This window comes from Silurus aristotelis, assembly GCF_946808225.1.
Source record: "Silurus aristotelis genome assembly, chromosome: 19".
Classification (NCBI taxonomy): Eukaryota; Metazoa; Chordata; class Actinopteri; order Siluriformes; family Siluridae; genus Silurus; species Silurus aristotelis.
In genome coordinates, this window is record NC_139592.1 from 17,108,977 (window position 1) to 17,181,065 (window position 72,089).

The window sequence follows — 72,089 nt, forward strand, 5'->3', positions numbered from 1 at the left end:
TTCTGTTGTGTCTGGCCCGCCATGGTCAATAGTTCCTTGATTAGTTTGTTCTCAAAACTAGCCCATTGGTCAGAATAAAATGGTCAGTCACAATCAGCACATCCACAGACCAAAAGTCAATGCAGACCATTTCCAGAGGTTCTGATGTTCGGATACTTTTTGAAGAAGAACAAGCATTGGGTTCTGAGGTTTTACCAACCACACATCAATGACAATTCTTCACATAATCATCAATATAAAAACATGGAGCACTCATCACTCTTATTTTTACTTGACTTAGACATGAGACCCCAGTACCTATTAGTTTCTCTCAATAACATCAGAAATCTCTTTATGATGTTTGTGTACAAAATTATCTCTTCGATCTGTCCAGGCACAACAAAAGCAAGAATTATTATGGAGCAGCTGTACACTGTAGCTTTAAGATCATACATAAAAAAAAAAACCTCTTGATATTTACTTGATAAAATCCTCATAACATATTTGCATCAATAGATATTAATTAAATTTTATTGCTTTAATATTAGTACTATTAGAACTCACCTGTCATTATCAGGTAAATCTACTTAATATTTAATGCTCATACAGAAATTAAGTAAAAGCTACCTACATATATTTAATTTCTAAGTCAGATTTATTGAAAGTAATCTAAAGTATTTGAAGTACATTTTATCAAATAATTTTCACTTATTTGTTTTTTCAATGTATATTACTCCCTATAATTATATAAGCATTGCTAATTTGTTTTATAAATAGACTTTAATCACTTAGTCTATATCTTTCACAATTCACACAACTAAAATACGTTTAAACAGTTTATTTATCCCACATTAACAAAAGATACTTACTAACATTTACAGTACAATCTTAACACATTTCTTTTTTTTTCATGTGCATTCAGTGAAATTTCACTGGAACTAGAACCTGCTTGTTACTGGGACTGGAATCCTTGTCCCAAGAAAAGGTTATTAAAACAAAAACAACAAAAAAATACATTCTAAAAATTAATTTTCAATAAAAGCAAGACATCTGAGAGAAGAGGTCGGCCAACCCCGAAACTAGCTATCTTGTCTCAGCCCAGGAAAGGGTTTGTTCGCCACTTCTAGACCAGTGAATACGAGCAGTACCACTGGCCTACAGACTCTGAGGAGCAGTGCAAATTTTGAGTCTGCATCTCTGGTAAATAGGTTGTATTGTATTTACATATGTTTTAGTCATGTTATTAGACAAATATTGATTCTGATCTGCTCCAGATGATGTGGGTGGCGCAGTTAAGGTTGTAGTGTAAAGGTTTGGAGTTGTCTTAACTGGGTTTTTTGCTTTAATAAAATGGTATTCACCCTCCATATGTGAAATGCCTCTCATTCTATAATGCCATCTACATCGCAATTATAGAAACCATCAATACTATACAAAAACGCAATATAACAATGCGTTGTTATAGTGCATTTTTTGTATAGTATTGATGGTTTCTATAATTGCGACATGATGGTGGTATTAAGAGGTGGATTAAATCCAGTAAGTCCCCACTGAAGGCCCACTCACTCCAGCAATGCATATCAACTTATGTTATTTAAAGTTAAAATAATTTTAAATAAACAAACACTCAAGTGTCCTCATAAAGGGAAATACTTAAAAACATACTTAATAAATGATTTTTGAATATAAAAGTGCAGAACATTTTAAGTAAAGTTAGCAATATGGGATTGAATGGTCTTTAAAATGGAAAGAGAAATAAAATTAGTTGGTTTTCTGCATTTTGGGGCATTGTGGCACAGTGGTTAAGGTGCTGGGTTACTGGTCAGGGGTTCAAGCCCTGGTATGGCCAAGCTGCCACTATTGGGCCCTTAAGAAAAGCCTTTCACCCTCTGTGCTCCACAGGGCTGTATCATGACAACCCTGTGCTCTAACCCCAGCTTTCAAAGCAAGCTGGAATATGCAAGGAACAAATTTCACTGTGCTGTAATGTACACTTGCAATCAGAAATATTCAACCCCTTAAGAGTTTTAAGGATTTATAAATAAAAATCTTTTTAAAGTGCAGGATTCTGCTTTGGATGGCTTCTTAATGAGTTTAGTGATACATAAAATCAACACAGAAAATGTATAATGTAGTATTTGTGTGTAACAGTATATTTTGTTAAGATCGCCAGGTCACAATTATTCAACCCCTATATAATATTGTTGTTTTTAAAGCTTTCTGACAGTTTTTATGGCCTGAAGTGGAGCTGAAACATCATTAAGCCTTTGGGAACTTTATAACGATCCTTCATGTGCTTCAACTGTGATGCATATATAAACCCCCGACCATGAAGGTGTTCAAGGTGAGTTGCAATCATGGGAAAGACAAAGGAGCTTCCACAAAAGCTGAGAGAGGAGATTATTTCATCACATCTGAAGGGCCTTGGGTATAAGAAGATTTCCAAAAGAGTTAACATTCCAAGAGACACCATTGGGAGCATTATAAGGAAGTTTAAACTTATGGAACAGCTGCAAACCTGCCTCGCCATGGAAGAAAGCTCACAATTTCAAGGGCCCTTAGCAACTTAGTCAGGACAGCTAAGAAAAACCCCCGTGTGACTGCAAGACAGCTACAGGATGACATGATGAAGGCTGGTACAAGTGCTTCAGCGGGACTTATAAGACATGCACTGAATAATCAAGGACTTTATGGCCGGACCCCAAGACGCACTCCACTCTTGACCTCAAGGAACATCAGGAGTCGACTAGAATATGCCAGGAGGAATTTGGATAAAACTACAGAGTTCTGGGAGACAGTTCTATGGACTGATGAAACCAAACTGGAACTTTTTGTACAGCAGTGTGTCTGGAGTGCAAAAGGTCAGGCTTATGACCAGAAGAATACCATCCCCACGGTCAAGCATGGAGGTGGGTCAATAATGATGTGGGGCTGTTTTTCTGTGGCAGGAACTGGCAAAAAAGATTGTGTACCTGGCATCATGGATTCCCAGGAATACCCGGTCATTTTGAAGAAGAACGTGATGCCTTCTGTTGACAAATTAAACCTTGGTGATCATTGGATCTTCCAGCAAGACAATGATCCCAAGCACACCTCCAAATCAACCAAAGCTTGGTTGGGGAAAAGATTCTGGAGTGTCCTGGAGTGGCCTTCAGTCACCAGATTTAAATCCAATTGAAAATCTTTGGTGGGATTTGAAGAAGGCAGTTGCAGCACGGAAACCATCAAACATCACTGAGTTAGAGGCTTTTGCACGTGAAGAATGGGCAAAGATTCCAATCGAGAGGTGTAAGAAGCTTGTCAGCACTTATCGAAAACGCTGATTAGAAGTTATAAAAACTAAAGGGCGCTCCACAAGGTACTGAAGCTGGGGGTTGAATAATACTGCACATGCTCATGTGTTACAAGACTTACAATTTTCATTTGAACTTCAAAGTTAGGTCAACATCTGTTGTCAAAATAACTCAAATATGTATCAATAAATATTGTTTGTTATTTCACGAGTTTTTTTTTTTTACCATTTATTTTCATTACAGTGATGTTGATGAAAGATATTGTCTATTGAGGTGAGGGGGTTGAATATTTCTGATCGCGAGTGTGTGTGACAAATAAAGGCTACTCTATACTGATTGGCCATAAAATATCATTTAATCATCAGTCACGAGTAGACAAAGTGTATAACACAAATAATTACACTCTTTAATATCTTTATTGAACACCTCCTATTAAACATTAACAGAGTTATGGAGTTGAAGCAGAAAGGGTGAAAAGTGTTTTGTTGCCTTTGAGCAGCATCAGCATTGATTATTTTGTTTATAGCATTTGTTCGCAGAGCAAAAATATAGATCTCAAAATCAAACTGCCCACTGCTGGAAAGGGGTCAAATTTGCAGTTGACCGATGTAGAATATTCAGAATATTTCTTAAAAACTTGTCAGTTTACTTTCAGGGACAGACAAGGACTTAAAATTGTGCTTAAATATATAATAGTGGTTAAAGAGAGCTTTAATTTAAATTAGGGCTGTGCAATTAATCGCAATCGCAAAAAAATCGCGATTTAAGCACATGCGATTTATAATCCGCATAAGGCTGCGATTTTATCTATTAATTTATTTATATTTTTATTCAGAATACGTTCTTGTGCGCATGTTTTAAAGATGTTAACCAATCAGAGCTCACGCAGCGCACCACGCAAATTACAGCTAAACTGAGCGGGAGAAAGATGTTAACCAATCAGAACTCACTCCGCGCACGACGAAGCTGAGCGGAAGACCCGAATCGGCGAGCGGGAGGAAAGAACATAAAATATGGATGCAGGTCAAAATAAAAATGATTTGGTGCCAAAGAGAAATTCAACGTCAGTCGTTTCGGAGTATTTTGGAATCAGGAGAGAGGATGTGTCACAGAGCAAGGTAATTTGGAAGACTTGTGAAATGATTATTCCAACAAAACGGAGCAATTCTACAAATCTGTTCCAACACTTAAAACAGCGCCATAAAAACTGCAATATCAATGCATGTCGACAAAGTCCATCGAAACAAACAAAAGCACACATCAAAGCCAGCCCGAACAGATTGAACAAGTATCCATTGTTCAAGCATTTGCAAGCGCCATGCCTGATGAGAAAGGATCAAAACGGCACAAAGAAATGACCGATGCAGTCACCTATCATATATGCAAAGATATGATGCCTGCGCACGTCCTCAGTAAAGACGGCTTCCAAAGACTAATACAAACACTTGACAAAAGATACCAGCTGCCATCTCGCACTCATTTCACACGATTTGCCATTCCCGAAATGTATGAGAAATGTAAGGCGGGCGTTGAATACGAGCTCAAGCAGGTGAAATACTACGCCACGACCACAGATATGGTGGACATGCTGGTTTTTCTTGCAAAAAACCTTTAAGAGAGCAATCTGTTTTTTGGTTTTGATTTATTGTTATGACTGAAGTTGAGGTTAGTTAATCTTAATTTATTTCATGTTGTCTGTTTTTAAGACAATTTATTACAGTTTTGTTTATCAAGCAGTTAGTACTACTGTACAGTATGTTATTTCATTGTGAAATGTGTGCACTGAAAAAAACAGTTTTGAAGTTCATTTATTATGACTGATTTAGTTTAGTTAATCTTAATTTATTTTATGTTGTCTGTTTTAAAGACAATTTTACTACAGTTTTGTTTATTAAACTATTAATACTATGTTATTTCATTGTGAAATGTTTTGTTATGCACTTCTTGTGCACTGAATACATTTAGAAAAAGCATGTTTGAAAAAGTTTGAAAATGCAAAAACAATTGCCAATATCGCAATCGCAATACTTATTCAGAAAATCGCAATATGATTATTTTGTCCATATTGCAGAGACCTAATTTAAATGTAAATTAATATAAAGGAACATTCATATTTAAACACCATTTTTGAGTCTCAATAAGTCTATAAAACAATACAAACCGGTAAATGGTGCTCATAAACAAAATGGATGAACTAGGTTTTTTTTTAGTTAGCCAAACTTTCAACAAGAGAATTCATGGGAATGTTTGAATCAAATGCTTAAATTAGAGTGAATAACTTTGCAACAAACATTTTAATCATTCAGTGGAATTTGGTCCTACAATACACAGACATTTTATTAGAGACCATCTTAAATCACAGTATTTGATAAAAGACTACCTGAATATAAAAAAATAAGGACCCCTGGTGGTCTAGTGGTTAAGATGCAGCGCTCTCACCGCTGCAACCCGGGTTCGATCCCCGGTCAGGGAACCATCCCCAGCCACTCTCAGTGCCGGATAAATTGGGGAGGGTTGCGTTAGGAAGGGCATCCAGCGTAAAAACATGTGCCAAATCAAACGTACGGAGGATCCGCTGTGGCGACCCCTAACGGGAGAAGCCGAAAGAAAGTTTTTAGTCTACAAGGGCATCTCATTGCCCGTGTCCTCAACAAATTATCTAGGCAAAAATTCACAAAAATAACCATGTTGCAGATGTACAATTGAGATGTAGCAACAGCAATGGTGCAGCACTTCCTAGATTGTAATAAGACAATCAGTGTTACTTTGATACAATGAGAGAAGCAGGTAAATCATATGACCCTTTCTCAAGTTATATTATTATGCCAGAGAGTTTACAAACCAGTGATTAGTATCTGTGCGTCTTGAATAGCTAGTAGTAATGCTGCACTAGCTGGGAGCTTAGAGTAACCATTTTCTGAGATGTTTTTAAAGTAGGTAAGCTCCAGGCTTCTGCAAAGCCACTCCATGTAGATGGGAGAAAAGCTGAGGTAAATCCCTTGGAGTATAATGAGAGGCCATATTTAACATTGTAGGGATGTCTGACCTCTTTGAATACTCAAAAATGGCAGTCATGTATTTGGAAAAGTCTTGGCTTAGAGATTTGGCATGGAATATCTCTTCTCCAAACATGGCAATAATGGCTAAAGAAGAATTTTTCCTTTGGTCCAGTTCTTCTTCTCCTCTCTGGTTATAGAGTCTCTGGTTGAGACCTTTGGAGCAGATTACGAGCACAAAGTCGCTCTCCTTTATCTTCCTGCAGTACCACCCCAAATCTCCTTCCTCAGTCACACTTAAGGCATCCCACAGATCCAAATATACCTGATGGATAATTTACCACAATTATATCATGAAAATACATATATATACATAAACACATCACATATAAAACTACTTTTTAATGTTTCAAATGTAGAACAAGATATTTTAACTGTTAACACTGATTTTACCTCAGTTGCCATATGCTTTTGCACAAATGTTGCCAATTGTAAGACAACATTTACATGGGCAAAACAGTCACTGCTTGAATAGCAAATCAGGAGTCGAGGGCGATTAGTCCTGTTGGATACTGGTATAAAATGATGCTCTGTATATTCATCATAATTCTCATCATTTATGTCTAAGAAACAAAATGCATAGGTTAGAGGAAAACTCCAGTCATTTTGCATATTAATTTTATTTAAAGTATAAAGTACTTCAAAATGTTGATATTTGGTCACCTGATGGTATATGACACTTTGCTGCCTTTTTTTTTTCATTTTGTTTTGCAAGTGAATAGCACCGATGATTGCTAAGAATGCTGCTTGTAGAACACCAACAGAGAACAGTACTGCTAAAGAAATACCCTCCTTGTCTAAGGAAAAAGGCTCTGAGGAGTAAAAGTCAGATGTTTTCAAATGTTTTTTCAGTATCTTTCTCCAGTACAGTCTTTATTTTCACTTACAGAGTACAGGAAAAGGACAAATGGCAATTATACAACAAAGGTTTAACCTGTATAAAAAAGTGTAGCAACAACATACTTATTAGCCACTTTATTAGGAACACTGTTACATCTATTTATTTGTGCATTCATCCAGTCAGTGATATGGCAGTGTAATAGGACATTAGGGAATTGTGGCAATAGGGAATTGTGATCTCAGTGACTTTGCAGGTTGGTTGCTGATCTCATTTTTCTGAAACATGGTAAAAACATTGCAAAAAATGCTTTAAAAAAAAAACATCCAGTGTTCCACACTCTGCAGGTGGACAAACCTTATTATGGATTATGGCGATCAGAGAAGAGATTAGTTTTGAGCTTTTGAAAAAGCATCTCAGGGACTAGACACACCAAATGACCCGTAATGTTTTTTCCAACCGTCACCTGTTCAGTTTTGCTACAAGTGTTCCGAATAAGTGCTCAGTATTGTTATTTACACAGAAAATATTTACCTTTTACACTGTTCTGTACTTGAACAAAGAAAGTTTTCCTAACAGCATCCACAATATCTGCTGCAATCTAAGTAAAATTTAAAATTGAATGTCAACACAGACTACCACATCAGAATTGTTGTAAAGAAGAGGGAAAAAAAATTCTAATTTAGGCATTATATCTTATATTCTTATCTCATCTTATCCTATCTTATAATATTACTCTAGTAAATCATTCCAATAAATCTTTAACAGCCAGGGTGACAAAGGACAGTGCATTCAAAAAAAAGTATTCAGACCACCTTCACTATTTTTAATTTTGCTATGTTGCAGGTTAATATTACACTCGTTCAAGGTAATTTTTTTCCCATTAATCTACATTGAGCCCCCACAATGACAAAGTTAAAACAGAATTCTAGAAATGTATGCAAATTTAGGAGAAAGAAACGCGTTCTCTACATGTGATGTGAGATATATATATATATATATATATATGTGTGTGTGTGTGTATGTGTGTGTGTGTGTATGTACAGTATGTATGTATGTGTACAAAAGTTTTCAGCCCCTTTGCTAAAACACTTAGGTTAGGTGCCTCTTATTCTCTTGATCATTGCTGAAATGCGCTACACCTTAAATGGAGTCCTCCAGCAAAAAACAAGCACAAGCCATGAGGTCAAACGGAGTGCCTGCAGAGCTCAGTGACAGGATTGTTGCACAGATCTGGGGAATTCCCATGAGTACAGTGGCCTCCAAATTCTCAAATGGGATAAGTTTGGCACAACCAAGACTCTTCTAAGAGAATGACTGAGCAAATTGGGTAGAAGATCCTTAGTAAAGAAGGTGACCAAGAACCCGATGGTCACTCTAATTGAGCTCTGGAGATCTTGTGTAGAGATGGGACAATGTTCGAGAAGGACAACCATCACAGCAAACCTCCACCTATCTGGGCTTCATGGCAGAGTGGCAAGATGGAAGACCATCTGTAGTAGACCACTGTAGAATCAGTGTAAAGAACATAAGGCTTGCTTGGAGTTTGCAACAGGAACTGGGAGACTGGTCAGGGTGAAGGGAAAACTGAATAGAGCAAAGTACAAAGATATCCTCAATAAAAACCTTTTCCTTTGCACTCAGGACCTCAGATTGGGCTGGTAGTTCACATTCCCAAATAAGAACAACCAAGCACACAGCCAAAACAACACAGGTTTGGCCAGGCCAGACCCCTGACTTAAACCCTATTGAACATCTTTGAAGAGAACTGGAAGTGGCTGTCCACCAATGTTCCCCATCCAACCTGACCCATCTTAAGAGTATGTGCACTGAAAAATGGCAGAAAATTCCCAAATCCAGGTGTGCAAAGCTTGTTGCATCATTTCCAAAAATCCTTGAGGCTGTAATTACTGCCAAATTAAGTACTGAGTAACGGGTCTGAGTAGTTAGGTACGTGATATTTCAGTTTTTTCTTTTTAATAAATGTACAGACATTTTAAGAATTTTGCTTTCACTTTGTCTTTATGGAGTACTGCATGTAGATTAATGATAAATAATAATAATAATTAATGTAGATTAATGGAAAAGAAAATTAGAACAATTGTAGTATCAGGGTGCAACATAATATTGAAAAATATTGAAAAAAGTAAAAAAAGATATATCAGATGTGTACATTTACATTTGGCAGAAGCCCTATCCACAACGACTAACATTGATCTCATTCACACAACTGAGCAGATATGGGGTTGAAAGCCTTGCTCAGGTGCCCAGGAGAGGCAGCTTGATGTGGCAGGGATTTTACCTCATGACCTTCAGAACCAAATCCAAAGCTTTAACCACTAAGCTACCACCTCCCACCTGACTCATATTGATTTCACTCAAGACTCACCTCACAGGTGTAGTTGATCTCCATGTGGAGATTGAGCAAATTATACTTATGATGAGTGCTGTTAACAGTGCGGTCCTAAAAGGTGAACCAAAAATTCTCCATAAATTCAAAAAAATTATATACAGAAATGCAAGAATTTACTGTTAGAAAAGTAAAAGACATAATTTGATAATATTTGCAGACATTTAAAACTAAATCCTACTGAGAGTAGCTTAATTTGAATAAGGTAAAACTACTTTGTATATACTGTATATATACAGTGAGGAAAATAAGTATTTAAACACCCTGCTATTTTGCAAGTTCTCCCACTTAGAAATCATGGAGGGGTCTGAAATTGTCATCGTAGGTGCATGTCCACTGTGAGAGACATAATCTAAATTAAAAAAAATCCAGAAATCACAATATATGATTTTTAAACTATTTATTTGTATGATACAGCTGCAAATAAGTATTTGAACACCTGTCTATCAGCTAGAATTCTGAGCCTCAAAGACCTGTTAGTCTCCCTTTAAAATGTCCACCTCCACTACATTTATTATCCTAAATTAGATGCACCTGTTTGAGGTCGTTAGCTGCATAAAGTCACCTGTCCACCCCATACAATCAGTAAGAATCCAACTACTAACATGGCCAAGACCAAAGAGCTGTCCAAAGACACTAGAGACAAAATTGTACAGCTCCACAAGGCTGGAAAGGGCTATGGGGAAATTGCAAAGCAGCTTGGTGAAAAAAGGTCCACTGTTGGAGCAATCATTAGAAAATGGAAGAAGCTAAACATGACTGTCAATCTCCCTCGGACTGGGGCTCCATGCAAGATCTCACCTCGTGGGGTCTGTAAGAATTACAGAATGCCTCAACCCAGATTCCACCCCACGCTATATCAAATTAAGCTCATCCGCAAAACGGTTTAAATTTCACAAAAGTATTTATGTAGTTTGACATAGAATTTCAGTTGTATCAATCCTAATTATAGTCTTGATTGAATCTGTCTGGAAGAGACAGCAAGCCTTCAAGGACCATTTCTAACCAAAAGGTGTCTGAGACCATGATTATCATTTAAACAATACCCTATCCTGTCCTGCTGGGGGGCAGGCACCAGCAAAGGTGTCAACAACAGAGACCTCCGCCTCGATCACCCAGCCAGTTGTTTCCTCATGCATGTCCTATGTCTAATTTACATTTAAAGGATACTCTGGTCTATACTTTAAAGGGGAAGAACAATATAAAATATCTGGGCAGAGTTTGCTCTGGGTTCTTTCTGACTCCGTTGAACCCAAGTGCTTCATGTATTTTGTCACTGCTACGCTGTTATAAACTTCTTCATTACGATCTTCGTTGTCCTCATAATTTTTTCTTACAGGTCTCAATGATCCTAAGGAAGGTGAGAAATCAGCCCAGAACTACACGGGAGGAGCTGGTCAATGACCTGAAAAGAGCTGGGACCACCGTTTCCAAGGTTACTGTTGGTAATACACTAAGACGTCATGGTTTGAAATCATGCATGGCACGGAAGGTTCCCCTGCTTAAACCAGCACATGTCCAGGCACGTCTTAAGTTTGCCAATGACCATTTGGATGATCCAGAGGAGTCATGGGAGAAAGTCATGTGGTCAGATGAGACCAAAATAGAACTTTTGGGTCATAATTCCACTAAACGTGTTTGGAGGAAGAAGAATGATGAGTACCATCCCAAGAACACCATCCCTACTGTGAAGCATGGGGGTGGTAGAATCATGCTTTGGGGGTGTTTTTCTGCACATGGGACAGGGCGACTGCACTGTATTAAGGAGAGGATGAACGGGGCCATGTATTGCGAGATTTTTGGGAACAACCTCTTACCCTCAGTTAGAGCATTGAAGATGGGTCAAGGCTGGGTCTTCCAACATGACAATGAACCGAAGCACACAGCCAGGATAACCAAGGAGTGGCTCTGTAAGAAGCATATCAAGGTTCTGGTGTGGCCTAGCCAGTCTCCAGACCTAAACCCAATAGAGAATCTTTGGAGGGAGCTCAAACTCCGTGTTTTTCAGCGACAGGCCAAAAACCTGACTGATCTAGAGAAGATCTGTGTGGAGGAGTGGGCCAAAATCCCTCCTGCAGTGTGTGCAAACCTGGTGAAAAACTACAGGAAACGTTTGACCTCTGTAATTGCAAACAAAGGCTACTGTACCAAATATTAACATTGACTTTCTTAGGTGTTCAAATACTTATTTGCAGCTGTATCATACAAATAAATAGTTAAAAAATCATATATTGTGATTTCTGGATTTTTTTTTTGGATTATGTCTCTCACAGTGGACATGCACCTAAGATGACAATTTCAGACCCCTCAATGATTTCTAAGTGGGAGAACTTGCAAAATAGCAGGGTGTTCAAATACTTATTTTCCTCACTGTATGTATATATATATAATTATTTGTTTACATTTTTGCAGTGTGTTAATCAGAAATGAATGACAAGTTATGATATTAATAATTAAAAATAATAATTACTGGTTGAATGATATCAGAGCTGCGTGAGCCCCCTCCATAGCATGATGAAAAATAGTGATTGATCCCCAAAATCTCAGGTGCCAAATTAAAAGTCACAATAATATCCCTGTTTTCCTGGTGGACTTCAACATATGTGGGATACCAGTCTTTAAATACAGGGAAAAAAATACAATAAACTCTACAATAGTATGCATTACACTTTGATTAAACTTGAAAAATGAATGTTCAACAAAGAGTAAAATACATATATTTCTATACATATTTTTATCCAAAATGTAAAATATTTTCAGGTGGTAAGAAATGTACACAAATACCTGTTTTGCAGTTCTCCAAGCCATTTTTCTCAGGACATGCTGTAGAGAGGTGGACCCAAGTTGAAATTGATTCCAGTTAGTATTAGATTTATTTTTTTACATGTCAAGAAAAGTGAGTAAAGCATTATAGTTTTTGTAAAATGTGATAGAGTTGAAAGCTGAAGATATGTTTACACAGACAGTTAATGACAAGGTGTAGGAACTCATACATCGTGTGAAGAACAATTTGCTATGATAAAATCTTTCCCAGATCTCAGGAACAGGAAGAGCCATCACAGTCACAGCATACTGGGTACCCAGAGAGAGATCTCTAAAAGGATCTGAGTAATATACCTTCACAAAAGAGAAGGGCAGAAAGTCAAAAAAACATATATAAAAAAGTTCAGAAAGCAAAGCATAGATTTGAAAGTTTTTTGCTATACACATTTAATGGACAAATCTAGTGTTTTATCTGCTTATTTGGTTCATGATTTGCTGTACCCTTTAAGCATGAACAGCAGAGTGTGACATATTGTTCTGAATGAGGAAGAGCTGACATGCGATCTGAGTGCCACCTAAAGTCTGGAGTGAAACTTGGAAACCACGCAAAAAAGCAATACCTGCAGCACATTGACAGAAAAAGCTCTCTGAGAAACAAATCATTATTATAGAATATGTGTTATAGTATTTATATTTATTATTAATAGCTTGAACAGAAACATTTTGTAAAAGCAAACAGAATATGTAAGCATTTATAAATATTTAAGGATTGGCTGCCATTCACTTATTACCATATTGACTAGGTCTCCATGACTAAGAAATGTCCAACATATGATGAACCATTATGTTAATCAAGGAAGAAATGCTATTACAAAAAAAAAACCCAGTAGAACTCACTGATATGTTTAATAGTAAGTAAGAGAATTTCAACATGCGCAGTGCAAAAGTGAGGCTCATTGGGGCAATGGACAAAGGTCATGTGGTCTGATAAAACGAGATTTACCCTATTTCAGAGTGATGGGTGCATAAGAATAAGTAGAAAGGTGGATGAAGTGCCTAACATACAATCTTGTGGGGGAAGAGTTATGATCTGGATTTGCTTAATTGGCCAGGTCTACGTTCAGCAATTGTAATGTGCCCAAAGATTTTGGTCAGCTGACCACCTAAATATACTGAATGAACAGGTTTTTTTCATAAATAGATTTCTTCTTCCCTGATGGCAATATTCCAAGATGACAATGGTAGGATGCATTGTTTTTCCACACATGGATTGGCCACTATCCAAAGTCCAGATCTTAACTCTAATGACAATGTTTGGGATGTGCTGGTCCAACTCTCCCGTAATCAGTACAAGATCTTGGCAAGAAATTAATGCAACTCTGGACAGAAATAAAAGTTGTGATATTGCAGAAGCTAAGAGAAGAATGATGCCATTATGAATGCATTCTGCAATCAAGGCAAAAAGCAGTCCAACAAAAGTATTAGCTGATGAAGCTGATGGGACTTTTTGACGAGGTGAAACAATTAAGAGACTTCATAAAAGAAAAAGACCAAACTATCTATGAGCTTGAAATGAGGATTGATCAGTTTGAACAATACACGCGGATGGAAGACATTATTATCACAGGTTTGAGCGTCAAACCCCTTTCATATGCCAAAGCGGCAGCAGTGGGGATAAATGTAAGTGCGGATGCTGACACAGAGGATGTGCAATCATTGGAGAGACAAGTTGTAACATTTCTGAGGGGAAAAGATATACAGGGGGTACGGAAAGTATTCAGACCCCCTTAAATTTTTCACTCTTTGTTATATTGCAGCCATTTGCTAAAATCATTTAAGTTCATTCTTCTTCCTCATATATGTACACACAGCTCCCCATATTGACAGAAAAACACAGAATTGTTGACATTGTTGCAGATTTATTAAAAAAAGAAAAACTGAAATATCACATGGTCCTAAGTATTCAGACCCTTTGCTGTGACACTCATATATTTAACTCAGGTGCTTTCCATTTCTTCTGATCATCCTTGAGATGGTTCTACACCTTCATTGAGTCCAGCTGTGTTTGATTAAACTGATTGGACTTGATTAGGAAAGCCACACACCTGTCTATATAAGACCTTCCAGATCACAATGCATGTCAGAGCAAATGAGAATCATGAGGTCAAAGGAACTGCCTGAAGAGCTCAGAGACAGAATTGTGGCAAGGCACAGATCTGGCCAAGGTTACAAAAAGATTTCTGCTGCACTTAAGGTTCCTAAGAGCACAGTGGCCTCCATAATCCTCAAATGGAAGACGTTTGGGACGACCAGAACCCTTCCTAGAGCTGGCCGTCCGGCCAAACTGAGCTATCGGGGGAGAAGAGCCTTGGTGAGAGAGGTAAAGAAGAACCCAAAGATCACTGTGGCTGAGCTCCAGAGATGCAGTCAGGAGATGGGAGAAAGTTGTAGAAAGTCAACCATCACTGCAGCCCTCCACCAGTCGGGGCTTTATGGCAGAGTGGCCCGACGGAAGTCTCTCCTCAGTGCAAGACACATGAAAGCCCTAAAAAACACCTGAAGGACTCCAAGATGGTGAGAAATAAGATTTCGTGGTCTGATGAGACCAAAATAGAACCTTTTGGCCTTAATTCTTAGCAGTATGTGTAGAGAAAACTAGGCACTGCTTATCACCTGTCCAATACAGTTCCAACAGTGAAGCATGGTGGTGGCAGCATCATGCTGTGGGGGTGTTTTTCAGCTGCAGGGACAGGACGACTGGTTGCAATCGAGGGAAAGATGAATGCGGCCAAGTACAGGGATATCCTGGACAAAAACCTTCTCCAGAGTGCTCTGGACCTCAGACTGGGCCGAAGGTTTACCTTCCAACAAGACAATGACACAGCACACAGCTAAAATAACGAAGGAGTGGCTTCACAACAACTCTGTGACTGTTCTTGAATGGCCCAGCCAGAGCCCTGACTTAAACCCAATTGAGCATCTCTGGAGAGACCTAAAAATGGCTGTTCACCAACGTTTACCATCCAACCTGACAGAACTGGAGAGGATCTGCAAGGAGGAATGGCAGAGGATCCCCAAATCCAGGTGTGAAAGACTTGTTGCATCTTTCCCAAAAAGACTCCTGGCTGTATTAGATCAAAAGGGGGCTTCTACTAAATACTGAGCAAAGGGTCTGAATACTTAGGACCATGTGATATTTCAGTTTTTCTTTTTTAATAAATCTGCAACAATGTCAACAATTCTGTGTTTTTCTGTCAGTATGGGGAGCTGTGTGTACATTCATGAGGAAGAAGAATGAACCTAAATGATTATAGCAAATGGCTGCAATATAACAAAGAGTGAAAAATTTAAGGGGGTCTGAATACTTTCCGTACCCACTGTACATCTAGACGCTAATAGATAATAACATCACTGCTTGTCACACTCTGCCAAGAAAAGACACAAAACAGTCAGCAATTATTCTGCGTTTTGCAAATAGGAAATACAAAATTGATTTACTGTGACAAGGAAGGAAGTTGAAAGGAACTAATGTTTATTTAAACGAGCACCTTACAAAAATAAATGCTGAGATCGCCCGAGAAGCCCGTATGCTGAGAAGAAATGATAAGATAAATGCGACATGGACGAGGAACTGTAAGATTTTCATTCAGCTAAAGGGATCTACTCAGGAACAAGCCAGGGTAATACTGGTAAGACAACTTAAAGACCTTGATCAGTTTAGATAATGTTGATTGAACAAAACAAACAAACAATAAATAAAATAAAAAAAAGAGACATTCTTGTCGCATGTTGAGGACTATTACTTTATGCTATGGGTGAGAATAGTACGTTCGTTTCATTTAGACTGGGTTCAAATGGATCTCTATGCATTCTGCTGGAGCTATGCGGACTATGAAAAAGTGCGGACAAATTTTCAGCGAGTTGGAGAATGGATCATTATAGGATTACTTTACGTGGATTACTGTTGGATAAACTTTTCATGTACTGGACTGTGGATAACAGGTACACGTTTACGTGCGGACAAACTGGAAGATGGGACTTTACGTTGGACAGAGGAAAATTGCTTTAAAATTATCGTCACGATGGATGAAAATCCGCCTTATGTTGGACACGGGGATCATTTATAATTTGACAATTGGGAAAAGACTAAATAATAGGCTTAAAAAGTGGTGGATTAGGGACATAGGAGTATTTTGTGATTAACCTTAAAACAATATGACTGAGTGTGATTATGATTTATCAGTAGTCAAAGAGATAAAGATGAAATAAATGAGAAAATATTGGTGGTCCATATAGAAGTGAACTGATTGAACATAGTTTAGAAAATCATGCATCTCTATAAAACAAATGAGTTTGGGAAATATATAAATCCAGATAATCATTTTTATAATAATATAATAAATGAATGTAAATACTATACTGAAAAGCAAAGTAACAGTATTAATATGGAAGGAGCTTTTAGCTTAATTCATTTCATTAGTAGAAGCCTGTATAAAAATTTTGAAGATATTAAAGAATGCCTTGGTAAAATTAACCAATTCAGTGTTATTGCAGTTTCGGAGACTTGGTTGGATGGGGATAAGGCTTGCGAAGTGGAATTGGAGGAATATGAGCTCTTTACTAAGAATAGGATTAATAAAAAAAGGTGGGGGAGTAGCATTATATGTGGAAAATGACCTAAATTGTAAAATTGTCGATAGTCTGACAACCACCATTGAGAATAGTCTGGAGGACAAAATAAAAATCTATATCAATAAAGGTGTTCGAAAAAAATTTCAAATTAAATGTGATTGGTAGTTATATTGCATTAGAATGATATTGTTCAGTTTAGTTTAAAGATCATTAAAACTAGTAGAAGGCCGGTGTATTATGTAATGATGTATGGCAGTATTAGGGTAATGGAATGTTTAGAGGATAATAGACAAGGTGATTTGTGTAATGTTATTAGTAATGGATTATATTTGAAAAATATTTTTATTAATATTTTATCTGTATGAGCTGTTCATATATAGCTGGTAATATTCTTATATCTGTTTTCACTTTACTGCTTTCTGATTACTGTTGCCTCATGTTGGGTATTTAAAATTGGTTGTAAATAGGGTTAGGCATCAATAAGTGTTTCACTTCAGCCTAAACCCCTTCAGTAATTGCTGTACTATAAAAATTCTGTTTGTGTATGTTGTTATGTTTAAATGACTGAAGAAAAAACTAACTAACTAACTAACATAATTATGAGAAACATTATAATAATTATATTCTGCTAACATACGTTATCATATATGTTACGTTAGAAATGTTACACATCTCATTGCATCTCATCTTAATTTTTTCTACAGAATAATACTGGCCTGAAAACTTTCCAAATAAGTGTTTAAGGTGTGTCTGAACTACCTGCAAAGAGACCAGCAGAGGTGAAGCCAAGTGTAGTTTCAACATCACCTTTACTGAGCCTGCAATACTCACATCCTGGGGATCCCTGATAAAAATAATAAAACCAGAACAAACATGAGTCCTTAATATAAAACTGACATCTGTAGGTAAGTTATAGCTGCAAGTGGTCGCAAAAAAAAAAAAAAATTTAAATGTGAAAATTTATTCAAGTAAAATGTTATTTACCTAACCCTAAGAAAACATTAATCACCTATTAAACAAGGCGTGTTCTATAAGGGAACACCAATTCTCATTATATAAAAATTTTTATGCATTGCTGCTTACCAGCTACTACTTGACAGTTCATTGTGAGGATTACAGACACACACAACAGAGAATATCTCAAATTAAATCAGTAACACAGCTGTTGCTACATTTAGTACTGCACAACCTAAAAAAATTATTTTCGACATGTAGCTTACCTGGCAAACACACTGCAGTGTACAGTTCTGAGGTTGGAAATACAGTGAGGAAAATAAGTATTTGAACACCCTGCTATTTTGCAAGTTCTCCCACTTAGAAATCATGGAGGGGTCTGAAATTGTCATCGTAGGTGCATGTCCACTGTGAGAGACATAATCTAAAAATAAAAATCCAGAAATCACAATGTATGATTTTTTAACTATTTATTTGTATGATGCAGCTGCAAATAAGTATTTGAACACCTGAGAAAGTCAATGTTAATATTTGGTACAGGAACCTTTGTTTGCAATTACAGAGGTCAAACGTTTCCTGTAGTTTTTCACCAGGTTTGCACACACTGCAGGAGGAATTTTGGTCCACTCCTCCACACAGATCTTCTCTAGATCAGTCAGGTTTCTGGCCTGTCACTGAGAAACACGGAGTTTGAGCTCCCTCCAAAGATTCTCTATTGGGTTTAGGTCTGGAGACTGGCTAGGCCATGCCAGAACCTTGATATGCTTCTTACAGAGCCACTCCTTGGTTATCCTGGCTGTGTGCTTCGGGTCATTGTCATGTTGGAAGACCCAGCCTCGATCCATCTTCAATGCTCTAACTGAGGGAAGGAGGTTGTTCCCCAAAATCTCGCAATACATGGCCCCGGTCATCCTCTCCTTAATACAGTGCAGTCGCCCTGTCCCTTGTGTAGAAATACACCCCCAAAGCATGATGCTACCACCCCCATGCTTCACAGTAGGGATGGTGTTCTTGGGATGGTACTCATCATTCTTCTTCCTCCAAACACGTTTAGTGGAATTATGACCCAAAAGTTCTATTTTGGTCTCATCTGACCACATGACTTTCTCCCATGACTCCTCTGGATCATCCAAATGGTCATTGGCAAACTTAAGACGTGCCTGGACATGTGCTGGTTTAAGCAGGGGAACCCTCCGTGCCATGCATGATTTCAAACCATGACGTCTTAGTGTATTACCAACAGTAACCTTGGAAATGGTGGTCCCAGCTCTTTTCAGGTCATTGATCAGCTCCTCCCGTGTAGTTCTGGGCTGATTTCTTACCTTCCTTAGGATCATTGAGACCCCACGAGGTGAGATCTTGCATGGAGCCCCAGTCCGAGGGAGATTGACAGTCATGTTTAGCTTCTTCCATTTTCTAATGATTGCTCCAACAGTGGACCTTTTTTCACCAAGCTGCTTGGCAATTTCCCCGTAGCCCTTTCCAGCCTTGTGGAGGTGTACAATTTTGTCTCTAGTGTCTTTGGACAGCTCTTTGGTCTTGGTTATGTTAGTAATTGGAGTCTTACTGATTGTATGGGGTGGACAGGTGTCTTTATGCAGCTAACGACCTCAAACAGGTGCATCTAATTTAGGATAATAAATGTAGTGGCGGTGGACATTTTAAAGGCAGACTAACAGGTCTTTGAGGGTCAGAATTCTAGCTGATAGACAGGTGTTCAAATACTTATTTGCAGCTGTATCATACAAATAAATAGTTTATAACTATTTTAAACTATTAAAATAGGATTTTTTTTTTAGATTATGTCTCTCACAGTGGACATGCACCTACGAAGACAATTTCAGACCCCTTCATGATTTCTAAGTGGGAGAACTTGCAAAATAGCAGGGTGTTCAAATACTTATTTTCCTCACTGTATGTCTGGAACCCTTGGCCTCTTGCAAACAGAATAGTTAACAAGAAAAGAGACAGCCAGTCTCGCCACATTCTATAATGTATTCCCTTCGATTTCTTCTTCTTTTCTGACTTTTTTTTAGAATAAAAAAAAAAGAAATAGACGGTGAGAAAGTATCAAGTGTCGAAAAAGAAAGCATGTCAGTGAGAAAGGTTGGAGGAGTGGTAGCCTTAGGCAAAAGGCGTTTACCAACAAATAGCAGCTCAGGTATTTCTTGTTATACAAGCAGTTCTTGTTGAACGTTTGCTTTGCAGTGTGGCCAAATATACAATTGAACTGAAGTGAAAAACAAATTTACAAACATAGCAAAAAGGTTTTATGAACAATAAGGCAACTTTATTTCCTAATTGATACAGTGATATGTGAAAATACATCATCATTAAGTAACAATATAATAACACAAACTGCTTGAAATAAAGTTATTTATAGGCTCTGTAAAATAAAATACAAGAATATGTATAACTACTAGAAGACCAAGTTAAAAAATAATATTTAAAAAATAATCAAAATACCAACAAAAATTTTAATAACTGATTTATTTGACAGTGCAACTAAAGCAGCTTGAAAAATATTTGTACAGCAACATTTACTTTTCTAAACTTTAATCCCCTAAGAATTTATTTGTAAAAAATGATCCATGGTGTAAAATGTTTAAGGTCATTTAATAAGTATGACATGTTAGAGATACAACGCACACAACAGCTTTAGAATATCTTAATGATGATGATATCTTCAAGAAGAAAAAAATAAACTGCAACATAAGAGATTTTGAAAACCACATGGAAGAACCTCTTCATCTGATCTAAAAAGGAAGAAAAAAATTACAACACATTTAAGGCAGTTTAATAAAACATGCAGTACTATTAATTTATTATGTAAATAACACAGTGAAGGACACAACTAAATGCAATTATACAATAACTACACATTACTGGCTACTTAGAACACAGTGTAAATGGTGTATACTTGTACTGCTATTGATCTCCAACTTGGAAAGGAAAACATCTGCCAATTAATTTTATATCAAAATGTTCTAGAATAAATCCAAGAGGCATAAAAATGACCATTACCCTGTATTTGTCCCATTTTTTTTCTGGATCATAAGGCTCCCAGCGGCTGGCAGGAAATATGTGTTTGTTTTTTTCAAACCAGCTCCTCAGAACCACTTTTCCAGCATGAGACTGTAAATACACATACACAATTACAATCTACGTACACAATTCCATGTGAAACAGATTTATTTTTTACTGTTCCTTTTTAAAAATGAGATTTTTATTTTTTACTTTTAGAACACTTGTCCTTACCTCATCTTTCTCAATTGTAGCATCATTTACCAATCGAATATCATCATGAACATCAAAACTGAAAAGTGGCCCTAGGTAAAACACACAAATTTGTTTTTAGCATTAGATAAAAGTTTGACACATACATGATCTACACTCAAAGCCAGATTTATAAGAAAGACCTGTAAAACTGATCATTCATGCAGTCATCTAATCAGCCAAATCACATTCAGAAAATTATACAGTTACATATCAAGTGCTTTAGTAATGTAAACATAATATAAATCAGAATAAGGAATATATGTAATCTTTTGTTTATGGTTGTTGGCACCATATGGGTTGGTTTGGTTTGTAAGTTGTGAGGTGGGGCCTGCAAGGAATGAACTTGATTCTCTAGCACATCCCTCTGATGCTTGATCAGCTGGAGATATGGAGTATTCAGAAGTCAGGTAAACACCTTGAACTCCTTGTCATGTTTCTGTAATCAATTATGAGCAATTTTTGCAGTAGGGCAACATGCAGTATCCTGCTGAAAGAGGTCACTTCCATTAGGATGTATGTTTCCCAACAATGTTTAGGTAGAATTTACATCATAAACCATCATATATTATATCTCAAATTATATTCATATATTATATCTCATACTGTATCTCGTAATAGTACACACATTTCACGGTTTGTTACGTACCTCGTACCTTTTTTTGTCACGGTCACACCTGCTTGTCATTTTTTTAGTAACAGTTTGTTAACATTTGTGAGCAACAGTTTTACCTGCTTGGTTAAATAATACAGTAAAACCCTGTTGTACGAGCAACCTATAGTACGAGCAAACGAAGATACGAGCAACCTCGCTCACAAAATTGTACCCTGTTTCAGGAGCAAATTTCAAAGGCATGAGCAAACTCACGCTGCCGGTTCCCCGTTTTCGGCGGAGGGTCGCATCAGTCGCTTAGTTGATGACGTATCACTCGGTCGCTCTCGTTGTTCAGTGCAGCAAAAACGTAACTGTGGCAGCGGGGGCGTGGCCGAGCGGCGGTTTGTAGGCCGATAGGCAGGGGATTGCCTCACCTGAAGTTAATGTGACCTAATGATTGTTATCCTATTTTCAGTGATCGGAGGGTGCATTTAAGGAAGAGAGCGTGGAGGTGTGTGTGTGTGTGTGTGTGCGCGCCAGCCAGAGACGTGCGGCGTGGGTCACTAAGCAGCTGTGAAGCCTTTGCACCTGACCTGTTGTGGCGTTCCTTTTTCCCATATTCATACGCTCTCCCACAGTAACTTTTTAGTTTGATATTTTTATTTCACTAGAAATCTTGAAAAATGTCTCCCAAAAAAAAATCAGTGATGGTGCTGTGAAAACAAAAGTAAATAGAATTACCATGGAAACCGAGGAGGTTACGAGCGTGGTGCGCATCTCAAACTCACAATCATCCACTACCACATGAGTAAGTGTTAACTTATGTTTACATTACGGTAATATGCGGTGTATTTGTTTGTTAAAACAGGCTACAAATACTGATAGGATGAGATCTCAGAACGGATTAAATCGCTTTTACATTCATTCCTATGGGGAAAATCAGTTCGAACGTACGAGGAAATGGACCTACAAACAATTTTCAAGAACGAATTATGCTCGTACAACGGGGTTCCACTGTTTCTAAAATTATATTTTATAATATTTTATTTTAATAAAATATGAAAATTTAATTTAATCAATGCAATACACTGTGTAAATATATATATTTTTATAATAAATAAAATTAAATAAATGGAAAATAGAAATGTGTCCGTGTTTTGCATTTAATATAAAATTTTACAAAGATGTTCTACTTAACTGTTCTACTTATTTCAGCATACTGAAGCAAATGTGTTCATTCCTTCCATCCTTCATTCATTTACTTTTTTCAGTACAAATACATATTTACACACACGCGCACACACACGCGCACACACACACACACACACACACATACAGTGCAACCTTGATACTCGCGGGGGTTACAGTACGCTCTATGACCCCTCGTGAGGTTTTGAGTCTCTCCTTATGATGGTTCCTTTTTCAAGGCAAATTTTACATGTACTGTAAACTCAAAAAGGAATTGTAAATTACTTGTCATAAATGTTTTATTTACTACTTTAAATAAATAATACAAAAATAAAAAAAAATTTCAAACATTTTTGTGTAATTTGTTAGTACAAACTCTGTTTTTATGTCTGTTTTCCATATTTATGATGAACTTGCCCGTATCAAGGTTCCATTGTGTGTGTGTGTGTGTGTGTGTGTGTGTGTGTGTGTGTGTGTGTGTATATATATAAATCTCATAAATCATTTGTTTTGATCATTTGTCATACTAGCAATATTGCTGGTATGTGGGATCAGAGTAGATGGGCTAGCCTTCGCTGTTTGACTGTGCTCATGACCCCAATTTACCAGATGTCCTTTCTCGGATCACTTTTAGTAGGCACTAACCACTTAATACCAGGAACACCTTTCCTGGTTTCCCAGTAGAACACTGCCAAGAGCATCACATCTTCTCTACCGTTACACATTTAACACTGTTAATAAACTTTTTTAAATAGTTTGAACAATCAGAAACACTCAAGTGTTAAAATATCAGAAGTGTGCTTACCACTTTTGCCTCTAGCTTTAGTCACAATGAAGTCATAGAAGCTGTGGTGCTAAAAAAATAAAAACAAGCGTTTTATTTCAGAGATAAACTAAAAGGGAATACATAATGTAAGTTGACACCTTATCAGTATGGGATACATTTCTGCAAAGCTGCTTTGTGACCATGTCATTGTTAAAATAGCATTCCAAATAAAATAGCAATGAAATGGACTGGATAACATGCCCAGTCCCAGTTAATTTTCTTGTTTATCTGCAACTCTTATAAACATGCTTGTAGCTGGATTGGCAAAATGAAACTGCCTTTATGTGTTAATGAGTGGGTATGGTGGCCTGCATTCGATAAAAATTCTGGCCTCATGGAAAATATGTCATATACAGGAAAAAAGGCGTGTATATTAAGTAATGTTTAATAATGTGATCTCTCTCTCTCTCTCTCTCTCTCTCTCTCTCTCTCTCTCTCTCTCTCTCTATATATATATATATATATATATATATATATATATATATATATATATATATATATGGGGGCATGCATATATAATTTGCATTTTGATGTAATATGGCAATTAAGTGCACTAAATGGGTTTCATTTTCACAGATGTTCTTGTATGCAATTTCAGCAATAAAAATAAAAAAAATTTCTAAAAATGCAAGCAAGTTACTTTTTCATTTTAAGAGACCCGTCTTATTTACTCTTCGATATTTAGTATTGCCCTTTATTAAAGAAATTTTTTTATCCGATATTTTTGATTAATCGGTGGAATAATCAGTAGAATACTCGATTATTAGCATAATAGATAGCTGCAGCGCTACCTGCATCCATAATGAAGCAATCATGGTGTGATTAAACTATAAAATTCCTGATTATTCAAAGAGTTGATGAAAATACTGCATTTATCATTTAAGAATTACAGCAGAGAATTTTTACATAAAAAAATTATCTGCATTTTTACACACTTAAAAGTAATCAGACACATGATAAAGCAGTTTTATGTCTACTTTCTATTTCATGACATAAAATTAAGTGAAATAAAATTGATAAATTCAATTCAATTCATTAAAATTGATTACCGTAATTTCCGGAATATTAAGCGCACCCAAATATAAGCCGCACCCACTGAATTTTACAAAGATTTTTATTTTGAACATAAACACAACGCACCTGTCTGTAAGCCGCAGGTGTCTACACTAATGAACTTTACACAGGCTTTAACAAAAGAGAGTGTCTGTTACACGGTGTAACGGGTGAAATATGTTGTGGCTCCTTTAAGAGCAGAGCGACAGTGCGAGTGAGCAGCAGGTCAAACATCAGAGGAACATCATCTATATTTATGATGTGCTGCTGGCCGATTCAGTGGGAGCGCACCCGATTTAATATAAAGAGTTTCATTGGTCTAATGTTATGGGGCTCAGTTTTTTGGATTGAAGCTTGTGAAACCGGGAAAAACCCAGGAAAAATCCATAAATTTCCCGCTTCGTTGTTTAAGCCGCGGGGTTCAAAGTCTCGGAAAAAGTAGCGGCTTATAGTCCGGAAAATACGGTAAATGAAAAGGAGAAAATTTATTTGCATTTGGTGCATTTGCATTTCATGAAAAGTTCTTATATTTCAAAGTAAGTCACTCCAACATGGCCAAGCATTAAAAAAAGAGGAAACAATTTATATATACACTTGCACAGCCAATTAAGGATGTTGTTTATTAAACTTCACATATTATTCTATATATACTGTATAATGTGTAAAATGCCTTTAACAAAGAAAATGTTCCCAAAGCAGCTAAAAACAATGTTTAAAAAAAATCAAGTTCTTTAAGAACTCTTCTCAAAGACTACTGAATAATCTTAAAATCATGATTTTTATCTTCACTATGTTATTAGGCTGTTATTTAAAAAATTAAAGCGGTAAGGGTACACTGTGTCTGAATGTGCTTACATGAGGGATGATTAAATCCTCCTTAATATACATAAGCTGCTCCACTCCAGCAGATCTGTTGGGTACAAATACATATCACTTATTACTAGTAATATCAATTAACAGAGGCACAAAATTTAATAATTTTAAACAAAGATGCATGTCTCTTGACTTTGTACATTATGTGTCCATGGTAAGAACCCAGTATTAACATTGTTTATGTTTATGAACACAATTTTCGGATTATATTTATAGATACTTTCAAAAGGGATGCATGTACATTTAAAGTGGATATACGTGCTAAAATGATTATGTATATATTATGTATCCATCCAAATGTCTACCTATCTATACACACACACACAGATGCAAAAATGAATATTCACTCTCTGAATTCTAAAACTTAACGTTATCAGGACGTGATAAAAATCATCTATTCCTTATGAGGTCTTAGATTTAGGTAAATAAAACCACAGATGAAAAACACCATGTCATTATTTATTTTTTACAAAAATAAAGCCAAAATAATTAAACAATGTTTAAAAAAAGTACACCTTTGATTCAATAGTTTGTAGAATCACCATTTGCAGCAATAACCTGAAGTAATCATGCTCTGTATGTTATGACATTATGACATAATATGACATTGTTGAGAAATTTTGGTTTACAATTTTTTTATAAATTATCCAGTTCATTGAGGTTATATATTAGAAGACTTTGCTATCTAAATCTTGTTTGCTGATTGAGAACAAGAGATAATTCTATCATGACTGCATCTATTATAAAATTCTACTACTGACATATAAAGCACTTAATGGTCTCGCACCACCGTATCTGAGTGAACTTCTGTACCAGTATGATCCTCCACGCCTACTTAGATCAAAAGGTGCAGGCTATCTGTTGGTTCCTCCAATAATGAAGATTACAGCAGGGGGCAGATCTCTCTCTTATAAAGCCCCGCAGTTATGGAACAGCCTTCCAACCAGTGTTCGGGACTCAGACACAGTCTCAGTGTTTAAGTCGAGGTTGAAAACATATTTATTCAGTCAAGCCTTTAATCAGTAGATTTTTTCTCAGGTAAAGGCTCAGATCTGGAGGGAACATTGATATAGAGTGTTTGGTGAACTGGGATATTTGTACGCTGTCGTCCCCTCACATTCACGTGTTCACTCGGGTTTGTTGATGGTGGTGTGGTGGGCCGTCTCTTATCCCAGAGATCCCTCATGTCTGTGTTGCCTTCTGGTTCTCCCTTTTAGTTATGCTGCTATAGCGAGTCTTGTCAGAGTCCAAACTGCACAGTGACTTTAACTCTCATGCAACAATAGGTACACTTAATAATTCATATCTCTCTCTCTCTCTCTCTCTCTCTCTCTCTCTCTCTCGAGTTAAACATGCTCCTGAGGCTCCAGTGACCACTGTTCCTGCCCCCCCGTGGATCTTCCCACTTCATCCAGGCCTGCCTGGATTGGACTGTAGTTGATGTCAACAGTCTCCTACACTGACTCAGAAATACACTTCGCTTTTGATCGTCATCACTGTACCCCGCAACATTGTATACCCGCCACAAATGGACATTCGGTGTAACCCAGATGAGGATGGGTTCCCTCTTGAGTCTGGTTCCTCTCAAGGTTTCTTCCTTATGCCATCTCGGGGAGTTTTTCCTTGCATCAGTCGCCAGTCGCCACCGGCTTGCTCATCAGGGACAAACTTACTCATAAAGAACATATTCATTTTTAATCACCGCATTATCTGTGTAAAGCTGCTTTGAGACAATGTTCATTGTTAAAAGCGCTATACAAATAAAAATGAATTGAATTGAATTGCATCTAATTCTTACACAAACAAGATTAATATAACCATGCAACCTAACTGAATAACAAAAGTTTAGGCGAAAACCTTTTTTCTTCTGCATTTAAATAAATAAATAAATAAATAAATAACACAGACTGATAAAAATAGATATTTTAAAGGCACAAAACAATAAGAAACACAGGCTAAACATGTCTCAAAGCTGGAAGCAAGCTTTTAAATACTAGCAATATTTTTTTGGTTGACTTGCCTTAACTCACTAAAGTCTTTTCTCAGAACTTCCAGGGCTCTTTGGAGAAACTGTTGAATAGTATTGCCCTTCTTCATCTACAGTCAGAGATATGAAGACACAAAAGAGGTTAACTATGTTAACTAATTTACCAATGCATGCAATTTTTATTTATTTATTTATTTGCCTTTTAAAAAGTGTTTAAAAAAAAAGAGAAAATCATTTGACAAAGTGGAAATATAACTCATTGCACAAGCATTAGGCATAACCAGTAAAACAATTTGTATTATTTTCAAACCACTGGTAAACTAACAAACAGTCTTGATAAAGTTGATAGCATATTAAGGGCTATGAAGGAAACCCCAAAAACAAATGTCAGCAACCTCAAAAACCTTCATGGTGAAAGAATGTATCACAGTCCACCATTTATATTATCATATCTTTTGATCTCAAGCTTAAATGAAAACCTGGGAAAAGATATTTTGACAAAATAATATTTTGCTATCATGCTGCGGTTGTGAGTACCTTGACTATTTTCCGGTGTCCAGATCCATCCCAGTAGCTGAAAGTAATTTCGATTTCTTCCCCTGAATAGGACAAAAGTCAACTTTAATTTTACTTATTTAGCACAGTTGCATTCTGGATTATGTTTGGGTCTAAGTTAAGAGTCTAAAATATCATATACCAGTCAAAGGTTTGAACACATTTTTCTTTAATTTTATTACCAACACTGTACATAAATACTAAAGACCACTATGCAAGAACATGTATAGAATAATGTAGTGAAGTGTATTAAGTGTTTGTTTACCCAGAACACAAGGATATGTTTTATATAGTAGCTACATTTAGATTTGATGACTGCTTGCCAACTAATGGCATTCCCTCATCAGATCCATAAAGTAGTCCCTAGAATGGATTCAGTTCACAGGTGTGCCTTGTCAAGAGATAATTTGTGACATTTCTTGCCTTCTTAATTTGCTTTAGACCATCAGTTGTCTTGGGCAAAGGAAAGGGTGAGTAAAGAGTCAATAGACATATTAGTGCTACTACAACCACTATACAAATCCATGTTATGGCAAATAACACAGAGTAAAGAAAAAAAATACAGTCCATTATTACCTTAAGAAATGAAGGTAAGTCAATCCAAAAAAATCCCAAGAACTTTAAAATGTATCCCCAAGTGCAGCCAGAAAAAAACCATCAAATGTTATGATGAAACAGGTTCTCATGAGAACTGTCCCAAAAAAAGGAAGGCTAAAAGGTACATCTGCTGCAGAGGATAAGTTTATTAAAATTACCAGCCTCAGAAACTGCCAAATTACATAAATGCTTCAGAGAGACACTGACCTTTATAGTGGAATTGTGGCAAAGTGGTAAATTAGTCAAAATTGAGGGCACACCACAGCATTGTGCAGGGACATGCCATCCCACCTTGTTTTCACTTAGTGGAATTATCTTTTTTTTGTTTGTTTTCAACAAACACCTCCAAAACACCTCCAAAAACACCTTTAGGTTATGTTAGAGCCATTTGTAAGATGACCTGGCCTGCAAAATCCACAGATATAAATCCAAATGAGATTGTTTGGAATGAGTTTAACCGAAGAGTGAAAAAAAAGCAGCTAAGAATCACTCAACACCCCTGGAAACCTCAAGATTGTTGGAAGACCATTCTGACCATTCTGGGTGACTGCCTCATGAGTCTGACTAAATGATTGCAAAGAGCTGTCATCAAATCAAAAGGTGGCTACTTTGAAGAATCAAAAACATATTTTGGGTTATTTAACACTTTCTTGTTTGCTACATAATTCAATGTGTTCTTTCATAGTTTAGATGTCCTTAGTATTAATGTACAATGTTGGAACAATGTAAATGATGAGGGAAGGGAAGGAAAAAAAATAAATAAATAAAATAAAAAAAAGATGTGCCCAAACTTTTGACTGGTACAGTTTACAATTGTTATTTTCAGATTACCAACCCTTGATTTTCTCCTGTTTACGCTCCCATTCCTGTCTAAGCTCTTCTCTGAGGCGATTTTCCTCCTCCTGGACACACAAACACACAATCCATTTGTAAATGCACATGTAAACAAAAAAATACATGAAGAAACAAAAATATATACAGCTGTAAGTGGCAGTCTGGAAGGTCAAGGTTCCTTTGCAAAAGAAGACAAAATCATAAAGCCACCAGAAAAAGGAACAGCTGATGTCTAGACAGAGCAAAGAATTACAAAAAATTGTAATAAAAATAAAATGAAGCAATATAAATGAGGAGATTATGCTGGATTGTAAAATCAACATACAAAAAGTGTTTGATGTCAAATTGCCTCTTTCTGTCACAGTTCTGGCCATGTTTATTAACATACCAGGAAGCTAAGAAATGCTAGTCTTGTCACATGTCCAGAATAAGGTCACAGTGTGGTGTCTCAGCTGAATAACCAAACTCATCCTTACATACAGAATACAGGCTGTGCTTTTAAAAACTTGCATGTGCATAAACATGATTTGTCATTTGTGTGTTTGTTATTTGTTCACTGGTGCTGGTATGTTTATTTTTTTAGGTCTCTTTTATACATTGTAGCCTTCTGGTAAGGAAGTGTTGTATAATTAAAAACCTTTACCTCTCTTTCCCTGTCTGGAAGAAAGCTGGTGTCGACATCAGGGTTCTTCCCCAGCTTATTTTTCTTAACTGCGGTGTCTAGCAAATAGCAACAAGTCAAATTAATACCAAAAGCTAAAATGTAATAATATGGTAATTTTCATAAAACTAGCATAACAAGTACACAAAATAAAAAATTAAATACATTTGTATATTCAAAGCACTTTAATTATAATATAAGCAGGTTAATGGAAACAGTTTTTGTTAATTACTTCCAACTATTTTTATTTTGGATTTGTTATGCTATTAAATGTTAAATTATTATATTTCTGACAGAAGACAGAAATACAGTACTTGTTCTAGGACCACAAGCAACTAGAAGTCAACTTTCTAATTCTAATACAAAGATCTGTGCATTTCTGTTTCTTTAAGTGTGTTGGAGATTTTTGTGTAAATTTCATCTACCGTAATTTCCAGACTATAAAGCGCACCCTTATATAACCTGCACCCACTAAATTTGACAAAGATTTTTATTTTTCACATAAATAAGCCGCACCTGTCTATAAGCCGCATCTACACTGTCTACAATGAAACTAACTGAACTTTACACAGGCTTTAACGAAAGACACTAAATGCAATATGTTGCGCTTCTATTAGGAGCAGAGCGGTATTTTGGGAATACAGCATGCCACTGCATTCTTCCGCTATTACAGCGTGTGTATAGACTGAGGAATATGTCATTATTTTCTGATGCTCATTTCTAAGTTTCTTTGACTAACCCATAACGCTGTTGCCAAGAAAAAAAAAAAAAAGCATGAGTTTTGGAAACCTGTCTGTGCTTATATGATTTCTGTTACAACTGGAGTTTTAGTGAGCTCTCCCTTCACCCAGACTCAACTCGCTACAACAGCTTGTATCTAAACAGTAGCCTACCAAGTAAGTCATTGTTCACTGTCTTCCTCCTTCCTTTCACAACTACAGTGGTACCTTGACCTACGAGTTCATTAATGTACGAGTTTTCCGAGGTACGAGCGGTCACTCGTACGATTTTTTTGCTTTCGTTACGCGAGCAAAAAATTGAGGTACGAGCTCGAGACGCCGCTGCTAGATGGCGAAGCAAAGCCAGAAAGCGAAGATTGTGACAAAAATTAAGATAAGCAAAGAATAAAAAGTAAAAAAATTTAAGTTTAGGGAAACGTAGTGTACAGGAGTGATAGTAAAAAACTAGTTTTCCCGCCACCTCTGCTTATTGCCTCTACCCACCCCTCCACACACACACACACACACACACACACACACACACACACACACACACACACACACACACACACACACACACACACACATTTTCATGTAATCGGAGCTAACTCAGTTCAGAAATGTTCACTGGGCAGTGATTATCAAAATTACACAAAAAAAAAAACATTTCTACTCACTATTAAAAGTCACCAAAAGTTTCAAAGTAGGCGTGTCACTGGAATGAGATTGTTTAGCGCCACAACATAAGATAAAAACGTCTAAACTTATGCAAACATTCATCCGATCGACTTGATACTGGGCAAGCAGTGTGTGCCATAAGATCTCATGAGGACATTTTGCGTATCTCAAAAAACATGGCCGCAATCTGCCAATTACATGTGAGCACCTGTTAGAAAATGTTGCCAATGTTCCAACTTTTATTTCATTATGACCTTGAATACCTCATTTGCTTGAACCCGCTAATCACTTCTTGCAGCTATATTATTATTATAATTATTGTTATTATTATTATTATTATCATTATTATTATTTTACTTCATAAAGGCCAATAATTTGACCCTTCTGATGAATGACATCAGCTTCCAGTGTGTATACTCAAACCAGTGAGAAATCACTTCAAAATCCTCTCAAGCTATCACTTCAATATGCTACCAAACTAAAAGCAAACAAAAATAACCCAGCCTATTAAGCAGTTTTTTATCCTTCTGGTATTCGCATTAGATTACAATTCGATAACTTAAAAATGAACTTGGACATCGAAAACCAGATGCACTTTAATCTTTTATTCCCTGTGGACATTAATGAAACTTATCAGCATGGATCCGACTCATCAGAAGACTGAATCACCCAAATGTCTATAGGAAGCAATATCTGGTCATATAAAATATCATCAGTTAATGACTTATTGCCATTTTTGTCAAAGTAGTCACGTCTACATTGAACATTTCTGTGACCCTTTGAACACTAAGAAGCAAGTGCATCTGGTTTTTTTTTTTTTATATAAAAATTAAATCTTTACTATCTGTCCTATCTACCAAGTTTCAAGTCTTTATTCCTTACGGTTTGGTCTGCACAATCAGTTTAAGGGTGGAATAATAATAATAAAAATCTCGACAAAAACAATAGGGTTTCAGCATTAATTAGGAAAATGGTCTTAAGTTTGCTAGGGAGCATAAAGATTGGAATCGGAAAAAGTTCAGGTGGCCAATTAATTGAAGAGGGGAGTTAACATTACCCCAATGCAACTCATAGCTGCTGTGGCTAAATCATAAAGATGAGCCTTGCAATGTGGTTTTCGTCCAGGCCATGGAACACTGGACCAGCTCTATACCCTCTACAGGGTGCTGGAGGGTTCATGGGAGTTTGCCCAACCAGTCCACATGTGCTTTGTGGATTTGGAAAAGGCATTCGACTGTGTCCCTCGCGGCGGCCTGTGGAGGGTGCTCCGGGAGTATGGGGTCGGGGGCCCTTTACTAAGGGCTGTCCGGTCCCTGTATGACCGAAGCAGGAGCTTGGTTCGCATTGCCGGCAGTAAGTCAGACTTGTTCCCGGTGCATGTTGGACTCCGGCAGGGCTGCCCTTTGTCACCGGTTCTGTTCATAATTTTTATGGACAGAATTTCTAGGCGCAGCCAGGGGTCGGAGGGTGTCCGGTTTGGTGACGACACGATTTCGTCTTTGCTCTTTGCAGATGATGTTGTCGTGTTGGCTTCATCAGACCAGGACCTTCAGCATGCACTGGGACGGTTTGCAGCCGAGTGTGAAGCGGCTGGGATGAGAATCAGCACCTCCAAATCCGAGGCCATGGTCCTCAGTCGGAAAAGGGTGGCTTGCCCACTTCAGGTTGGTGGGGAGTTCCTGCCGCAAGTGGAGGAGTTTAAGTATCTTGGGGTTTTGTTCACGAGTGAGGGAAGGGTGGAACGGGAGATTGACAGACGGATCGGTGCAGCTTCTGCAGTAATGCGGTCGATGTACCGGTCTGTCGTGGTGAAGAAGGAGCTGAGCCGCAAGGCGAAACTTTCGATTTACCGGTCAATCTACGTTCCTACTCTCACCTATGGTCATGAGCTCTGGGTCATGACCGAAAGGACAAGATCCCGGATACAGGCGGCCGAAATGTGCTTCCTCCGCAGGGTGGCTGGGCGATCCCTTAGAGATAGGGTGAGAAGCTTAGTCACTCGGGAGGAGCTCGGAGTAGATCCGCTGCTCCTCCACATCGAGAGGGGTCAGCTGAGGTGGCTCGGGCATCTGTTCCGGATGCCTCCTGGACGCCTTCCTGGGAAGGTGTTCCGGGCGCGTCCCACTGGGAGGAGACCCCGGGGAAGACCTAGGACACGCTGGAGAGACTATGTCTCCCGGCTGGCCTGGGAACGCCTTGGTGTCCCCCCGGAAGAGCTGGAAGAAGTGTCTAGGGAGAGGGAAGTCTGGGCATCTTTGCTTAGACTGCTGCCCCCGCGACCCGGCATCGGATAAGCGGGAGAAGATGGATGGATGGATGGATGGATGAGCCTTGCAGCTGGAGTCAGGGACCACTATTTATGAAATTGAGTTCCGAGCACTAGCCAAAAGGCACAGCCGAGGGATGACGTGTTACCTAAACTGAAGAGTCTTACTAGCTGCTGCCTTAACAAATACAGATCTAGCTCAAGCACCTCCGGATGCTACTCGGTTCAGCACATGGAAGTTAGTGGGGGCGACTTGACAAGTCTATTCAAAAGAATGGATGGATCCATCAGACAACCAGTTCATTGATCATCGTAAAGCAGAACGTGTCCTACGGAGAGAGTGTGAAGCTTAGACATTTTTTGAGGAAATATCAGCCTTCAAAGCACATAAACTACACCAAACCACAGTTGGCTAATGTGTCTTGCTCCAGAGTAGGATCCAGAATGCTCAGAGTTGGGGGACGATTATAAAGAATGGAAAACCAAGATGTTAAACAGATTCACCCCATAATGCTCCACAGCATCCAGCAAAAAAGCTTCTCATTAAAGACTTTGATGAGCGATTGTTGCACCCAGGTAATGAATAGCTGTGTGCAGAATTACAGAGGCAATACTGGACCTTGCGGAGATGGCAAGCTGTTCAACACCACCAGCTGAACTGTTAATCCTGTCAACGATGGAAGGCTCAGCCCAAGTACCACAAATGGCAGATTTCTCAGGCATCTCTCTCCCTCGCTCTCTTAATTTAACAGGAGTGGACTGTTCTGTCCCTTATAAAGCTAAAATTGGCAGAAAGATTGAGAAGGGCTGGGTATCATTTTCAAATGCCTCACCACAAGAGCTGTCCACATGGAGCTTCTAAACTCTATGGATGTGGATGCAATCCTGCTTGCTCTTCTGTGATTCATAGCCAGACATGACAGACTGAAGGAGAGCAGGTCAGACTGTAGCACAAACCTTTGTAATGCTGACTCAAAACTGCATGAATCCTTTTGTGCCATTGAGATTCAAATGAAAGGAACTCAGTTTACAAGGAACTACCTAACCACACTCCAGACACGTGAAAAAACTCTTACAGCGGGTTTGGTAGTCTTAATAGTTGACCCACAACTTCCCAGGGCACAGTGGCCTATTGGAAAAGTTCCAAGACTGTTGATGTGTGCACGGATGCACATACGGCACTATGCAAATATGAGTCACTTTTCTGTGCAATGTGAAACAGGTGTTCTGCTAATATTTCTAAATATGTAAAACGCACGTGACCCATGCCTTGTTTAAATATGTTTCTGATTCTGCTAGCATATTTAACATGTATTATACTTCGGTATTATAATGTAGAAGCTTAAGTTGTTTGTGTTTCATACTCATGTTCTTTCCAAAATCCATACTCTATTGTTCTTTAGTCGGCTAATCACACCTTTAGAGAGTTATTTAGTTGTTTAATCTGCAGTTACTGGTCTATACAACAGTATGTGAATATTACGGTATGTTTGATATTTAATTTTTTCCTTTACTGTTGTTTATTCACTAATTGCAAAAACTATCTCTGATACAAACTTAATATGTATATGGTGACCCCTGAACAAACTAAAATGTGGAAAGATCTTTGATTGCTCCTACTCCCTGATCAGATTACCGAAGTGGTTAACAGCATTAAAAGAGCCAGCATTTAGTGGGCAATCAACAGCACAAGGCACCTCATAAGCTGTTATAATCGTAATTGGGTGGACCAACAGCATGTTCCAAATACCCAAAATTGTATTTGAGCAGCACTTAAAATTACTCTAACTGTATGTTACATTTCAAAAGTGCTTTACATGTCAACTAGAGTTCAGCAAACTGCTAGAGACTAGAGATTAATACTAGAGATCATTAGGGCTGCAACAGCTAATCGATAAAATCGGTAATGAAATACTTTGTCAACTATCAATGCCATTTTCGATTAGTTGGGCTGCTCCAGTTATGGGTTAGTGTGATGGTAAGATAGCACAGCTTGCGAATTAGAAGAGAATACAGGCTCAAACGGAAGCAGGAAAAAGTGTGCGTCCAAAGTCATCCAAGGCATGGGAGCATTTTATATTAAAACGCAACAAAGAACACTGTAACCTGCAAATTATGCAAAGCTGAGCGTGTGTGGCATTTAAGTAGCACAGTGATGCACGTGAAAAGAAAACACACTGGTGTCACGGATGAATGCAAAACATCAGCACAGTGAGCAAAAACTGTGTAATCCTCATTATGTGAACATGGTGCAGTTTAAAATAAGTTCTATTGAGTAAATTGTTTGTTTGTATCTTCGGGACAGTCGCACTGGATCTGTTCTGTCGAGACTCGCAAGCATCAGGTTGCGCAATCACCTCGTTTACGACAGTGATGGATTCAATTAAAAACGGTGCGAACAAACACTAAATCTAAAAGCAGCAAATAACAGAAGCAGTAAACAATTACATTTTTAGTCACTGTTGTGCTTTTCAGCAAATTCTTACTGAACAAAATGTATTTTTTTAAACAAAAAATATTTAGTTTTGTTGTATTTTGTATATAAATTTTTTATGCATGATTCTCAACTTGCCATCTTCAATTATCATAAAAAAATACAAATGTTGATTTACACGAATTGCTTCACCTTTCATACTATATTTTATAATCATTTACATACTTTATAATGTCTTAATTAAAGATTTACTCAATATGTGGATTTAGCTTTTTTTTAAGTATACTTTTATACATAAACACCCTAAATTGGGGTTTATAGCAAAACATTTCACCAAAAAAAGTGGTTTTTTTGTTTTTTGTTTTTTATCTGACTCATCAATTAATCTGAGGGACTTAGCAAACTAATCAGTAGTTGATAATTCATGTTCATTATTTTTCATACATTTTTTATTAAATGATCAGTTTTGATCATTTAATCATATTTTTCTAAACATTATTCACAACTACTTGTTGTAATTCTTACATTATTTCAGCTTTAACTTAGGGACGGTTTATAGAATAATTTCATGGCAACTTTGCCAAAATAGGTGCCTGTAGTAAGCTCTCTGCATTTGATTTATCATAACATTACATAAAAATCTGTTCAGATGGCAGCTTTTTGGTGTTAACCCAAGCTTCTGTGCAAAAACATTTACCGTATTTTCCGGACTATAAGCCTATAAGAAAATATTTATTTGAGACTTTGAACCCTGCGGCTTAAACAACGAAGGGGCTAATTTATGCATTTTTCCTGGGTTTTTCCCGGTTTCACAAGCTTCCAGCCAAAAAACTGAGCCCCATAACATTGAAAATCTTTATATTAAATCGGATGCGCTCCCACTGAATCGGCCCTCAGCACATCATAAATATGGATGAGGTTCCTCTGACGTTTGACCTGCCTCTCATTTGCACTCTCTACAGGAAAGGAGAATCATTCGTCACGCTGAAAACAACCGGGCATGAAAAAAACACACTTCACCTGTGTTCTGAGCTGCACAGCATCGGGAGAAAAGCTTCCACCGGTGGCAAATTTTAAACGCACGACGATGTCAAAAGATAAACTCTCGAGAGAAATTGTTGTGAAAGGAAGACAGTATACAATGACTTACTTTGTCGGCTACTGTTTAGACACAAGCCGTTGTAACGTGTTGAGTCTGGGTCATGGGAGAGCTCGCTAACTTCAGTTGCAACAGAAATCATATAAGCACAGACAGGTTTCCAAAACTCGTGCTTTTTTATTTTTCTTGGCAACAGCGTTACAGGAGTCAAAGAAACTTAGTAATGAGCATCAGAAAATAATAAGGACATATTCCTCGTCTTGCAGTAATACCGAAAAAAAATGCGGCGGCAGGCTATTCCCAAAATGGCGCTCTGATCTTAAAGGAGCCACAACATATTTCACCCATTACACCGTGTAACAGACACTCTCTTTCGTTAAAGCCTGTGTAAAGTAGAAACCTGCGGCTTATAGACAGGTGCGACTTATTTATGTTCAAAATAAAAATCTTTGTAAAATTCAGTGGGTGCAGCTTATATTTGGGTGCGCTTAATAGTCCGGAAATTACGGTAATACTCCTAAATGGCAGAGTCAGTCAACGGAGCTCAACCCATCAGAGAATGTTTTACACTGAAGGCAGGCCGACCGTAAAGAGAGAAAAATCCACAAATAAGCAGCTACTTAAGGTCATCATTGGCTGCTAAAAAGTCTTTCACTACTTTCAAAACAGATGCTTCATTTGCTTCACTTTTCTTTTTTTAAATGACCAAATATAATAATGCTGAACTTTATTCTAAAAAAAAAAAGTTTTTTATTTTGTGAAAAACATGCACAATACTAGATTATTTTTGTCATTCAAAGTTTGCTGCCATCTTACCCAAAACATATAATGCTCCACAAAAGTATATTTGAACAGTGTAATCAGACCCCTAAAAACTGGAATAACTTACCATCTTCTTCGTCTCCTTCATCTGGACTAAAAGACAACATGGCAATTTTTCTCTTCTGTTCCTCTTTTCTCTTTTTCTCTTTCTGCTTCTCTAATTTGCTAAAAAAAAAAAAAAAAAAAAAAAAAAATAGAACAAGATTTTAGAAATCAATAAAGAATAATCCGAAAACTTATCAAATTAAAAAAAAATAACCCTAGGCTGTCAGGAAAGATCATAAATAAATAGCAGTAAATGTCTTACAGCTGTAGTTCTTTGGACTGCTCCTTCTTGGCCAGCTGCTTTTCTCGCTCTTTTACAAGAGCTTCTTGCTTTGCTTTCATGTCATTCAAAGTCACCAAGCCTTTAAAGAAGATAAAAAAAAAATCAAACACAAGAACACTCATGCACAAGACTCCAGCACGCCTTAAGTTTTCTGTTTGAATGTACCAATGATGTCTTTGCATTCTACATGCAACATGTCTCGCAATAGACTGCCTTAACAAAAACTGTTCTTAGAATCCAAAAACCTTTAGCACCAAATCATTGCAAAACCCAAACCGAAAGGATTAAAAAATGTATAATGAAAATAAATAAATAAATAATAATTAAAAAAATGTAGTTCAAAAAAGTGTTACTTACCTTCACTTGCATATTTAAAATATTTATTTTTTTAATTATATATATATATATATATATATATATATATATATATATATATATATATATATATATATAATGTGTGTGTATGTGTATATAGATATATATAGATATATATATATATACACACACATACATATATACACACACACACACACACACACACACACACACACACACACACACACACACACACACACACACACACACATGTAAGTACACCCCTTACATTTTAAGGACAATACTAGGACAAGGACAATACTATAGAAATTAAACCTGGATACATTTTGGAGTAGTCAATGTGCAGCTTGTATAGCAGTACAGATTCACTGTCCTTAGAAATAACTTAACATACAGCCATTACATGGTGCTGCTCCACCTTCCCCTTGAGGATGCCCCACAGGTGTTCAAACAGGGTTCAGGTCTGGAGACATACTTGGTCACGCAATCACCTTCACCTTCAGCTTAATCAGCAAGGCAGTTGTCATCTTGGCGGGGTGCTTTCGGACAGCTCTTGCTCTTGTTTGCAGGCTTTCTTCTGAGCCAGCTCCAGAAGAGTCTTCTGGGAGGATGGGTATGCAAACGTACTTGTTGCAGTGTGTGGCATATGGTCTGAACACTGACTGCTAGCAGCACTCATGCATCTGTTTTTGAAGCCAGCTTCTGCACCTGTAATGCAGCTTTTGTAATGCAGTTTCAGGGTGTTACCGATCTTTTAATAGCCTGAGCCATCTTTGTGGAGAGCAACAATTCTAATTATCAAATCCTCATAGAGTTCTCTTCCATGAGGTGCCATGTTGAACATCCAGTGGTCAATATGAGAGAATTGAACTCAAAGCATAACATTTTAACTGTTCTAATACAAGATACACAAATTTTGATGGTCCAGTCAAGCAGACAAAAACATGATGAACAGCACATGTGGCTTTGCATGGTTAAGTGACATACGTCTGTTATTACTTAGGGTGTACTCACGTTTGTTTCCAGCTTTAAAGACAATAATGGCTGCATGTTGAGTTATTTTCAGAGGACAGTGAATCTGTACTGCTATAGAAGCTGCACATTGACTACTCCAAAAGTTTAATTGCTATACTATTGTCCCTTGAAAAGATATACTAAAATTGCATATATATATATATATATTATATTATATATACACACACACACAGCGCAAATTCATTTTATTCTTAGAATTCATATGTCATGTTATGGAGGGGGGGGGGGGGGGGTCACGCAACTTTGAAATCATTCAACCAATAATTATTTTAATGTCATATCTTAATATAAGCTTTTATATTTTATATAAAAAATATTTAACTCTGAAGTTTGCTTACCCACAGTGCTTGACTTGAGCTCTTGCTCAACAGCATCATAATGAGCAGAGAACTTTTTATCAATGTTGGACTTCACAATGTTGTCCTGAAAGGCAAAAAGGGTATTACTTATACACTGATATAAAGGGGTGTGTGTATATTTAAAAGATGGTTGTTGTGAGTTAAAATCTGAAACTTTTTAAAAGAGAATCGGAAATGCCCATATGCAAGACAAATTATGTCACAGTGGAAAAATACTGCTGGTTACTCGAACAGCAATCGCTAGCTAATTATGTTTAATCCATCCTTACATTGTTTTTGCATAATCATCCATTAACATTGCTACAATGCTACACAAATGTTCAGCCTTATGGCTGAAATGATTCATTGAGTAACTTGAATAATTTGAATACAAAAATGAATTGAGGCAAAATAAACACACAAGATGCAGCAGAATAAAAAAATGTAGGAACAGAAAGAAATCAATGAGGTACGAGGAGCAGGTTCAGGGCAAAGAAAACACCAGAAAGTTTCTACAGTTTGGGATCATTTTAAACTGAAACATAAAGAAAACTCTGTACAGTGCTAAGTTTGAAAGAGGCAGATGTAGAGGACAGGGGGGTATGGAGACGGATGATCCGCTGTGGCGACCCCTAACGGGAGAAGCCAAAAGAAGAAGAAGGGCGTCTGCCATAGATATTATCAGCCATTCATGTTGCAGCCGCAACATATAAAAATTCATGCAAATGAGATCAAGCGCCTCTGTTTTTGTTCATAACCAACATTAAAATCGGGGAAAAGTGAGAGGAGTGACTAACTACAGCACGGGTGTTTGTGCCAGATGAACTGGATTACTACTGGGTATTGAGTATGGACCAGGCTGACCACTGAATACAAACTGCAGATCTGGAAATTTCTGCATGCACTGTAGAGCTGCAAAAAATAAATTCTTAATATACATTGGGGATAATTTAATGGCCCCTGGTTTTTAACCAATAAAAAAATATAACATTCTTGACGTATCGATCTGTCTGGCGTTTTGCATATGAAAGTTAATATTATATTGGAGGGGGGGGGGGGATTTAGAAACAAAAAAACAACAATGAGCAGCTTTTCTGAAAATAAATCTAAAATGTAATACATTATAAGTGTATAAATTAACAGTTGTGCAACAACACAGAGCAAATGTACTGGTTTTGTCTGTACATTGTTTCAGCCATTCTCTTTCTTTTTTTTTCAGGGGAAAGGGATACAGAGTAGAAACAGCTGCATCTGTTTTGAGCTGAAAATGAGTAAATAAATTAGAGAAGTGTTTTAATGCATCTCACTTGCCTCTGCTATTTTTTGTTTCAACTGTTCCATCTGTTCTCTCTCTCTTTCGCGTTTTTTCATCAGCTGCATGGCTCTCCCCGCCTCGCTGGCCGCTCCTTTGTATTGCGCCATTGTGACTGGAAAGTGGCTGTTTTTAATTATAAATAGTGAAATATACACGTTTAACAATTTAGGAGCTGAAGCGATATATCCTTCTCCTTCTCTTTCTTCTTCTCCTTCTCCTTCTTCGGATGTTTAAATGGCGGTTGGAATACCAACTTTCAGATAGATATTCCGCCACCTAGTGGATTGATTGTACTGTTAGAAAGTTTTCCTATCCGGCTCGAAGGACCAAGTGTTAGGAAGTTTTCCTCTCTAGCTCTCTAGTATTCAGAACACTCAACTTTACTGGGTATATAATTGATTCTTGCTGTCTTCTGTTAATACATCTATAATGCATGCTGCTGCTCACTGTTCTGGCCTTTTATACTCTTGATGGGGGACCGTGCACTGTGATGTCATAGGTAGCTTGTCATTGCTTGGTAAACTGTATGTCTGCCTCTAGTGGTGAAGCGTGGAAATACAACTGAATAGGAATCCTTTCTTACAGTACTGTATTTGATTGTAAGAGTTTTTAATCTGCATTTAATGTAGATAAATTTTGTAACAATTAAATATCTAAATAACACACACACACATTATATATATATATATATATATATATATATATATATATATATATATATATATATATATATATATATATATATATATATATATATATATATATATATATATATATATGACCTGTTGCTCATTTTGACATTTTAACTTTGTACTTAATAATATAAGCTGCTGCAGCTGCATGGTTTTGGATCATTTTATTGAATGTTTGATTTCTGTACTGTTGAACAAACCGAATTGGAAGATTTTTTACTTTTTTGCATATTTCCTTATAAATAAATAAGTCGATTTCTAGTTTTGGGTACAGCCATGGGTGTGTAGATGAGATTACCACAGAAGGAGCTACCTCTATTCCAGACACACACACACATTTCCGGTGCTTCTTTATTTGCTATCCAGCCAAAACTGTTTCAATTCTTTCATACTCGTAATGAATATAAAAAAAAAAGTTTATGCGTCTTTTTATATCAAAATTCTAAGATATAAAAGATATCTTGCAAAGTATAAAGTCACAATTCTTTTCGTTTCTAACTCATTTGTGACACTTTGTGGAAAGCACCATAGGAAACCACGAGATGTGATTCTTACATAATACAGCAGTCACCTTTTATTGTAAACAGAGCTTTGTATGCCATTTTCCCTATGACAAGTTATGGCCATATTAACTCTAAATCCTTTATGATTTGCGTGTTACTATAGATATGAAAGTCTATTATGTGCTTTGCCAGAAAGTGTCTCTTTCTTCTCAAGTGACTTTCTTCTTGCAATAGAGTTTATATCTCGCAATTCTGACTTTTTCCTCAAAACTGTGAGATATAAACTCGCTAATGTGAGAAAAAAGTCAGTATTGTATCGCAATAACCGTTTAAAATTTTTCATTCAATGCCGGAAACAGGCTTACAAAGATATATGCTGATGCGTCGAGATCAACCTCTTTGCGTACTTTATCAAATCAGCATTCCTAATTAGATTAGATTCAACTTCATTATCTTTGTGCAATGTACATGTACAGAGCCAATAAACAATGAATTGCAGTTAGCATCTAACCAGAAGTGCATAAGTGGCCTATTTACAATAGACAACAGTAGATAAATAGGGTATGAGGTCCATATATACAGGGATGAAGGTGAATATTGTACAGAAGGTGCAGTAGGTAATAATATATGGTTTATATACTAATACTGTGCAAAGATTATGCATAGACAGAGAAAATAATATACTTAAATGACATGATATATTTATGTACAAGTATGAATATGCAGTATGTATGCTACAGTATATACAGTATAAACATGAGTAGAATGTACAGTAGTGCAAATGTGAGTTATAGATGGTGCGAAAAAAAATGTGTAGTGGATTAGCAGTGCAAAATACACAGAAAGTGACAATGCAGTATTGATCCAGCTGTTCAGTGCAGTAACAGCCACAGTAACAGCTGTTTGTGCAGCTCTGAGGCACCTCTAGCATCTGCCCAATGGGAGAAGGGTGAATAGTCCATGGTTGGGGTGAGAGGTATCTTTTATGATGCCCGTCACCCTTTGCAGCAGGGGCGTAGCCATCATTTCAAAAGTGGGGGGGGACGAAATGTCTAGTGTTACCTGTTTGTTTTTTTCAGTTAACCGTTGTGTAATTGACAGGTTTTATTTGTAATCATATTTTTTTGCTTCATATGCTTTATGATTATATATGATTATAAAACAGAAAGAAGAAAAGAAATACAACAGCTTGCCACTGGGACAGTATCCTTAAAAGGACATCTTTGTACCTTATTTACCCCCAAAATTTATAGTTGTACATTAAGGTACACATTGGTACTCTAAGGTAGTAATGTGTACCTTTTTAAGTATAAAGTACAAAGATGTTCTTATAATGGTACTAAGAGTATATTGTTTACATATTTCAAATTGTATTTTGTGTATGCACAGTACATGGCACACAGTAATGGATACTTGCACATTCAAATAATACTTAATTTTGTTCTATTCTACAGTCCATGTTTCAGGAATAAAACAAGTCATTTAAAACAAACTATTGAAAGAAAATATGTATTGAACTCAACTGACAAACATGTCAAGACCCTATATTAATTATACAATGAGATGAAATAAACATTTAGTGTCACTTCTTTTAAGCTTCCTGGCTGGTTTGTTTAAAAGTAGTAGCTTTTCACACAGTGTTAAAATAACATATATCTCAATATATAAAGCTACTTAAAACTGCGAAAAGTGTTTCTGCGACGTTCCTTCCCATCTAACAGCTGAGCAATCATTTCCCTATTTATATTGGCGATTTTGTCACTGTGAATGTGACACACAGCAACACTGCTTAGACGGGACTGTGTCAATAGTGACATACAGAAGAAAATAACAAATTAAGTACACTGCTGGACATTAACCAATAATTTGTATCCTAAATTGTTTAACACTTTAGTAAGGGGAACATGTATTCACTATTAACTTTGACATTCGCCTCAAACTCTTTATTTACTGCTTATTAGCTTTTAAGGTAGTTGTTGTAGTTAGGTTTAGGTATTAGGTAGGATTATGGAATGCAGAATATGGTCATAAAGAACAAGGTATTAATATGTGCTTTCTAAGTAGCCCACTAATAAACACCCAATGTGCAGTTGTTCATCATACTAATGTGTTACATATTTTTTTCTATATTTTACTAATTACATTTTTTATGATTCTACAATCCTACAAACACTTGTGTATAAATAAATTATACATTATAAAATGTAAAAAAAAAAAAAAAACCTGCAATAGCAGCCAGAGCCACACCATAGAAGATGGCTGAGGCCACCACAGAGTCAAAAAAGGTCTTCATTAGCTCCCCTTGCACTCCAAAAGACCTTACTCTCCTCAGCAGAAGGAGGCTGTTCTGTCCTCTCTTTTAAATTGCTTCAGTATTATCTGTCCAATCGTTTGCTGTTCAGATGAACACTCAGGTATTTATAAGCATCCACTCTCTCAATGTCTGTTCCCTGAATGTTCACTGGTGATAATGAAGTTTGTTTGTGCCTATAGAAATCCACCATTAGTTCTTTTGTCTTCCTCGCATTTATCTGGAGGCAGCTTCATTGGCACCAGTCCACAAAGTTTTGGATCAGTCCCATGTACTCCCCATCATCATCATCTGTGATCAGGCTGACGATGGCAAAGTCATCAGAAAACCTCTGCAGGTGACAGGTTGCTCGCATTTATCTGGAGGCAGCTTCATTGGCACCAGTCCACAAAGTTCTGGATCAGTCCCATGTACTCCCCGTCATCATCATCTGTGATCAGGCCGACGATGGCAAAGTCATCAGAAAACTTCTGCAGGTGACAGGTTGCTGAGCTGAACATGAAGTCTACAGTGTAGATGGTGGAATGGAACAGGGCTCCTGTGGGGCTCAGTGTTGCAGACAACCATGTCAGACTCACAGGCACGAGTCCTCACATACTGTGGTCAGTCTGTGAGGTAATCCAATATCCAGGTAAATACCAACAGATATGACAAAGCTAAAAAACACAGATAAAGATTTGATTTTCAGAGTCCCCGACGACATGGCTGATACTCTAGCACAGATAGGATGGCAAAATGGCAAGTGCAATTTTATATTGGAGTTTCTATCCCACCAGGTTTCAGCAGTCACATCACCGAATACTGCAAGACCTTCAGAAAGGTTTCTTGCCCAAACCAAGGCCCTCTAGATGATGTCCTATCATGTCAGCATTCTCATGTCCTTTAAATGAATGGTCAGAGAGCACACTAGTCAGAGCTCACAACCCACATATGTAGCAAATTGAACAGGGTGAAGCAAATTGCACATTTATATATAAAACATTTTTCCCTACATACATACAAGTTACCTAATATCAAATCCTCAGGAAAAACACAATGCACAGAAAGAATGTACAAAAATGCATAAAAAATGCATGGAAAACCCAGGGCCATTTTATAAAGTTAATATTGATGCTTCTGCAAGAGATGACGTAAAGGAGAAAGGAGAATTGCATTGTTATTGCAATGTAAAAGGAGAATTGCATTGTGTTAATCGGGTTTCTTGCTTTAGTAATGCCATTCATTCTGGCCGCATTGGACACCTGTCTGTGATGCAGTGCTCCTTATACTGTGTTTCGGTGTAATATTAATGGTTTCTATAGTCAAAGCATCATAATGAAGGTATTAAGAGGTGCAATGATTCAGATAGGACACCATGGAAAAACAAAGATTTTAGATTTTTTTTTTTGGTTTACAAAAGCAGGTTTTAAACTTATGTGCCATTTATGTTAACAATATTTTCTTAAATTTTGCATATTAATAAAAGTTTGAGCCTTGCACAATAAATTCAGTTTATTGCATAATATGTCTTAGGAAATAAATTTAAGACATAAGGTTTTACAAAATTCATTTGTTTATGCAAAGAAAATGGGAACATTAAATCATGCTGATTGATGAAGATTCTCTATTGATTGAACCTCTGCATATGTTTTCAAACCGCCCATTATTATCTTTACTTTTTGCCATTGCCACTACCATGTTGGTTAAAATTCCACTGTTGCTCTTGTCTGTGAAGGTGCCTCTTTGGACTACTTTGGATTTAACCGTTTTAATTGTATATAAAGTCAAGTCAAGTTTATTTGTATAGCGCTTTTCACATCAGACATTGTCTCAAAGCAGCTTTACAGAAATGAACAGTCAAGGTGAATGGTGTGCATTTATCCCTGATGAGCAAGCCTGTGGCAAGGAAAAACTCGCTTAGATGTTATGAGGAAGAAACCTTGAGAGGAACCAGACTCAAAAGGGGAACCAATCCTCATTTGGGTGACATCAAGAGTTTGATCATAAATCTTTCAACAATACAGAACACTGGAGAGTGAGAACTAATGAGTACTGGAGTATAAGATTATAAGTGATGTTCTTTCTGCAGTCTTATACAGTCTATATGGTTAGTAGCTCCTAGTTTTATAAGCTCAGCATTTGTGATAATAACAGATCCAGCATCAGCTTCTCCATGCCAGAGCCTTTAAACACTCCAGGAGGTCCAATGTCAACTCCACACATGTAGCAGGATCCAAATGGCACTGGTACGTCTCTAGATGGTTCGGGATGTTTGCGAGTTCGGCATCTACTTCTTCAAAGGTCCGTAATCATCACGAGGTGGGAGGTGACTGGAGCTGGCTAAACCTTTAGGGTGTCTCGGGATGGGGAGAGAAAGAGAAGCAGTGAAGAGGAATTAGCGTAGCTGCTGTTCATGATATTAACAGCACAAGTTGATAATGTGCATGTGATCAGATGTTCTGGAGCACAAGGTTATGATGAGAGACGTGTTATGTGTAGGCTTTGCTAAAAAGATATGTTTTTAATCAACACTTAAACTGGGTGAGTGTGTCTGAGCCCCGAACACTGTCAGGAAGACTATTCCCGAGTTTAGGAGCTAAATGTGAAAATGCTCTACCACCTTTAGTGGACTTTGCTATTCTAGGAACTACTAGAAGCCCAGAGTTTTGAGATCTCAGGGAGCATGGCGGATTGTAGCGTGTTAAAAGACTGGATAGATACATAGGAGCCAAACCATTTATTGCTTTATAAGTGAGAAGTAATAGTTTGTAGTCTATTCAAAACTTAACAGGAAGCCAGTGAAGGGATAATAAGATTGGGGTTATGTGATCATATTTTCTTGACCTTGTGAGAACTCTGGCTGCTGCATTCTGGACTAACTGAAGCTTGTTTATTAATGATGCAGGACATCCACCTAGTAATGCATTACAGTAGTCTATTCTGGAGGTCATAAACGCATGGACGAGCTTCTCTGCATCGGATATAGACAACATGTTTCTTAACTTAGAAATATTTCTAAGGTGAAAGAAGGCTGTTTTTGTAACTTGGTTGAGATGATTTTTAAAAGATAAGTTGCAGTCTAAAATAACTCCCAGGTCTTTTACCGTTGAACTAGTGGTTACAGAACATCCGTCTAAATACAGGTTGAGATGCTGGAGCTTCTGTATACTAGTTTTTGAGCCGATAAGCAAAATCTCAGTCTTATCAGAATTTAAAAGTAGAAAGTTATGGGTCATCCAATCTCTTATTTTCTTAACACACTCAGTTATCCGAGTTAATTGAGCTGTATCGCCTGGTTTAGATGAGATATATAGCTGAGTATCATCAGCATAACAATGGAGAGAGATGAAGCCTTGGTCTGAAGCTAAAAACAGGTCATTAGTGATTTTAACCAGAGCAGTTTCTGTGCTATGATGGGGCCTAAAACCTGACTGAAATTCTTCAAAGATATTGTTCTCTTGCAGGTAGGAACATAACTGGGCAGTGACAATCTTTTCTAAAATCTTAGACATAATTAGGAGATTTGAAATTGGTCTGTAATTCGATAGCGTGTTTGGATCCAGATTAGGTTTTTTAATGAGGAGCTTAATAACTGCTAACTTGAGGGATTTAGGGACATGTCCTAACGATAGTGAAGAGTTAATAATATTCAGAAGAGGTTCACCAGTTGTATATAACACTTCCTTCAGTAATTTAGTAGGAATTGAATCTAACTGACATGTTGTCGATTTAGCTTTGGCAATAACATTATACAGCTCTTCCTGTCCTATACATTTAAAACAGTGGAGTTGTGGAGTTGAAGGTAACACTGTCTCAGGAGATGGTGTCAGAGGTTGAACTGCCACAAATGTTTTTCTAATGTTATCTATTTTTTTCAGTGAAGAAATTCATAAAGTCCTCACTACTAAACTGTGATGGAACACAATTTTCAGAGCCCTGGTTTGTAGTTAGTTTAGCTACAGTACTGAAAAGGAACCTGGGATTGTTTTTGTTATTTTCTATGAGTTTGCTCAGGTGTTCAGCTCTAGCAGCTTTTAGCGCCTGTCTGTAGCTGAGCATACTGTCTTTATACGCAATTCTAAATACCTCCAATTTAGTTTTCCTCCATTTTCTCTCCAGATTACATGTTGTTCTCTTGAAGGCATGCGTATGACTATTATACCAAGGTGCAGGTGCTTGTTCTCTAACCTTTTTTAACCGGATGGGGGCAACGGTGTCTAATGTGCTAGTGAGGATAAGGTTTATGTTGTTAGTTATTTCATCAAGATTATTATCAGTTATGGGTTTAGTGAGAAATTGAGATAAATCAGGCAGGTTATTTATGAATCTGTCCTTAGTGGTTGGAACAATAGTCCTACCAAGTCGATAACGTGGTGCAACATGGCTAATCTGCTCTACCGGTAAAGTATCCTGTAAAAAGCACACAAACAACAAACACTTGTAATACCACATAGAAAATGGTAATTACTGTCTTCTCTTGGTGAATTAAGTGTGGAAATTGTTATATCAGAATCAGAATCAGAATCAGGTTTATTGGCCAAGTGTGTTGACACACACAAGGAATTTGGTTCCAGCTGTTTGTTACTCTCAAAAGTACAGACATAAATAAAAACCTATACATGACAAAACAGACACGACAAGACAAAAACAGACTATACAAGACAATACAGACAATACAGACAATGTGAGACAGTATAGACAGTGTGGGTAATAAATAGGGATACAGACCAGTAATGTACATAAAGTGTGGGAGTGCATGGTAGTGCAAATCACAGTATTGTGTGCCAGGTATGATTAGAGAGTTTACTATAAAACTTTGTACAGTATATAGCAGCAATAGTGTGTGCAACATACACAGATAATGTGATGACTGACAGTTCTGTGCAGTACTCATAGATGTGAAGCAGGGAATATAATTAGGGTCAGTTGTTAGTGAGGGTGATTGCTTGGGGAAAGAAACTGTTCCTGTGTCTGGCAGTTTTAGTGAACAAAGTTCTGTAGCGCCTGCCAGAAGGGAGGAGCTGAAAGATGAAGGGTCATTAATGATTTTTTCTGCCCGGTTTCTGGTTCTTGTATGGTACAAGTCCTGGAGAGTAGGCAGGGGGGCACCAATGATTTTTTCTGCTGTTTTAACAGTTTTCTGCAGTCTGTTTCTGTCCTGTTTTGTTGCTGCTCCAAACCAGATGGTGATTGATGAGCACAGGACAGATTCAATGACTGCAGTGTAGAACTGTATCAACAGCTCCTGTGGCAGACTATACTTCCTTAATTGACGAAGAAAGTACATCCTCTGCTGGGCCTTTTTCAGAATCGAGCTTATGTTTGATTCCCATTTCAGGTCTTGGGAAATGGTAGTGCCCAGAAACTTAAAGTTCTCCACAGATGACACAGGGATGTTGGATATTGTGAGGGGGAGTAGTGTTGAAGGGTGTTTCCTAAAGTCCACTATCATCTCCACAGTTTTGAGTGAGTTTAGCTCAAGGTTGTTCTGACTGCACCATAGCACCAGCTGCTTCACCTCCTGCTCATATGCAGACTCATCACCATCTTGGATTAGTCCGATGAGCGTGGTGTCATCTGCAAATTTTTGGAGTTTGACAGTTGGGTCACTTGATATGCAGTCATTCGTATAAAGGGAGAATAGCAGTGGGGAAAGGACACCCCCTCTGAGGAGCACCAGTGCTGACTGTCCGAATACCGGAGGTAACACCTCCCAGTCTCACCTGTTGTTTCCTGCCTGTCAGGAAGCTGGTGATCCATTGACAGATGGCAGGGTGTATAGTGAGGTTCAGGAGTTTGGATTGGAGAATTCCCGGAATTATTGTGTTGAAAGCCGAACTAAAGTCAACAAACAGAATCCGGGCATATGTTCCTGGGCAGTCAAGGTGTTGCAGAATGTAGTTTAGCCCCATGTTGACTGCGTCATCCACCGATCTGTTTGCTCTGTATGCAAACTATAGGGGATCCAGCAGCTGTTCTGTCACCTTCTTTAGATGGGCCAATAACAGCTTTTCAAAGGTCTTTATGACGACAGATGTCAGAGCGACAGGCCTGTAGTCATTAAGTCCAGTAATGGAGGGTTTCTTGGGGACCGGGATGATTGTGGAGAGTTTAAAGCAGGAGGGGACCTCACACAACTCCAGTGATCTGTTGAAGATAGAGGTGAAGATGGGAGCCAGTTGGTCAGCACATGCTTTGAGACAGGAGGGGGAGACACCGTCTGGGCCTGGAGCTTTCCTCGTCTTCTGTCTTTGAAATAGCCGATACACATCCTTTTCACAAATCGTGAGCGCAACTTGAGTGCTGGGAGGAGTTGTAAGAGGGGATTTTAGAGGTGTGATGGGGGCAGACATTGGGCTGGGTTGGATGAGAGGTGTGAAGATATTGTTCTCAAACCTGCAGTAGAAGGTGTTGAGGTCGTCAGCCAGGTCTTTGTTTGCTTCAGTGGGGAGGGGTGGTCTCCTGTAGTTTGTGATATTTTGCAGGCCTTTCCACACTGATGCAGGGTCGTTAGCTTTTCAGAGTAGCTTCTTTTGGCTATTCTGATCTCTTTTATCAGTTGGTTCCTGGCCTGCTTGTACAGTGCTTTGTCCTCCCCCTGTATGCATCTTCCTTGGCATGTCGAAGTTTTTTCAGTTTGGCTGTGAACCATGGCTTGTTGTTACTGAACTTGCAGAAGGTTTTGGTTGGCACACACGTCTTTACAAAAACTGATGTAGGATGTCACAGTGTCAGGCATGTCATCCAGGCTGTCAGTTTCAGTCTCAAAGACACTCCAATCAGTGCATTCAAAGCAGTCTTGTAGTTCCTGCTTTGCCTCACTGGTCCATCTCTTCACTGTTTTGACTACAGGCTTAACAGATTTTAGTTTCTGCCTGTATGCTGGAATAAGATGAACCAAGCAGTGATCAGAGTTCCCTAAAGCTGCCCGGGGTACAGAGCGATACGAGTCCTTAAGAACGGTGTAGCAATGATCCAGTGTGTTTTTCCCTCTTGTCGTACAGTTAATATGTTGCCTGTAATTTGGAAGTTCAAGTGTTGTGGTTGTTTTCTTATCAACTATGACATTTACTCTGTGTGGTTAATGGGAATAAAAATCATCTGCATAGAACATGCTTTTCATGTTTAAATAAAAAAAAAAATTTAATCTTGATCTTGCCCTGTTTTTGATTTTTTTTTTATAGTTTAATCCTATATTGGGTTGTAACAGCAGGAGCCCGATCTTTGTACAGTAAAACCCTGTTGTACGAGCAACTGTTGTGAAAAGTAAATAGAATTACCATGGAAACCGAGAAGGTTATGGGCGTGGTGTGTGTTTCACACTCGCAATCAACCACTATTACATGAGTAAGTGTTAAATTATGTTTACATTACGGTAATTTGTAGTGTATTTGTTTGTTAAAATAGGCTACATATACTTTTTAAGTGCAGAAATAAGCTATTGAATGAGGTCTCGGAACGGATTAAATCCCTATAAGAATGAATGTAAAAGTGAAAATCAGTTCGAACGTCTGAGCAAATGGACCTACGAGCAATTTTCAAGTACGAATTATGCTTGTACAATGGGGTTTTACTGTACATGGTTTACTTAATTTGCTGGTTGCTGATTATTGTTGAAAAAAAATTATCCAAAATTTGGCTCTTTGCAGCACATCCTGGAGTTGCTGTTATGGCAACAGGTCTGTGAGCTCAAGCTTGATTGGAAACTGGCTTACTTTATGTAAACAGGATTAGACCATGGCTTTATAAGTGGAGGTGATACAGGAAGTCTGTCACAGCCTTGTGGTGCAAGAACACCACAGAGCTTACACAACAACTTACTTTTAAAAAAAATATAATTTTCTAGTGAATGAAAAATTGACTATTTGTTGAACCCTCAATAAATTTGACTCGTTAAGTAGTTTAAGTAGTAAAAAGTAGAAAACAAACAACAACAAAAAAATATATATAAATATATATATATATGAGTGTTTTAATGCTTAGTAAACTTTTAGTCAGGTGTTTCATGGCCTCACAGACTTTCAAATTTAAATTTTAACCTTTAAGCAATAATTATGCAGCGGTTAAAAGAAATGTAAGCTATTTGGCCACTATACCAATAACCAGCCAATCACAGTGCTGCAGATTATGGTTTCTAGTATCAATATAGGGCTTTTCAAGCAGCGCATGAATGTGCAATAATCTTCAACTCCAACTAGCTCTACTAATCAAATCCCCACATATGTTCAAATAAATTAATTAGCCTGATCATTGAACCATTAACACGATTGGAAATGGATCTGGATATGTTATTTGATCTCAGATGAAGTTAGTGATGTATGATGAATGACCCCCTGGTTTTCTGCTATAATCATTATGAGCCATAAAGATTAGTGCCTTCACAGGCAAAACCAAGAGTAAACATTTAGAGCAATTAATCATTTAAACAGTCTAACACAATCTAACACAGATTGTAAACCCCTGCCAGTTCCAAAATCTTTGATTAATTTGGAAAAAAATAAAATAAAATTAGTGGCTTCAAACAAAATGCTAGCCATGTTCAAAGTTGTTTCATATGTTTAAATGTAAATATCAGAAAATAAAAGCTCATTTTAATCGATTGTTTTAGTTCTTTGATTTCAAACTTTGCTCATCAGCATAAACAAAAGCATGGGCCTCGAGGTACCAATTGGTTTGAAGTCACTGCAGATCTGGACGAGGGAATAAAACAATTTATAAAGCTATATATGTATAGTGGTGGAAATTATTACTTGATCCCCTGCTGATTTTGTAAATTTACCCACTTACAAAGAAATGAAAATTCTAGAATTCTTATAGTTGGTTTATTTGAACAAAAAGAAACAATATGAAAAAAAGGAGTCCAAAATAAAAAATGTAATATTACATATAAATTAATTTGTATTTGATCGAATGAAATAAGTATTGGATCCCGTACCAACCCTTGAGGAAAGAACTACCGACATCAACTGGTTATGTGTATAGCAACCTCTTCCATTAAAACATCACCACCACTATGGGAAAGACCAAATAGCTGTCAAAGGACATCAGGGACAAGATTGTAGACCTGCACAAGGCTGGAATGGGCTAAGACCATCAGCAAGAAGCTTGTTAAGAAATAAAAAAAAATGGTAGAGATGCAAGATAAGTGAATCGCCCTCGCTCTGGAGATCCATGCAAAATCTCACCTCATGAGGTGAGGATGATTCTGAGAAAGTTAAGGGGTCAGCCTTAATATAAAAGCTTGTTATAATAAGAGAGCTGGGACCACAGTCACCAAGAAAACCATTGGTAACACACCAAGGTCTTGCTGCTGAAGAACGCAAATGATCAGACCCATCTGAAGTTTGACAATTGACACATGAATAATTCAGAGAAGGCTTGGGAGAATGTGATGTGGTCAGATGAAACCAAAATTGAGCTCTTTGGCATCAACTCAACTCGTCGTGTGTGGAAGCAGAGAAATGCAGAAAGACCCCACAATCACCATCCCCACCGCCAAACATTCTGCTTTGGGGCTGTTTCTCTGCTAAGGGTACAGGGTGACTTCACCACATGAACAGGGCCATGCACTGTAGAAACTTGGATGAGAACCTTCTGGCCTCAGCTAGAACACTGAAGATCAGTTGTGGATGGGGCTTACAATATGACAAAAAAACAAAACATGCATGATATTAGGAGCACTTTACTAAAGGGACAGAACTAATTTGGGTCTGTGGGAGTCCGAATTCTTGTGATTTGCTTTATGGATTTTTTTTATATTCGGTCTCTCTAAAATGAAGCTACCATAAAAACTCCAGACTGTTTATTTCTTTGTAAGACGGTAAACTCACAACCAGCTGGGGATTAAATAATTATTTCCACCACTGTACCAAAAAACACAAGTACTTTGGCACCACAAAGACAAAGCTGGCGATTCATTCATACACATTACCCAGGCTAGAAGGGCACTGGTCAGAAGAGTGACTCAGAACCCAATGGCCACAGAAAACTGGAAAAACAATAATCAGGCATTAATTTAGATTGGCTAGACAGAAGCTAGTCCTAAGTAAAATGGTTATAGCAGGCACATTAAAAAAAAGCCCTGAGAGCATGAGGTCCTTGAGGAAAACCTGCTACAAAGTGGCCACAAACTCTGTCATGTTAAAAATTTAACCTTCATGCCAGTCAATGGCCCAAAACCAACAGATAATGATGACTGGCTTTTTGTTACTGAGTAGCCCAGCAAAATTACAGACCCTCACATCATCTGAGTAAATACCTGAACATTTTAGTGTGTCTGCCAGGAAGAATCAGAGAAACTATCCAAATCTAAATATGCATAGCTTGTAGAGACCTACCCAAGAAGCTGTAATTGCTGCTAATAGAACTTCCACAGAGTACAGAATAAAGGATCTGAATACATATTTAAATTAGATTTCAATTGAAATTAATTTATACATTTCAATGTTAAGAACATTTGTCACTTCACTTTGTTATTATGGTTTAATTTTGTGTAGATTGAAAAAGTAAATCTAAGGTTTTCTTTTTTGTATAAAATGTATTACACAATAAAGTGTGCAAAACCTGTAAGGGTATGAATACTTTCCCAACCAACTGTATAAATTCATTTTGTGGGTCAGCAGAAAATTCTCTGAAAACAATTTGTTAAAAACATTTATTACCCCGACCCTCCAAAACCATCTCCAAGCATTTTTTTTTATTTAACCAAATTGTCCCCTTTGTCCATAATTTATTCGTTACTAGTTATTCATTACTTAGTAACTTATTTAGAATTCAAGTTCTTTGTAATTGTCAGGCTGCTGGACAGGACGCGGAAGCGGAAATAACTCAATCATAGTTTATTCAAATCAGTTCAACAAAAGAAACACTCACAAGCCGCAAAGAAAAGCAAACAAAGAATATCCGCTCGGGACGAGTAATCCAACACGAAAGTAAATGTCCAACGGAAAGCAAAACCTGAAACGAAAGTAACTCCACGGCAAAGAATAATCCGACGCGGAAACAGACTCTTGGAGACAGAACCAGCGGGAAGGCTGGCGGTCGCGGAATGACCAGCATGACAATTCAAGAACAGCCTGTGACTCGAGAACGTGAGTTTATATAGTCTAGTCCATAATGAGCCACAGCTGTCGGTTATCATGGCCGGCAAGGGATAATGAGGCAGCGTGACAGCTACCAAGGGGGGCGTGGCAGGGTGAATCTCTGACAGCGGCCGAAGGAGGCGTGGCAGGGGAATCCCTGACAGTGGCCGAGGGAGGCGTGGCAGGGGAATCCCTGACAGTAATGCAGTGACCTGATAGGATACAATGATCAAAACACAATCAAAATACATCTACAGGAAAAAGCATTGCATTATAAAACCTCTGGATTTGTGAAAACCTATAGACAGGGAAGGTGATTGAAAATAAGTGTTCATGTAACTATGTGGAGTGTTAAAAGTCTGTCAACTGACATTGCAATACGATTTAAACCACTGACTGACTTAAAGCAAACATGAAACAAATCAGTACCAGTCTGTGGACACAAGGTCTCATGTACACAAGATGAGACTCACTGCTGACAAACTGTTTGTATATAGGCTAAAACTTTAAATGTATGTATTTACATGTATTTGAATATATGTATTTACAAAACAAATGAAAACAAATGATATAATCAAAGTTGACTATTTTTGTATAGAATGGAGAAATCTCCTAAAAAGAAAGTAGACGACTATTCCTGGTCATAGCATTTAGATTGAGAGTGGAATTTTAAAAGGGCAATGTATGGGTTTTGCTTTTATTACATGAAGGGTATGGCATGAAAAATTATTTTAAAACACTACGGTTTTGCTGCAAAGGCTGTGGGGAGGAAAAAACTGTCTCTTTATTGGGAAAACTGTCTGAGTAGTCCAATAAATTATGTATGTACACACAAAGCAATCGACTCAATATAAGTAATGAAGTTGTTAAGAGTCTTTCCTTGTTTTATGTATCCTAACTTACCAGGGGGAAAAAAAATATTTAATCTGAATTTGTATTGAACATAAAATGTAGAGAAAAATCAGTGACCGGTTTTCACAAATTTGGACTAAATCTGGAAACTGTCAATTTAACAACAATGTTAAATGGTACTTTTGATTTTGGTGGAATTTCTTTTTAAGCCCAAAGTCTCAACTAAAACTCACAACTAAAGCTTCTGTACCCCATCCTCTCATCTATACTGGCCTGTTCTATCTAGGCTGACTTGGCCCCTACTAGGGTCATAAGTCCATCTGTGCTCATGGATTGGGGACGCTCCAGAGGGAAGCCCAGCGCTCTGCTCCAAATCAGCTGAGCCGGCACACCCAAGGCCCAAGACACACCAACCAGCACTGTGTAGTAGTTCATCTCAGTCTACTCAGTAATACTACACAAATACACACAAAAAAACAAACAAACAAAAACACAAATATATTAGGAAATATTTGTTAAGTAGCACTGATAAAATGCATAATACATTATATCTTGACAGTAATCAAAAACAAAGATGTCAAGAAACAGCTAATAAATGTAAAAACATAATTCCATACAACAAATATAATTTCTTGTAACTTATAATATCTACAAATTTAAGCGCTACAGATTTGTATTTCTTTGTTAAACCTTAGAAGAAACATTATATTACTGACGTTTTAAATTATTTATCTATAATCGATCTGCCTTATTATATGTATTGTGCTGTTGTCACACAATTGATTGATTAAATAGATGTATGAATTGGCAGTTATTGATATTAATGTAGCCAGATATTGAATATCTAACTTGCAACTAACACCACCTTTTAAATTACTGACCCAAGAAAAAAAAAAACTCAAATAAAAAACAAATAAAACATCATAATCCAGAAAATGAGATAAATATAATTATTCACCTGCAGTAGTACTCCACTGTGAGCATCAACATTGGGCCAAGGGTTCTTGGCCTTGCCCTGCTCCAGTAACACATTGGGCACAATCTTGTAAAGCTGAGACACCATTTTGAACATGGCATCATTGGGAAGGTGTTTTAAGGCAAACTCTCACTGACATGTGTAACGTGGGTCTGTCTTTCTCAGAACAGCATGCCCATAGCCAGGCACCACCTAGGACACATACAATAAAGTTTTGGCACAATAATGGGCTTCAGCTTTCATTGTTAAAGAAGACTTTAGCCATATTTAAAAAAAAAAAAAAAGGTCTTAGAGAAGATAATGAAAATAACCATCTTAGGAAACAAACACCCCAAAGTTACAGTACTTTATACTTTTTGTACTTTTTACCTAATGCGAAGTATCATCCAAGATCTTCACTTGAAAAAAACAACACTAAAACAACTTGGATCAACTGGCCAAAGTGTGCAACGCTGCATCCTCCATGGCCTTTAATTAAAATGTTATTATAAAGATGTATATAGAAGTTGTTTTTTGTCCAAGCCTTTAATGACATACATAAGATAATGCATATAAACAAAAAATATATAATAATAATAATAATAATAATAATAATAATAATTATTATTATTATTATTATTATTATTATTATTATTATTATTATTATTATTATTATTATTACAAAAAAGAAAATAACATTAAACTCAGACATGACCATAATTACCTGAAAGATGAAATATCCTTTCACCAGTTACAGTAAAAGGATGGTGAGGTAGGTTTAAATATTTTGTCTATACATATATTTTTCCTTTTTTATTTATTTATTTATTTATTTTTACTCAAGCCTGTTAGCTTGTTGCGTTTCTCCATTCTGTTCTATTTTATAGCATTTGTCTACTACAACAGGTAACTTATCTATTTTCAAATGTAATTTACTGCGGCTTCAAATGTTCAAATGCTTGTTTTCAATGTTTGCATATTCATGCATATATCAAAATTATTATACAGAATTACATTTATTATATATATTATATATCTTCACAATTGAACAAAATGTCTATTTTTTAAACAATGTATTATATTTTATATAATACAGTGTTTAAAATATAATACATTGTTTATCTTTTATATAGATTTTTTAAGCATGGTTGTCAACTTGCCCTCTGCAAAATACAAGACAAATGTTGATTTACAAAAATTGCTTCACCTTTCATACTCAATGCTGTTATTTTTTGTTGTTTTTTTAATTTAATTTTTAATTTGCATGTCCTGCATGCACACCACTATACTATAGGCCAGGGGTCACCAACCTTTTTGACACCAAGAGTCTTGGGTACCGACTAATGTGAAGGGCTACCAGTTAGATACACAATTCTGAAATAACAAATTTTTGTCCAATTTACCTTTAATTATATGTTATTATTAATAATTAATTATATTTAGGGGTGCCAAACATAATTGCACAGGGGGCCAAAACTCAAAGCACACTTTAGGTCACGGGCCAAACAGAATAAACATTTATTGAACACACTAAAACTAGATGTTTTTTTAACATTAATATAAATAAATACAGACAGAAATATTATTCCAGAATAAATAAACTTAAACTTTAAATAAATAACTCTCCATAAAAAGATCTCCTGTCAAAATTATACGTTAGAAATATGAACATGCTGCGAAAAAACCCTGAACAAATAAATGAAAATTGTGCTTTTAAGTAAATGTTAAAATAACAACAAATCAAAAAAAAAAAAAAACAGATTTCTTTGCTCTTATGCATTTTATAAAAAATAATCTTAAACTTTAAATAACTTAAAATATTTTACTCTCCATAAAAATATCTCGTCAAACACCAGACGTCGCACAGCTTCATCATGCAGCTCTTCAGAAACACTCCCTGAGTAAATAACTGGCTGATGTGACTGATTTCTCCTCTGTTTTCACACCAGCTTCACTTTGTGATTTTGCTCTGGTGAAAAAGTCTGCTGAAATGTCAGATTCTTCTTTAACTCTTCTACTTTCTGCATCTTCTGCTCTGCATTCAGGTTTTTTAGCTTCTCCTGATGTTTTGTCTTGTAGTGCGTCTTATATTAAATTAATTAATTACAGCCACATTCGCTCCACTAATTTACTAATTTAAAACACACAGGTTTACCGGCAGTGTCAGTAAATATCTACTAAGAATCCCATGGGTTTTGAAAGGCTCTGTTTTCAGAATCCACTTTTCTCTTCGCCATTGTGAGGATCTTCACAATAACTTTACAATAGGGTTAAATACATCAACAGAAGCTCGACTTGATTGAACCTGGAATGTTCCCAGGTCGCCTCGCGTTCGGTAAGGTAGTTCGGTAGTTTTTGTTTATCAGCGCTTTATATCGCCGGGACATTAATAACAATAATAATAGATCTATATCGGGCCGGATTTGACACTGAGTTTGACCACGTTGGTGACCCCTGCTATAGGCTTTAAAATGTTTAAATTAAAGATAGTTAAAAACTCAATATGTGGCCTTTGTACATTTTTATACATATTCCCTGAATAAGTTGATCTAATCATTTGTCATTGCCAAGTCTTTCAGATTTTAGGCTGCAATGTACAGTTTCTTTTACTACAAAGTCCAGTAAGTTTCATGATAATACACGTGTTAACACTGTCAAATGTGTGTGAAAACTGACTGGCTATAGAAAGCCATGCTTTTTAAATAAACAGTTAATCATTACAATGTACAGATGTCAGGGACCACCCTACTACGTCTCCCGTGCGTGCACCGCCCACAAGGAGCTCCTCACCGTCATACTAACCACACACCTGACTCTCATCTGCACGCTAATCATGCCGCCTATATGAACACACGGCACACACACTCGCTGTCCTTTATTGCTCATAGTCCGACGTGGAAGCCACAGCCCCCTCACAGGTGAAGCTCCCTGAGTGCTACCAAGAGTTCCAGGATGTGTTCTGCGCACGGGCCACCACTCGCCTCCCCCCCACACCGGCCCTGGGACTGCAGCATTGACCTAATCCCAAACGCTAAGCTGCCCAGGGGTCGGGTGTATCCCCTGTCAGCTCCAGAACAACGAGCAATGGAGGAGTATATCTAACAGGCGTTCCACCAGGGGTTCATCACACACTCCACCTCCCCGGCCGCCTCCAGCTTCTTTTCGTAGGGAAGAAGGACGGCGGGCTTTGACCCTGCATCGACTACAGGCAGCTGAACACTCAGGTCGTCCCTCACCCTTACCCCCTCCCGCTGGTGCCGTCTGCGCTGGAGGACCTAAGGGAGGCAAGGGTGTTCACGAAGCTCGACCTCCGCAGTGCATACAACCTGGTGCGGATCAGGAAGGGAGACGAGTGGAAGACCGCCTTCATCACGCCATCAGGCCACTACGAGTACCGGGTCATGCCCTATGGCCTCTCCATCTCTCCCGCGGTCTTCCAAGGCTTCATGAACGAGGTGTTCCGGCCATTCCTCCAGAGGTACGTCATGGTGTACATAGATGACATTCTGATCTACTCCAAGAATCTGGAGGAGCACCGGAGGCACGTGCGGGATGTTCTGGAGGTACTGCGGTCCCATCGGCTATACCTCAACTGCTCCAAATGCGAGTTACACCGCTCTGAGATCCACTTCCTGGGGTACGTCATCAGTGCGGAGGGCATACAAATGGATGAGGGAAAGGTAAAAGCCATGAGTGACTGGCCGGCCCCTGGGTCCGTAAAGGAGCTCCAACGATTCCTGGGTTTCGCCAACTTCTATTGTCGGTTCATCCAGGGGTACAGCCAAGTCACCGCCCCCCTCACGTCTCTCCTCCGGGGAAAGTTTAAGACCCTGAAATGGACCTCTGAGGCACAGGAGGCCTTTTCCGAGCTCCACCAGCGTTTCTGTCAAGCTCCGGTACTGCGACATCCTGATCCTCAGAAGCCGTTTGTGGTGGAGGTGGATGCCTCCTCGACCGGCGTCGGGGCCGCTCTCTCCCAGTGGTCAGGAACCCCTCCCCGGCTCCACCCCTGTGCCTTCTACTCCCACAAGCTCTCTGCCGTGAAACGGAACTACGACATCGGCAACCGAGAGCTCCTGGCCATCAAACTAGCCCTGGAGGAGTGGAGACACTGGCTGGAGGGGGCCGAGCACCCATTCACGGTGGTCACTGACCACAAAAACCTGCAGTACCTGCGGGAGTCTCGGAGGCTGAACCCCCGACAGGCCCGCTGGGCTCTCTTCTTCACCCGATTCCGCTTCCACATCACCTACCGGGCCGGAGCACAGAACGGCAAGGCTGACGCCCTTTCCCAGATGTTCGGACCTGAGGAGCCCAGCGACCTGGAACCAATCCTTCCTCCCGCACTCATACTGGGACCTATCCTCTGGGACCTCGACAGAGAGATTCGGGCGGCCACTCGCCAGGAGCCCGCTCCAGAGGGCTGTCCTGAGGGACGCGTCTACGTTCCCACTCCCTGTCGGCGTGGGCTCATCCAGTCTGTCCACGAGGGTCTCGGCTCAGGCCACCCGGGGGAGAAACAGACAGTCCAGCTCGTCCAGACCCGCTATTGGTGGCCCGGGATGGTCAAGGAGGTGACCTACTACGTCCGAGGCTGCCCTGCCTGCGCTGTGTCTAAGGTCCCCAGCCACTTGCCGGTGGGCAAGCTACGGCCGCTTCCGGTGCCCCGATGTCCCTGGTCTTACTTGGGGGTCGACTTCGTGACCGACCTGCCCAGGTCAGAGGGGAACACCTGCATCCTGGTGGCCGTGGACTGGTTCTCAAAGGCCTGCCGCCTCGTACCTTTGAAGGGCCTACCGACCGCCCTCGAAACTGCGGAAACTCTCTTCCACCAGGTCTTCCGGAACTTCGGCCTTCCGGAGGAGATCCTGCCTGATCGCGGGTCCCAGTTCACCTCACGGGTCTGCCGGGCCTTCTTCCGGCTCCTGGGGGTTTCTGTGAACCTCTCATCAGGCTATCACCCACAGTCAAACGGACAGGCAGAGCGTAAGATCCAGGAGCTAAGCCGGTACCTACGGACCTACTGCGGCCGGAGCCAAGGGGACTGGTGCCGTTTCCTGCCATGGGCAGAGTACGCTCAGAACTCGCCAAGACTCTACTGGCCTCACCCCGTTCCAGTGCGTGTTGGGGTTCCAGCTGCCTCTGTTCCCGTGGTCAGACGAGCCTTGCGACGTGCCCTCTGTGGACTACTGGTTCAGAGAAAGCAGCCGGGTCTGGGAGTCGGCACACACTTAGCTCCGCAGGGCCGTCCGTGAGACCCGCCGGCACGTCGACACTCGGCGACTCAAGGTGGCCAGTCGGATCAGCGACATAATGCGTACTGGCTGGAGCTACTACCCAGGTACCGCATTCATCCCACCTTTCATGTGTCTCTACTCAAGCCCTGTGTTTCGCCTGTGTCTCTCCCCCCAGGTGGCCCCGCGGCGCCCGCCCAGCCAGACGTCCTGGACCAGCGTGGAGTCTACGCTGTGCGTGACATCCTGGACTCTCGTCGGCGCCGGGGTCGCCTCGAATACCTGGTGGACTGGGAGGGGTATGGCCTGGAGGAACGTGCCTGGGTGGCCCGTCGGGATGTGCTGGACCCTGCGCTTCTGGCGGACTTCCACGCCTCGCGCCCTGTGCCACCCCTGGGGGAGGGGGTGGTGTCAGGGACCACCCTAATACGTCTCCCGTGCATGCACCGCCCACTAGGAGCTCCTCATACTAACCACACACCTGACTTTCATCTGCACGCTAATCATGCCGCCTATATGAACACTCACGGCACACACACTTGCTGTCCTTTATTGCTCATGGTCCGACGTGGATGTATGCTGTTGGTGTTTTCTGCGTGCTCATTTTGGGACGTGTGTGTGCGCTTAGCGCTTACCATGTGCTCACTCAGGCTCATCCCCGCTACACACCGTCTCTCTCTCGCTCTCTTCGCGCAGCCCACGCCTCTTTCCAGGCGCACCTAGGACTGTACCTTCCCGTCTCGGGTTCCGACCCGGCCAAAGTGGACCGCGTCTCTTTCCGGACGCACATGGGATTTACTTTTCCTTTGTTTTCCGGATCCTGGTATGTTGGATTTACTCACAGACACGGATATCTTTTTACTCACAGACACGCGTTGTATTTCACGCAGTGAGCGCGCCACAGGACATTTTCTGCCCGCAGGAGGCATTCGCGTTGGCTCCGCCTTTTTGGTCTGTGTTGTTTTTTGTTTCAATAAAGTTTTCTCTATTTGCTGCTACTTCGGCTTCCGCCTCAGTGTCTGCATGAAAACAGATTAGTCACATGAGACTAAATATAAGACTTTATATTATGTAGAGAAAAAGGTGCCATAGAATTGGAAACACTGAGTATTGATATACGGATATATTTTTTTTAAAGATATATTTATAAATCACAGCACTTAAAAAAAATTAAATAAATAAAAAACATAAAAAAAAATAAATACAAATACAAATACAAACTAGTAGGTAGATGTTTTTTTTTTTTTTTTATTCTCACCCTTCCTGATTTTAGTGTATTCCAGATGTAATCTCTCATCTTTTCATCTGACACTTCACCACCAAGCTCCTTCTGGAGGGCTGTCAGCCACACAAGCACCTCCTGCAAAAAAAATTAAATAAATCAGACATCTTATAACAGAAGATTCTAAAATACATATTTCATATGCCATTAATTTTAGCTTGAAGGTATGCATTTAAAATGGGTAATTTAATTAATTATCTTCTTCATCCTTCTCCATACCCCCCCATTCCTCTACATCTGCTTCTTTTAAACCAACTACCTGCATGTCTTCCCTCGCCACATCCATAAATCTCCTCCTTGGCCTTCCTATTTTCCTCCTGCCTGGTGGGTCCATCCTTAGAATTCTTTTACCAATATACCCCATGAAATGATTCATTTCACTTGGTAAATGTGATAAGACAAATTTGACATGCTGAAGGTGATAATACTAACAGCTTAATTTTGAGTAGAGATGAGGCATAGGCACTAATCCCTAACCTGAGACCTAATTGGTAAATTAGTCAAGATTAAATTAAGCAGAAAATCTGCTAAGTAAAAAGGAAAAATGAATCAAGGAACATTCTGAAAATTTCTGAGGTAATACTGCTTTACTAGTCTAGTACCTGGTCAGCGAGTCCATGTAGGGGTTTAGCCAGACCATTCATGGCTGCACTGAAGGAAAGATATGGGTCTGAAAGTGCACTGCCCACCAAGTGACTGGTGTGGGCACTGACATTGCCACCTTCATGGTCACTGAATCAGTGGAGAAAAACACACATGTAGTTTCCATTATTAAATAGTTTTCCTTCTCGCAGTGTGAGGCAAATCTGTGAGAACAATAAAGCAATTTCAGTGTGCAAAATTATAAGCTGATTTTTATGTTTAAAACTTATTTTCTTCTAAATATCTTAGGTTTAGGAAAAAATGTTCCTCACGAGTTTTGCTTGGAGCACGCAAAAGTTCCATGATTTCATAGTGACATGAAAATAAAGCAAGGGAGTGGACAAAGACAACGATCTGAAATGTGTGCTTGTGTGACAACATAAATCATCTCACACTTGTGTGACACCAAAAGTTACAAAACACTGAAAGCACTCACACAAAAAAGGAAGTTTTAAACTTTTAAGTTTAAACATTTTCCTATTTTCCCGCAACCAATAAACACCAGTATTCTACTACTTGTGCACTTTGTCATTTGGCTCCTGAAAAAGACTCTATAATTACTGTATACAACACTGGCTTACCTTTTAAACAATAAGTAAAATGTTTATAACCTGTGGATGGTGAGATAGAGTCTCATGAGCTCAGGAAACTGGGGATCATTGTAGCCCAACATGTTAGTGAAATTGTGAGACCAGTCCAGGTTTGAGTCAATGGCTCCAATGCTGCTGCCTTCACGGTACAGTTTGCGGTAGATCTTAGCTGCCACACAAGGAAGCTTGGCAATCAGGTTCATGGAGTCCTCATTCACAAACTAAACCAGAAAACAAATTAAAAGACATTAAGTGAATAAAGAACACATAACTTGCCTGCACGTTACTTAGCTTCTGCAAATAAATAAACACTTGTCTCCCAGTGATTGCTCTTGTTGACTCTTTCATTCTCTACTCAGTTTTAGCTTTTCACATTACAATGCAAATGTTTTTTTTTCTTATAATTAATAAATTATAATTATTGTTACCTCCCAGTACTTGCTCTCATGAACTCCCTCAGAGTATGCTGGTGCAAAATTGCTTTCATTATTTAGAGCAGTGACAGCAGCACTAAACTGGGACATAGGATGCAGGTTGGTTGGAAAGTTATCCAACATTGTGACCACATGGGAGGGGAGAGCTGCCCTCTTAGCCCACTCTTTTGACAACCTGCAGAGACAATAAGGCAGCGTTAAGACTGCTGAAGAATTTCTAATCAACAGAAGCACAGATATAATAATCAATCATCATCATTTCACAGATAATTTAGTGCTCAACGGTGTGGAAAACAATAAATAATCCAGTACAATAATATAACCGAAGAAATATGCCTTTTGCAATTCAGTCACATACCATATCAAGACAAATGAAGAGCCAAGACTGACAAGAACAGCCTTTTTAAAAAGACATTAGGATTGAAAGTTATGCAAACATCTAGTATCACCAAAACACTCTCTATTGAAAAAACAGAAATCATACATATCATACATATCTTGTTACTCAAACTGAAATATGATTCCAAACCAGAGGTGGAAAAGATCAAAAATACAGAACTTTCTTATCTTTACAGATATTTAATAACTGAAGCAACAAAACAAATATTAAAAAAAAAACAATAAACATTTTTTATTTTATTATTTAATTTTTTTGTCAAACCACTCATTAACATCCCAGATAAAAGACTTTTGTTTTATGCTACTTCATTGGACTTTTTTAAATGGTCCAGGCCAATCACAAGATTTAGATATAGGTTTGTTTGGTCTTGCCCATGGTGGTGGAGAGGTTTGAATGGAAGAAGTTGATTCTGTGACAGGTGTCTTTTATACACATAATGAGTTGATTTTAGAAGTTCTCTTTTAAAGTGACAGTACTAATTTGGGTCTGTGGGATTCAGAATTCTTGCTTGTTGGTAGGGGATCAAATACTAATTTCACTCAATCAAATACAAATTAATTTATAACCTTTCTTTTTTGTTTTCTTTTTTATTCTGTCTCTCTCTGTTAAAATAAGCCTACCATACAAATTCTAGACTGTTCATTTCTTTGTAAGTATTTCCCCCACTGTATAGTAACAATATGTTCAAATTCCTTCATGTTTATTGGGTAATATCTGCTGTATTTAAATGTCCATGATCATTGTAATATCGCAGAGAGTATATCTTTTTATATGTTCCAATCCGATGCTAAGCTACATGCTGCTAACCAAGTATGCAATTACACGCCTGCAGGCTTGTGTTATTTTTACAATGAAACAGACAAGCAAAATAAGATACAGATAAATATACTTTGTAAACAAACTATATGACATTTGTTATTAACTATATATTGTACAATAAAATACATGAAATTACACATACTATTTGAGATTAATTAATGAATATTCATTTGTTCATTAATTATAAATTATATCTTTAACTTTTATCTTTTTCATTCTGACAGATAGCTGGGAATACTGTACAGAGCCAACACCAGGGAAAGTGCAAGGTGTAATATTTGCAATGAAATGGTTAAAATATTTGCCGTAACAGTGTAAGTGTGTTTACTGAAGTGTTACCTCAATTGTTTACACTTTGCACGTTTAGATTTAATAATTATTTATGTAGTCATTTTAGTAGACAAAAGGAAAAGCTGCACTAAAACTAATTTACTGAAGTGTTTATTTATTTTGTTTAGTTTTTGTTAATACCGTAATTTCCGGACTATTAAGCGCACCAAAATATAAGCCGCACCCACTGAATTTTACAAATATTTTTATTTTGATCATAAATAAGCCGCACCTGTCTACACTGAAACTAATGAACTTCACACCGGCTTTAACGAAAGACAGTGTCTGTTAAACGGTGTAAAGGGTGAAATATGTTGTGGCGCCTTTAAGAGCAGAGCGGCATTTTGGGAATAGCCTGCCGCCACATTTTCCCGGTATTAATGCATGTGTGCAAGACCGAGGAATATGTCCTTATATGTCCATATTTATGATGTGCTGTGGCCCTAATCAGTGGGAGCACACCCGATTTAATATAAAGTAATTTCATTGGTCTAATGTTACTGGGCTCAGTTTTTTGGCTTGAATTTTGTGAAACCGGGAAAACCCAGGAAAAATCCATAAATTAGCCGCTTCGTTGTTTAAGCCACCAGGTTCAAAGCGTGGGGAAACAAGTAGCGGCTTATAGTCCGTAAAATACGGTATATAATTTTTTGTAGCAGACACTGAAGTTGCAATAAAACTTTTTTTTATTTGTACAATTCACTTAACTAGTGAATATTTTTGAATGACTTCAGATAATGTGTTATAAATATTATGTATTATGTAACAATAAATGTTTCACAAATTTTCGTCCGGTCTCTCATTTTCTGTGATTACGTGCATTCATTCATTCATTTTCTTTCGCTTATCCGTAATTCGGGTCGCGGGGGCAGCAGTCTAAGCAGGCATACCCCGCCTTCGACTGCTGCCCAATCCTCACAGCACCGTCCCTTACGGTCCCTCCTGCAGGTGGTGAGCCCACGGGAAGGCGACCCCGCGTCACTCCGAAGTCACGGACCTTGATATTTCCCTCGTAAGGGACCCCCGGAGCATAAAGGGTTAAGGGCCTTGCTCAAGAGCCCAAGAGTGGCAGCCTGGCGATACCGGGGCTCGAACCCCAGACCTTCCGATCGGCAACACAGCGCCTTAACCGCTGGAGCCACCACTCCCCCTGATTACGTGCATCACATCAGCCAATTGCCCCGATTGCTTTCTGAATATCGGTATCATGTCAGCCATTAAAAATTCCATATCATTCGACCATTAATGCTGACCAGCTACAGTACAGCTTTGTGCTCCAGGCTGGAGCTGTTTAACATGGGTATGTGAAATCAATCTACTTTAAGGGCTATACAATTGGATGACTTAAATGCCCAAGAAATAGCATGGGAGCAATGTCTGTACCTTTGCAAAATGTGTAATGGTTGCCAGAGCTGAATTAGCCAATCTAATTAGCAAACCATTACCTGATCAACAGTGGGCACCTGGCCTGTGACCAACAGCCAGAAGAGTCCTTCAGGCAATGGTTCCTCACCACCTACAGCCTTTGGCAATAGCTGCTGACACTCGGGAATGCTGTAGCTACGAAAACAAATTCCCTAATAAAACATAAACAAATAAAAAAACAGAAATACTCAGTGCTATACACAGTGAGTGGTCAGATTTATCTGGATATGTAACTTTGATGCTGTCAAATCTGAATAATAGTTAACTTAAATATTATTTTACATATTTTAGATATTGCACATCCACAGAGACACACAAGTCTACCTGCAGCTTTTGCAAAACCATTAGAAAAAGAAATACTTACAAAACAATTTGTAATACTTATTTAAAATTCTGTTACTGTGAGACATGGTGTTCTTACATACCATGTCAATACATATCACATACACGTGGACTGCTGTATAGGGACTTCATCAGCCATTGAGATATGTTATTGCAAGATCCTGCAAGAAGTAGATGTCCTTAACAAGGAAACAGTTCACGGATACATGGGAGCCAGCTGGAGGGGAAGTAGTCAAGTATCAGTTTCCAAATAGAGTGCAGTGCCATTGGGCAGGGCCATTGACCTCAGCTCTGCATCAGTTAGATATAGGAAGAGAGATTTCCCTTTGAAGCAACCTCACAAACATGCCTCATAGCAAGAGATAGTAATAGATGGTCAGCAGTTGGTGGCAGAGAGGGAGGAGATAGAGCCTAAACTATACATACAAAGGCAGGATTCAAACAATCCTGTTTCCTGTGGAGACCATTTCTCACCACCCCAATGCACAGAAAATTGTAATTTACAACAGGAATTTTAAGGTTCCGGAATTTTGCCTCTGCCCAAGCACATTAATCTTATAGTACCACACTAGAGGTTGACCGATATGGGTTTTTCTCTGGCCAATGCTGATATTTAGAAATCAGAGAAGCCGATGGCCAATATGTGATGTCGATATTTTTTTTGGATGATATGTTTGGACAATTCCTATTAATTGGCCTAATCTTGCAGCACAATCAGCCAATGGTGATCAATTATCGACCTCTATACACCACAGATACACAGATACAGGTGATTCAAACATCACAGCTGTGCTCGAGTCCCACCGTGACTCAGCCACTTGGTCCTGGTACCCAAGGCTAAAAAAAATTTTCCACTCTGATTATGCTAATTTGTGACACTTTCTTGAGGATTGTTCAGAGTCCCAGCTACTTTCCAGTGGCTCATGAATTCTCCACACGGACCATTTAAAACAAGCTTTACAGTCCCTGACAAAAGTCTTGTCGCTTATCTATTTTGTAGAAGCACCTGCTATTAACCTAACTTTTAATTAATTAATTGGTGTTAGAAATAGCTCATATGAAAAGCTAAAACCCTCCCAAATGATGTTTAATGCACTGAAATAAATTAGTTTCACTGAAAAAATATTTATCATTTAATCAAGACAGAAAGGTAAAATTTTGGCAAGACAAAAGTTTTGTCGCCTGTAGTGTCTTAAACGTATAGTATCTTAAATGTGTAATATCTAAAAGCCTTAACTCATACAATTCTACAAATGGTGAAAGTCCTGGAAAGGCCAAAGTTAATTACTGAACCATCTGGCCAGATGTTTTCCTTTAAGCCAAATGTATGAAAGGCCCATAGGCCCCTTATCTTATGAGCCGTGACTGAGAAAATGAAATGGATGGTCGTCCTTAAATCAGTATAAGCCGAAGTATAGAATATGATCCAGGATGCATGTCCTCTTGGGAAAAGACCTTTGACCCGTTTTCACTGTATGTTAAGATGAATGGTCTGGGAAAGTGAGCGCTGGTACATTTGAGATATATTAAATCTGGACAAAGACAGGTTTTCTCTTTAAGATAAACATTATTGCACAGTAGGCTCATATACATCTGTTATACATTAAGAGGCGGACCCAGAGAATGGTCAGAATATATAATGAGTGTGCAGCCATGGATCGGGAGTCAGACTTTGAATCAGAGCGTGCTGACTCCAGGCTTGACCGGAAGGCCTGTAAAGATGCTATATTTCTGTGCTGAATAAAAATCATTATTTACACGAAATAACTGCGTCTACGGAGATTCCTTCCAACCGACAGCTACACTCCATCAAGACGACGAAATACACAACATTTCCTGGCGTCACGAATCCTGGGCGGTTTGCGGCCTCCTCAGCTTCGCAGGTTCTACTCCGACGACGGCTCCCTGATCTGTCCGGCCGGCTGAAACGGTGAGCGTTTGGGGTTCCGTTTATCTGCTGTTGGGTCGCACCGTTAAAGGCCTGTGTGTGGGTTATTGGGTTGTTGAGTGTTGTGTTGTGATTGTCGGTTTGGGTGGCTCTCCGTTCTAAAATTTTTGCACTGCTGGGCAGCGCAAAAGGGGGGATTTGACTGTAATAATGCTTTAAGAAAAATTAAACGTTGAATTACAATAGAAAAGAAGCGAAGTAAAAAGTTCAAGAGAAAAAAAAAAGGAACAGGAATAAAGAGAGAAGTGAAGAAAATAAGAGTTGAAGCTAAAGTAAAAAGTAAAAGGTGAATGACTCTGAGAAAGAGTTAAATATGGTAAAAAGTTGAGGAAATAAAGGAAAACAGGAATATAAAGGTTGAAATAAAAAGGGAAAAGTAAGAATAAGGTTTAAAGAGGAAGCCGCAAGATTTGGACAAAAACCCTCAGGGAGGTGACATTTAAGTCAGGCCACAAAACCTGGGCATTCACTAGGTGGATTTCAGGTCAGTTCTGGGAACTGGATGATGCAGAATTAAAATTTAATTGAAG

General features: G+C 38.3%; 2 protein-coding genes, 1 long non-coding RNA gene and 1 pseudogene across 4 annotated transcripts in view; 1 reads left to right on the forward strand and 3 right to left on the reverse strand.

Annotated features, from left to right (window-relative positions):
* Window positions 1-5,536: 5,536 nt before the first annotated feature.
* On the reverse strand, window positions 5,537-20,035 carry LOC310742015 (interleukin-17 receptor D-like; annotated as a pseudogene). Its single transcript, XR_014538233.1, has 13 exons — window positions 19,841-20,035; window positions 18,192-18,231; window positions 17,731-17,815; window positions 12,841-12,959; window positions 12,570-12,693; window positions 12,361-12,399; window positions 12,047-12,192; window positions 9,556-9,630; window positions 7,701-7,767; window positions 6,992-7,140; window positions 6,722-6,891; window positions 5,896-6,593; window positions 5,537-5,676 (listed from the first exon to the last, which is right to left on the reverse strand). The product of XR_014538233.1 is annotated as an interleukin-17 receptor D-like (transcript).
* A 158-nt stretch (window positions 20,036-20,193) lies between these two features.
* On the reverse strand, window positions 20,194-42,258 carry LOC310742032 (protein FAM50A). The gene is made up of 13 exons (XM_083570584.1): window positions 41,737-42,258; window positions 40,426-40,510; window positions 38,696-38,795; window positions 38,456-38,553; window positions 30,353-30,429; window positions 29,711-29,777; window positions 28,261-28,322; window positions 27,757-27,833; window positions 25,719-25,773; window positions 23,790-23,838; window positions 21,184-21,254; window positions 20,950-21,060; window positions 20,194-20,681 (listed from the first exon to the last, which is right to left on the reverse strand). The coding sequence occupies exons 1-13, from the start codon at window positions 41,845-41,847 to the stop codon at window positions 20,673-20,675; spliced, it is 972 nt and encodes a 323-aa protein (XP_083426710.1). The 5' UTR covers window positions 41,848-42,258; the 3' UTR covers window positions 20,194-20,672.
* A 3,339-nt stretch (window positions 42,259-45,597) lies between these two features.
* The window catches only part of LOC310742049, a 101,912-nt gene continuing 75,420 nt past the window's right edge, over window positions 45,598-72,089 (forward strand). Inside the window, exon 1 of the long non-coding RNA XR_014538129.1 lies at window positions 45,598-45,877. This is a non-coding gene — a long non-coding RNA (uncharacterized lncRNA). The remainder of the gene's footprint in view (window positions 45,878-72,089) is intronic.
* On the reverse strand, window positions 58,092-66,490 carry LOC310742038 (citrate synthase, mitochondrial-like). The gene is made up of 5 exons (XM_083570590.1): window positions 66,290-66,490; window positions 65,883-66,082; window positions 65,232-65,361; window positions 64,606-64,707; window positions 58,092-58,326 (listed from the first exon to the last, which is right to left on the reverse strand). Exons 1-5 carry the CDS (start codon window positions 66,416-66,418, stop codon window positions 58,264-58,266), a joined length of 624 nt encoding a protein of 207 aa, XP_083426716.1. The 5' UTR covers window positions 66,419-66,490; the 3' UTR covers window positions 58,092-58,263.

Bases quoted from the DNA above. Each gene is read 5' to 3' on its own strand.
- LOC310742032 (XM_083570584.1), bottom strand. From the start codon at position 41,847: ATGGCGCAATACAAAGGAGCGGCCAGCGAGGCGGGGAGAGCCATGCAG. The intron at 38,796-40,425 runs GTAAGCAAACTT...TCTTCTTTAAAG, and splicing joins GCTCAAGTCAAGCACTGTGG to GCTTGGTGACTTTGAATGAC. The intron at 21,061-21,183 runs GTAAGGACAAGT...GTGTATTTACAG, and splicing joins CTACAATTGAGAAAGATGAG to TCTCATGCTGGAAAAGTGGT.
- LOC310742038 (XM_083570590.1), bottom strand. From the start codon at position 66,418: ATGTTGGATAACTTTCCAACCAACCTGCATCCTATGTCCCAGTTTAGT. The intron at 66,083-66,289 runs GTAACAATAATT...TTTCTGGTTTAG, and splicing joins ATGAGAGCAAGTACTGGGAG to TTTGTGAATGAGGACTCCAT. The intron at 64,708-65,231 runs GTACTAGACTAG...TTTTTTTTGCAG, and splicing joins TACATGGACTCGCTGACCAG to GAGGTGCTTGTGTGGCTGAC.